This window comes from Glycine max, chromosome 1 (assembly GCF_000004515.6).
Source record: "Glycine max cultivar Williams 82 chromosome 1, Glycine_max_v4.0, whole genome shotgun sequence".
NCBI classification, from domain to species: Eukaryota; Viridiplantae; Streptophyta; class Magnoliopsida; order Fabales; family Fabaceae; genus Glycine; species Glycine max.
The window spans coordinates 4,578,032-4,650,120 of record NC_016088.4 but is presented as its reverse complement, the minus strand read 5'-3'; the positions used below and the strand labels follow the sequence as shown (position 1 = coordinate 4,650,120).

General features: G+C 31.3%; 4 protein-coding genes, 1 long non-coding RNA gene and 1 pseudogene across 9 annotated transcripts; 3 read left to right on the top strand and 3 right to left on the bottom strand.

The window, feature by feature from the left end:
• Positions 1-6,140: 6,140 nt before the first annotated feature.
• Positions 6,141-8,710, bottom strand: LOC100791391 (hypersensitive-induced response protein 1). The gene is made up of 5 exons (XM_003517885.4): positions 8,507-8,710; positions 7,459-7,579; positions 7,277-7,368; positions 7,106-7,202; positions 6,141-6,645 (listed from the first exon to the last, which is right to left on the bottom strand). Exons 1-5 carry the CDS (start codon positions 8,702-8,704, stop codon positions 6,284-6,286), a joined length of 870 nt encoding a protein of 289 aa, XP_003517933.1. The 5' UTR covers positions 8,705-8,710; the 3' UTR covers positions 6,141-6,283.
• Positions 8,711-9,353: 643 nt separating this feature from the next.
• Positions 9,354-12,990, top strand: LOC100795788 (uncharacterized; annotated as a pseudogene).
• A 2,777-nt stretch (positions 12,991-15,767) lies between these two features.
• On the bottom strand, positions 15,768-19,864 carry LOC100787151 (probable serine/threonine-protein kinase PIX7). Of its 4 annotated transcripts, XM_006573026.4 has the most exons (8): positions 19,796-19,864; positions 19,606-19,676; positions 19,089-19,475; positions 18,001-18,338; positions 17,772-17,907; positions 17,239-17,375; positions 17,044-17,167; positions 15,768-16,531 (listed from the first exon to the last, which is right to left on the bottom strand). In XM_006573026.4, exons 3-8 carry the CDS (start codon positions 19,309-19,311, stop codon positions 16,014-16,016), a joined length of 1,476 nt encoding a protein of 491 aa, XP_006573089.1. In that variant the 5' UTR covers positions 19,312-19,475; positions 19,606-19,676; positions 19,796-19,864; the 3' UTR covers positions 15,768-16,013. The 4 variants fall into 4 exon arrangements, with proteins under 4 accessions (XP_006573089.1, XP_040861098.1, XP_014628784.1 ...); XM_041005164.1 differs by having other exon boundaries at positions 19,089-19,676; positions 19,796-19,834; XM_014773298.3 differs by lacking the exon at positions 19,796-19,864 and having other exon boundaries at positions 19,606-19,723.
• Positions 19,865-40,505: 20,641 nt separating this feature from the next.
• On the top strand, positions 40,506-45,308 carry PLP2 (proteolipid protein 2 (colonic epithelium-enriched)). Of its 2 annotated transcripts, none has more exons than XM_006573024.4 (7): positions 40,506-41,480; positions 42,463-42,670; positions 42,774-42,838; positions 43,181-43,260; positions 43,380-43,435; positions 43,522-43,585; positions 44,476-44,528. In XM_006573024.4, the coding sequence occupies exons 1-7, from the start codon at positions 40,940-40,942 to the stop codon at positions 44,515-44,517; spliced, it is 1,056 nt and encodes a 351-aa protein (XP_006573087.1). In that variant the 5' UTR covers positions 40,506-40,939; the 3' UTR covers positions 44,518-44,528.
• A 1,063-nt stretch (positions 45,309-46,371) lies between these two features.
• LOC121172784 (uncharacterized) lies at positions 46,372-49,961 on the top strand. Its single transcript, XR_005886430.1, has 3 exons — positions 46,372-47,228; positions 48,575-48,611; positions 49,656-49,961. It is a non-coding gene; the product is annotated as an uncharacterized lncRNA (long non-coding RNA).
• LOC100794723 (protein NRT1/ PTR FAMILY 4.6) lies at positions 48,835-55,451 on the bottom strand. Its single transcript, XM_006573023.3, has 5 exons — positions 55,312-55,451; positions 55,104-55,212; positions 54,515-54,732; positions 50,457-50,888; positions 48,835-50,101 (listed from the first exon to the last, which is right to left on the bottom strand). The coding sequence occupies exons 1-5, from the start codon at positions 55,312-55,314 to the stop codon at positions 49,124-49,126; spliced, it is 1,740 nt and encodes a 579-aa protein (XP_006573086.1). The 5' UTR covers positions 55,315-55,451; the 3' UTR covers positions 48,835-49,123.
• Between the last annotated feature and the right edge of the window lie 16,638 nt (positions 55,452-72,089).

The window sequence follows — 72,089 nt, the reverse complement described above, 5'->3', positions numbered from 1 at the left end:
CAAGTAACTGAACAACATGATCTCCAAGAAAATGTTGATGCAACATTAAGGAGGTCTACTAGAGTAAGAAAATAAGTTATTCCTAGTGATTATATTGCATATTAATTTGCAAGAATCCGATTGTAATATTGGAGCTGGAAATGATCCCAAAACTTTTGATCAAGCCATGAGTTATAAAGAGTCAAATTTATGGCATGATGCCATGAAGGATGAGATGAATTCCATGCAGAGTTACAGAGTTTGGAACCTTGTAGAGTTGCCTGATGGGGCAAAGGCCATTGACTGTAAATGTGTCTTTAAGACCAAAAGCAATTCATTAGGAAACATTAAGAGATTTACTCAAAAAGAAGGAATCAACTACACATAGACTTTTTCTCCTGTATCTAAGAAAGACTCTCTTTGTATTATCTTGACATTAATTGCTCATTTTGACCTTGAGTTGCAACAAATGGATGTAAAAATAACCTTTCTTAATGGTGGTTTAGAGGAGGAGGTTTATATGAAACAACTTGAAAGCTTCTCCTTTAGCATTGATGAGCATTTGGTTTGCAAGCTTAATAAATCTATATATGGTTTAAAAAAAGCCTCCCGTCAGTGGTACCTTAAGTTTCAGGGGATAATTTCTTCATTTGGTTTTGATGAAAACCCTATGGATCAATGCATATACCACAAGGTCAGTGGGAGTAAAATATGTTTTCTTGTTTTATATGTAGATGATATTTTACTTGCAGCCAATGATCAGGGTTTGCTACATGAGGTGAAACAATTTCTCTCTAAGAATTTTTAACATAAAGGATATGGGTGATGTATCTTATGTCATTGGCATTAAGATTCATAGAGATAGACCTTGAGGTATTTTAGGTCTATCACAGGAAACCTATATTAACAAAATTTTAAAGAAATTTAGGAGGAAAGATTGTTCACCAAGTGTTGCTCCCATTGTGAAGGGTGATAGGTTTAATTTGAACCAATGCCCAAAGAATGACTTTGAGAGGGAACAAATGAAAAACATTCTTTATGCTTCAATTTTTGGAAGCCTCATGTATGCTCAAGGCCTGACATTACTTTTGTAGTTGGAATGTTAGGAATATATCAGAGTAATCCTGGTATTGACCACTGGAGAACTGCAAAGAAAGTGATGAGGTACCTTCAGGGGACCAAAGATTACATGCTTATGTATAGACAGACAGATAATCAAGATGTGATCAGTTATTCAGACTTAGACTTTGTTGGCTATGTTGATTCTCGCAAATCAACATCTGGGTACATTTTCATGATGGCTGGTGGAGTTATTTTGAGGAGGAGTGTTAAGCAGACTTTTACTGTTACTTCTACCATGTAAGTTGAGTTTGTCTTTTGTTTTGAGGCTACATCACATGGTGTATGACTTAAGAGTTTCATTTTTGAGTTGAAGATAGTTGATACTATTTCAAGGCCTTTGAGAATTCTCTGTGATAACTCAACTGTTGTCTTTATGACTAAGAATAGCAAAAGTGAAAGTTGAAGTAAGCACATCAACATTAAGTACTTAGTCATTAGAGAAAGAGTAAAAGACAAAAAAGTGGTTATTGAGCATATAAGTATTGAGTTGATGATCGTTGATCCTTTGACTAAGGGCATGCCACTATTTCAATTCAAGGATCATGTAAAGAGAATGAGACTTAGTTCCACTTTATGATTGTATACATACAGGTTAGAGTTGAAACTTTTATATTATAATATTTTCTCATATTCATGTGCATGTTGATTTATTTGAGAAAAATTATGTTTTGGACTAAGAATAAACACTGTGTTTATTCATTAAATTTTATTACCACCTTGAGTATACTACTTGGGAAATATAACATATTGTAATACATGGATGATATTACTCGTTATAAGAGGAACTATCACTATGATTCATATATTCATTTCTTAAGAAGATTGAGGATTGACTTATTTTAATCAATGAGTCAAAATGTTTGGACCAAGTGAGAGAATGTAATAATTTGGTTTGTACGTTTTGAAAAATCAAATGCTCCATTAGTTTTGGAGTTAAAAAGCCAAATATTGAATGACTACTAATGAGTGGTAATGACTACTAAATGCATTTTTTATGATAAAATGCATATATATAGCACATGTATTTGGTCTCTGAGCTCACCTCTTTTAAAATTTGTCTGACCATCTACACAGAGAGAGTGAAAGCTTGAAAGAACCAAAACAAGGCAGTTCTTTCATGACAATAGCTGGATGTATATTTTGATTTTTGTTTTTCCGCATTTGTTAATAACATGTGTTTCATTTTGTAGTTTATAATATTAGTGGTTAAAGATTTTAGTCTAACAGTATGTACATCATCTAAAATATCCCCATTTCCATTTTTTGAACATTGGACATCCAAACTTAAGTAAGTTTTAGCTTCACCATGAATCAAAGACATAATGTATTCTTTCAACTCATGAACAATATCATTAGTTTGTGCTAAATTAGCTCTGATGAAAAAAAATGTGTTTAAGGTTTTCCAAAAGTGAGGAATATGTGTTGCTGACAATCTCTACAAGAAAATCCCTTGAATTGCCAATAAGAATATCCAATGATATGTCAATGGTAGTATTTTCATCATTGAGAAGTGCATATGAACAATTGTATTTAAACTTTTGATGTACATTATTCGGTCTATCCCCATTTTCATTTTTTGAACACAAGACATCCAAACTTAAGTAAGTTTAAGCTTCACCATGAATAAAAGACATAATGTATTCTTTAAACTCACAAAAAATATCATTAGTTTGTGCTAAATTTACTCAATGATGAAAAAAAAAGGGTCTAAGATTTTCCAAAAGTAAAGAATATGTGTTGTTGACAATATCTACAACAAAATTCCTTGAAATGTCAATAAGCATATCCAATGATATGTCAATGATAACATTTTCAACATTAATGTCACCAATTGTAACATTTTCAATACTCAATTTGAAAATTATTTCACTTGAAGTTTCAAATTGAAGTCTCATGTTTTTTGTTAAGGTCTGTTTTTTTCATAAAGACCAAAGATATGAAACATTAATATTTTTGCATGAACAACATTTTATATTGTTCCCTTTGGTATGATTGGAAACATTTATCTAAAATTCCTCCAAAAACTTTTCTCCAAATAGAAGTTGAGATTTTTTCCTATTAGAAAATCTTAATATATCCCTAAATGTTCGAGTCATAAGGGCTTCCCCCCAAATTATGAGTTTAGTCATATATATTAATTTAGCTAATTGAAGAACTATCTTGCTTTATGCTATAAGTAGAATCTTCATTGACTTTAATTGGAATATGAAATCTAGAATGTGTTGTTCTTCTACCTTGGAATCAACAAAGCATCACAGTTAAGAAAATTTCTCATTAAGATCTAAATGATTCAAAAATATTTCTTCAAAAAAAAGTTTTACATGTCCATCCATAACAATAAGAAATAAAAAAATCCCCCAATATTTGAAGATGCACTAAACATGATTGTATTATATATCTTTTGTTGTTCATCAATCATTGTGAACAACAATTGATTGTATTCAGTTTGAGACAAACTCATACCATAGTTGAGTTCATCATAAATGAGATAATTTAGAGATGGAAGAAATTTTCAAAATAGACATTAGAGAAAAATCAAATAAACTTTTAGTGTATTGTTTTTCAACTCTTCATCTATCAACACTAAATCTATCATTAAAAATGTAGTTAAATTATTATTAAATTATATATATCATAATAAAATAGAAAACGAAATTTACATAATAAAAAGTTATAATAGTTATCATTGATTTGAAAAAGCAATCTCTATTTGTAAAGAATATCATCACTTAAATATTTTCAAGTCTTTTCCGAACATAGTTATGACATTTCTATTTAGATCAGTTTTGTATGTTAAACCAACTTCCAAGTAGTATCCCTAATTGGAGAAAAAGTTTTTGAAATTTTCATCTCATCCTACCAAATACAAATTTAACAATGAAATATGTTAGTAAAAATATATTAAATTTCATAGATAATTAAAAATAAAAAACATTAAAATTTTGACATTTTTAAAAGATAATTTTATTCTAAAACTCCTAAACCAACCCATGAATTTTTGTCTTGAAGAAGACTCCATCCTACAAACGTGTATGTGCACACAACTAAGGGTACAAAGAAATTATCAACTTAAAAAATAATTTAAAAACCATACATACCTTTTAGTAGTGACCTTGAAGAAGAAACAGAATAGAGAAGACAAAAAAAAAAATAACCAGAAGAACAAACTATGATACTTAGGTTGCTACTATTTAGTTGTGTCCAATGCCTAACACTCTATTGTTCACTTGACCATCTTATTTAAATAGAGAAAAAATTATAACTCCTTCATATTCATTAAACCCAAAAATCACAAGTCACATTTTTCCCCTAAGAAAAGTCATCTTCTATCTTCTATGTTACAAAAACAAATTAAAATCTTAACATTTTTTTTTATCTTCTATTATAAACATGCATATTGCTCACCTTCTATGTTAAAAATATAATTTAATTATATAACATTAAATTTTGATTTCCTGACATATTTAATTTTTTTCCATCATATCAATTATAGTCACAAAAATTTTATCATTTCGAAAAAAAAAATCATGTTTAAAAATATGTTTTTGAAAAAAAATCCTTTTTAAAATTATGTTTAATTAATTTGATCATTTAGAAACAAACCCGTAAAAAATATTTTTTTAATTAATGGAGCATATTAAATAAAAGAATTTAAAACATAATTAAGGAAATTAATTTGAACATTAAAATGTTTGCACTAATTGATATGAGATATAAGATATCATTATATATATTCTAATTAATGTTAAATCAATTTGATTTTTTTTTTCATATTCTATACTGCAGTCACAAAGATTGCCTTAATTTGAAAATATTTTTCATTTTTAAAATTATGTTAAAAAATTATACACATTGTAACTAATAGAACAAATATAACAAAATAGAATAAATAATATTGACAAAATTCGTTGACAATAACGGTTAGTTAATGGTATGAATGAGATATAATTAAAATATCAAAATAACGTGAATCGTTGCCTTTTTACAAAAAAAGGTTAATAATAGTATTAATCGTGCATTTATAAAAATAAACGTATTTCATACATTAATATAATTGATTGTATATTTAAGAAAAAATACAAATTAAATTTCCATCAAAATTGCTACAATTATATTTTTATTAGAAAAAAAATGTCGGGATTAATTTAACTATTTACATTAAAAATTATTGACTGTAAAATGTGTTTTTACATGTTATTAAATATGTGGATCGTGACAATCGGATAATGAGTACCATGCCCGTTATATCTTTAGCTAAAAGTGTCCAACATCCAAGGACAGCAAGGTTGTGTATTTAAGGTAACACCAACAAGTATAAGAAAGTAATTGCCCAGATTCCAGAATAGTGGTGCTAATTAATGATATCAGGATTTAGTTAGAATTCTGTGCTTATACAAAACCATAATGAAGTTAAAATATATCCTTAATTTAAACAAACAAATAAAATCATAATGAAGTTAAAATTTCATAAACTTAAAATAAGTTTAAAAACTGATAAAGAAGACTTGTCACCTTCATAAATTTAACCAAAGATCTTATGAGTGTGCAGCAAATTCTGTAGACGTGAGGCTTCACAAGTGCTGAAGAGGATCACACACAAAATAGTTTTATTCCGTTTACTAGAGCTTGAAATCAAAGAGGAGTAAAACCAATTCGAGGAAAAACCACAGCCCGTCTTTTTTGTTTTTGCTTTTAAGTTTAAGCATTTATCATGGAGACTAACAATGTTAACAAGGAACAATAATCCTGATTCTAGGACAATGTCTTCTCAATTCTAGCAGGACAAACTCGTCATCTGCTCTGAATGCACACTACACTATCACTCGGAATAAACTATACATAATTAAACAAACACAAACCACAAAACCACACATAAAGCAATTTCGCCCACTATCATTACTATTTGCAAAAACAATTTTATTTGGTTTGGATGTATTATTCACAAACTCAAAAAAGATTGAACTAGATGGAAAGACACCGAACATGAGGTGGAAAATCTATAAAAAAAAGTTATGGTGTGGTCAAGAAGATATGATGGGTTCACTTGGATAACCTATGCAAACCTTTATTATGCAGATTATTGAATTGAAGAACAACAACAAAAATACTTAGAAGAATACAACTATATGTTGTCCCCTACACACATAGTTTTGTAGCTAAACCTACTAGCTTATGCAAGTGATCAAGACTTTGTTGCATTTCCTTGTTGAAGACCATCCCTAATTTGTGAAGCAACGTCATGTACAGAACCAGGTCCATGTGGAATGAAAACAGCATTGGATTTTGAGGATGCACCAATATCCTTCATTGTGTCAAAATATTGGGTCATGAGAACCATGTCCATGATATCCTTTGATGTTGTCCCGGGAACATTCTCGGAGAAAGCAAGCACACTGTCTCTCAAGCCATCTACTATGGCTTGACGCTGACGAGCAACTCCAAGGCCTGCTAGGTACTTTGATTCTGCATCCCCTTCTGCTCGCTTTATCTGCACTATCTTCTCTGCTTCCGCTTTCTCGTTCGAAGCCACCCTCAATCTTGCAGCTATTTGTGATGATGGTAAAAGAACAATGTGAAGGGTGATCATGAAAACATAAAAATTGAATCAAATAGTTAACTTTTTCTTCAAACAAGATAAATCTTTTTTAATTTAAGGTCTCTGTAAGTTTGCAAGATTGTGTCTTTTTAATTAAAGTGGCACCAACAAGTAATTGCTCAGGATAATGATACTAATGATGTCGGGAATTTGGGAAGTATTCTTTGATGAAAAATGATTCACTATTCAGACTTGTTAGCACCACGAAAAGCCAAGTCTTTGGTATAATTAATATATGAGTTACAACTCCTTTTATAGCTTAATACAGCTTTATATATAATGAAAAAGAATCGACAAACTCTCCTATCAAAACCTCTCCATTAAACTAACATTTATTTTGATAGCTTGAAAAGGAAATATGAATGACTCTATAATTGAAGTAAACACATGAACATCTTGAAAACATACCAGCATTAATTTCATTCATGGCCCTCTTCACACGCTCATCTGGCTCAATATCCACAATAAGAGTCTGAACTATCTCATACCCATATGCTGACATAGCCTAGAAATGACAAGAAAACAGATTAAAGATGTCCTACTCCATTTTTAATTTAAAACAAAAGTAAAAGGGTATACCTTTTCAAGTTCTTCCTCCACTGTTTTTGCGATGTCGGTCTTCTGCTCAAAAGTAGCATCTAGTTCCATCTTTGGAACACTTGCTCTTATAACTGAAATAGAAACAGGAGTAAATAAGTTTCAACTTGAAGACGCACATAAACCTAGTTTCTAAGTAGATTCACAAGCACTAAATTAGCTACCATCAAAGACATAGGATTGTATCTGTGCTCTGGTATTGCTGAGTTTGTAGTAAGCATCTGATGCCTTTTCTGCCAATGCTCGATACTGGATAGAGGCAACCACAGTAACAAACACATTGTCCTGCCGGGATTTGCATTAAATTAGCCATGATCTTTCAAATAGTTCATCAAGTCATTAATCAGGATACAAATACGCGCAATCATTTGTAGGAAAAGCAATGACCAAACAAAAATATTGTAAGATATGTCAACATATCAATAATCTTAAATTTCATCTATAATATCCTTGCTCGTGCCAAGTGCGGATAATTGTATGATATGAACATATTTTATATTGATCTTGTTAGAAAAAATATATTAAGAGGAAAGCGTAAAGCAGAAAGAGACTTTATTAATTAAGGATAAAACCTTTTTATAGGCTTATACATAAAAGATTCATTCCTAAACTCTAGGCCACAAATCCATAACAAACCCATGTTCTACATGAGGTAACAAACTCCTAAAATTAAGGATAAATTAAACTGAAACAATTCAACAAAAATTAACGTGCAAAAACGTGCAGAAACACTAAAACAAAATTATCCTAGCAGATCTAACTAATAACAAAGAAAGAATTTTGTTAAATAAAAGTAGACCAAATAATTTCAATTTTTGCCTCTAAAAATAATGGTCGCTCAAGACAATAAATGTGAAACACTTTAATCCTTTAATAGTAGATGGAAGTATACTAAAATGTCTATTGATATATAATTTATTAATTTATGTACATTCATAGGATAAAGAGGTTTTTTTTATCATCTAAAAGATAACTTATAAAGTAATTATTATAAAATGATAAAGACACATTTTAAGGAGGAGGAATCGGTTGGTGCTTTTGGTTTATTTTTCTATAAGAATTAGAATATCATCCTGATATTTCACATAATAAAGATCAAGGATTACAAAATTAAAACTTTAAATTGTGATTAATGAACATCACCAAAATACATTGATAGGATACTCAAACATACCCTAAGAAAGTGCTAGTGGGAAAGTGGAAGAATCGAACCTTTGTCTTGGTTTCACAACGAACATCTAGCTGTTGTATACGCAAAGAAAGTGCACCAGCCACACGATTGCCGAAATACCACGGCACACAGTGGCAACCAGGATCGAGAACATCATTGTACTTCCCGAAAACTTCCTTGATCGCCACACTTGACTGTTCCACTTGCACAAAACCAAACATACTGAACATTTGTCCCATCTTCGCTAAACCTACAACAGAAATTAAACAGCTACAAAAACACCAACATAAATACAACACATCAATTGGATTCTACTAAAAACTCAAAAGAATAATAACAGAAAAATGATAGTACACTCATTCACCTTGATAATGAGAATTTGATATATATATATATATATATATATATATATATATATATTTGTGTGTGTGTGCGCGTGTGGAGTGAGTGAGAAACTGAGAATGACAAAGAAAAAGGATGGAGAGTGATATATAGTATTTATAGGGCGAGGGAGTTTGGAAGAGGATAAGAGGAGGAAAGAGAGAGGTAAGTTCATAAATGTATAAAGCAGTTTCGCAAGGTTTTCGATGTTTTCAGTTTTCAGAATCCAAAAAACAAGAATTAGGCAGTTAGCACTTTGCCGCGTGTAACAGAATAAATAAAGGAAGGAAAGTAAGCATGGTATATACTAAAGAGACGCCTCAGACTCAGACGTAGCCAATGTCATATACAAGACTCTTCAATGTGACACCCCACGTGGATCACGCGTGGCTACAGCATCACATCTATCCATTTCTTTTTACTATTCATTTTATTCTTTTATGAATGATAATAAGATACTATGAAATGAAGTTGTACCTTAAACTAGAAGATTGAAGTTGCATGTAGTTTCTCTTTCATCATCCATTGAACTGAACCTTAAATTAAATATAACCATGTTTGCAACTACCAAGTCCTCCACTTTGTCACCTTTATTCTCTTTCAGTAGAACAACAACCTCTGTCCCTTCCAAACCCAAATTCTGGAATTTGGTTCCAATGAACCAATCTTCTTCTCCGGGGCACTTGGCCTTAGGCTTAGACAATCCACGAAGAACCCTTCACGTGTTTTGTGGCTCCACATCACAACATGCTTCCCAGAGATCATCAATTCAGGTTCCATTTTATTTGTTTGATTTTGTTTATTATCATCCTAGGATTTCCTGTGACATGTTCTAATTCTGAATGAACACAAAATTCTGCCATGTTTGTAGTGCTCTTAATGTTATAATATCATGTACTCTCCAAATTTACACATTTAGAGATTAAATTGTAATTTTTGTTTTTTCGTGGAATAAATTGTCACCGATACCATAAAGAACTAAAATGCTTGGTTATCCTTTATTATTTTTCTATTAATTTTGAAGAGAAAAATAAATTTGACACTTGATTATATCGCCAATGGATATCCATGATGCTTATAGTGATAGTAGCCTTGTTTGTTTACTGTTTTCAAAAACAAATTTTTGTTCTCTAAAATTTGTTTGTTCACTTTGAAAGTGTTTGTCCCTGAGCATATTTATGTTCTATAAAAGTTTGTCTCCTAAACACTTGGAATCATAAAGTACTTGAAGAAAATAGAAGAAGATGATGAGAAAACATCTCCCATCTGTTTCTGGTTTCAGGTTTTGAAATCACTTGTTTTGGAAGCAATTTTCAAAACATCATAGATTTTGGACGAGAAATTGATTGCTGCATGGTGTGAAATTGTTTTAGAAAGCAGTTTTTAAAATTAAAAAAAAAAAGTGAGAAGGGAATCAAACATGGCCTAAATCTCTGAGATCTTGTTTTCTGTACCTTATGTTTTGGTCTGGATTCTCAGTTTCTCATGAGAAGACAATTTTTCTTCATGCAGGGGGGGTGAAGCTTATTTCAGGGGTGTGTTGGAAAGTATGTAATCCGTTTACTTGAACAGAAATCCTACTGCTAAGGCCATATTGGACCTTGTTCACTCTGCTGAGAATAACTCATTATGCTATGATCATCTTGCATTCAGGACATTTGGGGTACTTCTCATGGCTTTACTTCCTTACACTAGTACATTTTTCTGTGTGACTCAATTATTCCTGATTAGCCCATTCGTGTGTATTGTTGCGCTTAATTAGGTGAATGGTTATGGAATTGATTCCATGGCTAGTTTTTTTCTGGATTATGGCTATACACAGAGGGAGGAGTTGAGGTTTCCAGCCAAAAAGTTGAGGGCTTTGTGGTTTTCTCCTCCTGCTGATTCACTTTCTAGCAGTGGCAGTGGCATTAATGGGCCTTTGCCCAGAATATTATTTATATCAGAGCTACTAGTAGATCAAATGAGTTCACAAACTCAGGTGTGTTTGTGAGAAAAAAAATTTAACTAATGTCATTTTACATCTATGCTCTGAGAATTATAATGGAGGCTGGTTTCCTCTCTCTATTTTGCAACCTGTTTAAAATGTTAGCAACTGTACCAAAAAAAGTTTCAAATATTAGCAGAGTAATAATATGATAGAGATCATCTTTTATCATGACGTTCTTGTGCTTGATTTTATGTAGGGTTGCGGGTGAAAATAGGCAAGACCGATGGTCCGAGGCCTATGGCCTAACCCATATCAAGTGTAGTCAAGTTAGGCCTATTTACTAAATAAGCTGAGACAAGGCCTTTTTAAAAGCCTATTTAATTTAGGTTAGATTAAAAATTTGGTCCTGATACTTGACACTATTTCTTGGTTTAGTTCTTACATGAAAAAAAATTACACTTTAGTCCCTACATTAATAAGTATTTACAAATTAGTTCCCACCATTTGGCAACATCATAATAGTGTTGTGCTGGGATATTTACAACTACTATGCGACTTCCACCTCTATTTTTATGTGGCAAATTGAGCAGCTATTTTGTTTTTCAGCTCTTCATATACTCAACGGTATGATGCTAAAAAGAGTACTGCATAATTTTCTGAAATTCACTAAATTGTACTGGGGTTTGAGTTTAACATCTGTTAATTCTCGCTATCTTTCTCACCATTTTGGACTTAAAAATTAAAGGTATAGCATCTGTCACAATCCTGGTTGTTGAAATTGTGTTTTATTGAAGGTCATAAAACTATAGGTTCCATTTTACTTGGTATGGAGATAGATCATAGATAATTTCTTGAATGGTTCCTTGTAACTACCAGAACTGGTTGTAAACTTGTAAGGCAATGTTTTGTCATATTATCTTGTGTTGTTAGTAGTTGTATTTAGTATGATGACCATAATTTGATAAGCAAAGAATTGATTGATTTCTTAGGATTTTACATATGTTACTTCTCTATATATTAAGATTGAGATGCAGTATATGATATGCTATCTGTAGACTATAGTGATATAAATAATTGCATGACATCTATGGTTTACATTTTTGCTGCATTGTGGCTCCAACTCCTCAAAAGCCAATTGTAGTAAAAGAAGTTTTGAATTTTTCTGCAGGAACTAATTAGAAAATAAACTGAATCATCTGGGGATGGAAACAAGTATTCAGCACTTGCAAGTTCCCTTGGACGTTTAACATGGGAAAAGCCCTTATATTGTGAGTTTCAACAATTGGCAAGGTATTACTATCTGTATGGAGGGCAATAGTTTTTTAGGAAAGTCTGCACTCGCTTCTAGCATCTTGATTACTTATGGTTTATTGGTATTTGATGCACAGTGAAAGTGAGTATGCTGCCTGGACCCTAGTCAAGGGTATGCGCTAAGCCATGTTACTATATCCACTCATCGGCTGAAAACTCATTTGAAGGATATAAAAAAACTAAATCAGTTTATTGAGGATAGTGGATTTAGATTGAATTCTGAAGGAGGAGGGCTGAAAGGTTTGTACCCTTGTTTGTTATTATGCAACTATAAGGTTTTCTACGTTTTTTTCTAACCAAAATAAAAGCATTCAATATGCATTGTAAGACAATCTCAGGTCGGTTTCTTTCTGATTAAGACAATTGCTATCTTAAGTGAAAAAATGAGGATTGAAGAGAAAATAATTCCCTCATATTCATTAATGGCAAATATGAAAATTTTCCTTCAATTCATGCTTGTGTTCACCTTCTGAAAGTTTGCCATGCTCATCAAATCTATCTTCTTTCCCTCACTCATATGTTTGAAATAAAAATCCTGTAAAGCTGTTAAATTTGTTTGCATGCTCCTAATTATGAGATGAATACTGAAATTATAACCTAGATTAACTATGAACATGCTGATATAATCATCTTGAAGTTGAAGATGACCATAGCAAGTTGTAGCTCATTCTGATCAAGGATCATGTGAATGATTTGAATATTTCCTCTACTTCCAGTGAGCCCTGATGATCTTCTCCAGCAAAGATCTACTGTAGCAGATTCAATTTCTTTCCAATTTTCTGAATGACCTTCTAATATAATATGTATTGTAAGAAATTTTTCTGTAGGATTTACTGATCCTTGTTTTGTTTTAACTAATGGAACAGGTTAAAGAGTTTCATAGGAGAGATGGTTTTGAGGTAGCAAGTGCTGACAAGATATTTGAAAGCACATCCAAGGAGCAGTTGAGCAGAGTAGGCTCTTAAGTGTCTCGTCTCACCCCCATACCATGAATGAGCACATTTATTCCCTTTGGGGAAACATATTATATTTTATACCAAGTTTTATTCTGGAAGTTTGGATTTCATACACTTCCAGTCATGTGGATGTTGCATAAATAAATTGGGTTGGTTAATTTAAAAAAATAATTAACTCACACAAACATAAAATAACCCCTAGTGGTTTCACATTTGACAAGTTGCAAGTTTGTGGTTCCAATTCGTGTCCTTGGGTGAGATAAATGTAAGTTTGTAACTATTGTTTGAATCTAAAGGTTTTTCCAGTCTTGGACTAGGATGTCATCCCATTCCCATTAGTTTTTCTATATAATAAAACACAAACATAAAATAAGGTGCCTTTTTCCTTAATTTCTGTTTTTCTTCTTATAGTGCCATTGCTAAGTATTGTGTTGAGTTACATGTAAAGAGAGATTAAATTATACCTGTATAATTTTGATAATTATTATATATTTTTATAATTTGATATAAAATTTGATTTTTATTAATTCAATAGTTGAATTATATCTATATATTATTAAAATTATTTGTATGAAATTTTATTAAAATTAAACAACAAGAAAGTAATCAAATGATTCATATTTTAGTATATTTTAAAATGTTTATATTACATTTATTTTCATTTATATAAACAAGATAGTAAATAATTTGGATTAATTAAAAATTTTACATATGTAATATATGTGAAAGAAACTTTCAATCCAACAATAAGTTTTAAAAAAAATATTATCCAATTAAAAATTATAGAATAATATAATAAGCTTTATAATATATATATATATATATATATAAGGTAGGAAGATAAAATGGAATTAGGAGATATTAGAATGGTTGGCAAAAAGTGAAGGATCTGGATTATTTGCATAGGCAATCTGGTCTGGCCAGGAAGATTCCATATAAATGAATGGTTCAAAAGAAAGAATTCACTCGAATGAGTCAAACTTTTAATTTTAATGAACATGATATCAGAAAGGCAAAAAAAAAAAAAACAACTGAACAAGAGACTACACAAGAGAAAACTACATTATTATTAACTTATATCAGCCAAAATGGCCATAAACAAGATGTGTTCTCTTTTAGCATAAAATTTCACGTACAAACCATTATGCTGATGTCTTTTCATTTGATTTCCTATTTTAAATTATCCTGGTCTCACTTTAGGCAGTGTTCTGCCAAGTGGTTTCTTTAAAGAAGTATGGTTACAGTAGTTGTTCATACGAAGAATGATTTAAAATGTATCTTTTGCATTCAATGGTGGACTTATATATTAAGGGTATTCAAACGCCACTCCTTATTAGATAAGATCACAAGTAAACATATTGGGCTTTTATATTTTGTTCCCTCTTTTTATATTTAAACTTAATATTTTTCCACTTTTTTGTATTTTCAATTATAAAGCATCTAATTCTATTTTATTAGAATGTAATAAAATTTTATGATTTTAACATTTGTCTTCAAATCTACCATTACTTGTATTAAGTTTCTTTCACCAAAAATATCTTTAATCGAATTATTTCTCTGAATTCAATAAATAGTAGAAATACTCTCATGAAAAATATTTTAAAGTATTACTTTGCTTCTTTACATTTCTTTACATTTATAAGGAAATAAAATAAAATTAAAACAATAAGAGTATGTCTTGTATTAGAATATTTAAAAATAATATGGAAATTAAAAAAATTAAATGTTATTAACTAAATTAATTTCTTTAATATTTTTTAATTAGTTAAATGAAACTTGTAAAACAGACGAAAGAGACTACTAAATTTAGTCAGAACTCAACCTCGAGTCTTGTCCGTATCAACCTAATTGGAAACGTAACACGTGCCAAAAAAATTTAAATGTAACATGGAATTATATATTGAACATCATTTACACGTGTACTGTTGCTATTGCACGTAAACCACTTTCAACAATGTCTTTCATTCGGCTACTTACTGTTTGGACTCACATTCGTGATTTGACTTCTTTCTGCAAACGTTCCACATCAGGTGTCTGACTGTCTAGGAACAAACTGATTTTTGAAGATTATCAATTTTCTGTAATAGAGGTTATTAGCAAGATTATTGTATCATTTTGGTTTAATATAATTTACATTTTTCCAAAAAAAAAAAATTGCTCATTAACATATCATCGAGTTATTCACCAGATACTCAATTATTAAATGGACTACGGAGTGTATATATCGCGCGTCATTAATGTAATAACGTTACACTATTAATACACTTCAAGCATAAGTCTTAAAAACCTTTTATCTATTAATTCTTTAACTAATACTTTAAGAACATTCCTGTGTGACCCCACATAAAAGTATATAATATATCATACACTTGAACCCCACGCACTACAGTCTTTAGAGACAATAATGATAAGAATGAACAACATCGATGATCAAACTATAGACATTGAAATTTGAATTTTTAACTACTAGAAGGTGCTATAAAGTATATAACATGCTGCATATAAGTTATATAAAATAAGGAACCGGGTCATTTGAGAACAAATAACTGGTTATAAATTAATGCAATAAAGCTTCTTTCTCATCTTTTCATAAACAAAAAGCTAGTGATTAATTTAAGGGGAGATGCAGGGTTTGATATCACAAGAAAAGCCTAAATAAATCAGGAGATAACATTTCCGGGGACAAATGTGAAAAACAAAATAAAAATAAGGATGAGGATTTGATAGTTTTCAATATTTCCAAGCACCCTGAAGAAAATATTGAATGACAGTTTGAGACAAGACATAGTAGCTCAATAATAAGCTTCATTTGCTCTCAACCCTCACATTCTTTCAAGCTAAAGGGGGTCAACTCCCATAAGTTAACATAACATCATAAAGCAGCAGATGCTTTGAAAGAAGGAACATCTATAAGAAGAAACTAAGAAATGGTGTAAAGGGTGAAGGAGAAAAAGAAAATTTTCACTGGCTCTAGGCTTTGCCATTGGGCTTTGGTGATGGTTGGGGAAACTGATGGTGATATGGAGATGCATAAGTACCATTTGGTATTGAAAGGCTCCTTTGCTGCTGTCCATTACGGGTGAGCAATGCACCTTGCATTCGCCCGTTTCTTGTGTTCGGGCTCGCTCCAAATCGGTCAGCTTGCATTGCCTGGAAATAATATGAAGAGCTTGCCATGTCCTTGAGGCTTGGCAAAGGCTTTAAAGCTTCTACAACTTCACTCATTAGGGGTCTGGATTTTGGATCTCTACTAAGGCAGTGAGCAGCCAGCTGGGCAGCTTTCTGAGCTCCTTTTACCGAAAAATGACCTTCCAAGCGAGGGTCTATCAACCTGTAGAACCTTCTCCTCTCTCCTAGATGTGGTCGAGCCCATTCCACAAGGTTATGCTCACCATTGGGTCGGTGTTTGTCCATGGATCTTCTGCCGGTCAACATCTCAAGTAGTACCACTCCAAAACTGTACACATCACTTTTTGATGTAAGATGACCTGCAAACCACATGAGTAAATCTGATTAGAATGGAAGCAATTAGATATTTACAGGTGTTGGACTGCATTTAAAAAGAGTTTAGAACAAACATAACTGAAAATTATCAACACAATATAATAAAACTCCCATTTTTGTAAGTCATAAACATTATGAGAACACAACAACCGAAAATACCAAACCATCAATACAATTGATCACAGACAGGGAAATTATAGATGGAAAGTAAATTATGATCTTAATCATAAATCTGTCTTGAGTGGAAAACAAATAACATCAGAGATCAAGAGCTTCATATGTACCAAGCATTAAAAACAGTCCCACAAGGAATTATGTTCCAAATTTTTTGAGAGTAGTGATCATCAATAACAAAACCAATGAATTCAGAGATGAAAAATGCCCAACAAAATAAAGACAGATAGAAATAACAATAAAGCATATGCATTTGTGACTTTCCGAATAAAAAACAACTAAAACATGCAGATTTGAACTGGCTATATCAAACTAAACTTACCTGTCATGACATATTCTGGTGCTGCGTAACCATAGGTTCCCATCACCCGAGTAGACACATGGGTTTTATCACCTTCTGGACCATCTTTGGCAAGACCAAAGTCTGAGAGCTTGGCATTGTAGTCCTGAATTGGGGCAATATTAGACTAACAAAAAGGAGGAAATATGCAATCTTATTGTAGTTTCGGGCACTTACTGCATCTAGTAATATGTTTGAAGTTTTAAAATCCCTATATATTACTGGTCGTTCAGCTTCTTCATGAAGAAAAGCAAGACCCTTAGCAGCTCCTAGTGCAATTTTCATTCTAATGGACCATGGAAGAGGCATGGATCCTACATTAATTTCCACATGAGAACATAAATAAAAAAGGACAAAATCCAAACATAAAAATATACAGCAATAGTTTTGAGTTCTTGTTCTACCAATGATAGAGAAAGCTACGAAATGCACCATTACACAAGTGAGATACTCAAAGAAAAAGGTTATCAATGGAAACTATAATAGTAGTATAGCACTGTATCATATCATCTCACTTCCCTCACATGTTGAAAAAATGTTTTTCCATGCAAACTGCCAAAAAAATTAATCTGATACATGAAGGAACCATGCTTCACAAGAGAAAGGATCTTCATTTGATGTTATTAAAATTTCAAGGTGCAGCAGTGGTCCAACTATTATTCTTGAAAAAGAAAATGTCGAAACTAATTAGATATAAAATAGTAACTTACTCCTAAATAAGTGGTTTTCCAGGCTACCCCGAGGCATGAATTCATACACTAGCAACCTTTGATCATCTTCAATGCAGTAACCTACAAGTTTAACAAGGTTTGGATGAACTAGATCACCGAGAAAATTCACTTCAGCCTGTCACATGATCCAAACATGAAAGATCATTAAAAATATAGAATTCAGTAGTTAATAATAGAAGAAAAGAAGGACTTTTGAAAATATACAAACCAGCCATTCTTTATGACCCTGGAGCCCATCATGGTTTAGGGTTTTTACAGCAACCGTAAGCCCTGTGCCAGGTTTCACTGGAGCAGTTCCATTTTCTTCAATCCACCCCTTGAAAACACAACCAAACCCACCTTCACCAAGAAAACTCTCAGGCCGAAAATTTCTTGTTGCTGACTTGAGATCATTGAAAGAGAACTTTCGCAGCCTGGAAGCAATTTTAAGCTCTTCTTCAAGCTTGGAAGTGGACGAATTGCTTTCTGCATTACTAGTGGTTGTAGAAGAGACTGCTGGAGCTGTTGGTTGGTCTCTACTAGTATCATTAGTTGATTTACTTTCAGCTAATGGGAAGCCACCAAGAGAGAGAAAATAAAAAGTATTAGGATAAGCAGTAAAAATAGCATCATGCATTATGGGTTTTAGAATAGATAAGGAAATAAGCATCACCTCAAGTAATTTTCCTTTTTAGCATGTGTTTGAAATTAAGTTATGTCCAAACAGTAACTGAGATAAGCTTCCTTTCTAATATTTACTCCCACCCATATCTGATAATAATTAGGTTAACTAAAGTCTCAAGTTTTGTGTATTTCCTTACTTTTCTACCCAATTTAAAATCTAAATTTTCACGGGTTTCTCACTCTATAAACATGGAAGACCATAGGGAGGTAAAGGAAACATTCTAGTGATGAAGCTTAATATGAATTGGCATATATTTTGGGATTAACTAAGTAACTCACTCCAGTTCTGAATAAACAAGAAGAGAAAAAAAAACTCAAAATTATATTTCAACATAGTTTTGCTGCAGCCCTGCAAACACCACCTACAGCACTCGTAATCAGACACCCTTGTTCTTTTGGCATTATCAGTTGTGTATACATTTCACATTGCTTAGCACAGTAACTTTCAACCAAATCAATAGGTGCTCAAGGGAGGAATTCTCAAAAGCTAAGACAAACAAACTACTAAAAACAAAAAAGGAACATTTTATGCACAAACACATTTACCAAAGATGGAACATCCAACTCCAAGCAAGCAAGCACATCATCACATGAACAACAATAAGTCTTGCAAGGAAATAGTGATGAATTTACCATAATGAGTACTGATGCCACTGGCACTGACTGAGGTATCAACCTTGGATCTTGAAGAAATGCAGCTCCCAATAAACCTCAACCTAACCCAACACCCAGCCTCAGCCTCAGCCCCTTCTTCCACTTCTTCTGCATCCCCTTTCTTCTTCTTCTTCCTCCCACCTTTTGATTTACACACATCCCAAGACTCCACCACCTTGCCATTCTCACCACCCAACCCCATCTATCTCTATCTCTACCAATCAATCAATCCCTAGAAACCCAGATACCATCAATTCCAAAAACCACAACCCCAGATAGCAAATTCCCAAATATAACCTAAAAATCACAACTTTACACGCCAACAACCCATAAAACCGGGTAACCCACAAACCCCAGAAATTGAAACTGAAAAGGGCAAAAGTAACGGATCACATTAAGTAAAAAAAAAAAAAAAACCTTGGAGGGTATATGGATTGGGAATTGGAAAATGGAAAGTGAGTAGAGTAGGGGGCAGAAAGAACAGAGAGAACAGCACCTGAGCTGAACTCAGTAATCTCCGCTCTCAAAGTTACAGATATGGGGTCCTCCTCTTCTGCACCAACAACACTGCTAAAACAAAAATACTATTCTAAATATTTAATTTAATATGGGTTTTTTAATTTATATAATATTATTATTATTATTACTACGCTTGCATTGCAGCAGTTACGAATTACGATACTCACTCTCGTTCGTTGGTTGCTGCTATTATTGTTGGATGATGAGACATGAGAGTGGGATTTCGGTATATTCTTAATTAAATTAAATTTTTAAATTTTATTATTAATTAAAAGTGAGATTTTTGTCATCGAAGACTAGCTGCCCGAAGAAGACGGGAAGGAGTTTGGGCTGCCCGAAATAGTGGGACCCACCGTGATGCTGACGTGGCTGCCCTTGGCGGGCTTAGTAGCAAAAGCTAAGCCGAACCTCGCGTCAGCTTCACTGCTTCAGCGGTAGCATTTGGCATGTGTGCAACTGTTGCTATGTATATGTTTATTTTTAGTATTTAATAATAATTAGTATTTTAGTGCACGATAAATGTTTATTTAATTGATAAATTATGTACACGTCATCGTGAAGTTAGATATATAATACATTCAATAAGTTAATTTTTAAGGAAACAATAAAAGTTTGATTATATTATTTATTATGTGAGCTTAATATATGATTTGGTATTTGAAAATAATACAGTATATATTTTGTATTCAAAGATGGTAATGTATCTTAAAAGATAAACAAACTTCAAACATATACCAGTAAGTTATAAATATAAAAAAAAGTTTTAGGATTAACAATTCGGTGAATTGAGATAAATTTAGGTATCAATAGTATTTAATCATTTAGTAATAAAAAGTAAGAAAGGTTTGACGCAATTTCTTTCGTTCATTCAAAATAAGAGTATTTTAGAGGAAAAAAATTAAGTATTTAATTTTTTATTTATTAATGAAACATTTAATAGAAATGGATTTTAAACGTGCGTTTATTTTATGTGGGTTTTAAATGTGCATTTATTATTGTTAGTAGGTTTTAGGATAAGGACAATAAATTTTAATGGTATTTAAATTTATTAATTGATTATTATGTATTTATTTATTATATTTATGATTTTGAATTTTAAACATAAAAATATCATATTTCAACTTTAAAGAATTATTATTATTATTATTATTATATCTTCAACTTTGATGTAATATACAAGGTAACAAATACTTTATTACATAAAAAATATTTATTATAAATTTAAAAAATATAATACTGCATACTTTTATGACACGTTAATGATTTATTGTTTTATCTATAATTAATTATTCATTTAGTATTTTTTTTATATCTTTTGAGAATATGTTGTAAAAGTTTAATGGCTGCCCATTGATATTTGATAGTATGAAGTAGTTTTATATTATTATTAAATAAAAATCATTATTAATATAACTTTTAAAATAGTTGGTATAAAAGTTAATAAATTTATCATACATAATTATTTATAATTAAATTATAGTGTAAAATTATTTTACACTATCAATATATATAGTTAATTTCTCATATTATAAATCAACCTTTTTTAAAAAGTATATCAATAAAACTCATATTCGTATGCCATGTCACTAACTAATATGTGTTACATAATGATGAAAAATAAAGAAAAGTCATGATAAAAATGGGCCTCAATCTTGTGGCGGTCCTGGATCCTAAGCTCCTTGTGCAGCAGTGATGTCCGCAACGTAATTAGCATCAACTTCAATCTCTGGGGCATCATCATTACCAATACCAGAGGTATCACCCCCCTACAAAAAGAAGTTGAACTCCTAGCCAGACAACCTAAGATAGGAATGCCTCTGGTGTCATCATTGGCTGCTAGAGAGATAGCTACTAAAGGCTCTGCATCAAAAGGTACTATCCATGGTGAAGGCTTTGTAGCATGGGGAAAAGCTGCTTCGACTAAGAAGAAGAGGGAGAAGGCTTGTCGTTTGTAGAAGAAGTGGCTGGAGGAAGAATCATCGGAGGTGGAGCGTCTGGAGTAGTTTGGGCCTTGACCCTGTGAAGACAATGGAAGGGTCTACTGGATTCACAACTAGCTTGGCTTCATCTTCTTTTGGAAGCACATTCTTTAGGTGTCGCTCAACAAGGTCAGTTTCTTGCTCAATTGCCTCCACCTTGAAGCAAGTGTTAGGATGCTTTATCGCCTCAAACAAGTTGAAGGTGACTTTTTAGTTCTCCACACTCATCTCCAAGTTATCATTTCCCATGTCCACAACACATTTTGTAGTAAGCATGAATGCTCTGCCCAATATCAAGGGAATATCATAATCATCTTTTATGTTCATTATCACAAAGTCCACTGGAAAATTGAATTGGTGAACTTTTAACCAGAACATCTTCAACTACACCATATGGTTTGATAATGGAGTGGTCTGCTAATTGAAGAGTCATTCTAGTAAGAGCAAGTTTGAGATTTTCGATTATCTGGCACATAGAGAGGGGCATCAAATATATACTTTCTCCCAGATCAATGAGAGCTTTACCTACTGACACATCCCCCAATAGAGCATGGAATGGTTATACTTCTTGGGTCTTGAATTTCTGTGGTGAATTCGTCTAAATCACAGCACTGTAATTTCCTTCCACCATGATACTCTCATTGTTTATATATTTCCCTTTCTTTGTGAGGAAGTCCTTTAGAAATTTGGTATACAAAGGCATATCCTATAGGGTCTCTCCAAAGGGAATGGTGATCTCCAGCTTCTTGAAGATGTCAAGAAAACGAGCAAAATATCACTCATTGTCCTTCTTTGATGGCACCAAAGGATATGGGATTTCCTTCACTAGGACTGAGGGTATCTCCTTTCTAGCCTCCCAAACTAACTGACTTTTGGTCTTAGTGGTCAAGACCTCATCACCACTTTCCTTACTCTCACTTTTTTCTTTTTCACCATCTTCTCTCTATTTATCCTCTCCTTCCTCATTACTCACATCCTTCAATACTCCCTCAGCTCTCTTCTCAGCACTCTCCCTCCTCTTACTCCTAGTGAAAATTGTCTTGCACTCCTCCTTGGGATTATTCCCCGTGTTGGTGACAAAATTGCTCGTGGACTTTTTAGCCAATTGCTTAGCTAATTGGCTCACTTGTACCTCCAGATTCTTGATTACTGACTCGGTGCTCTTGTGATTTGACAGAGAAACCTACATAAATTGAGTCAGAGTCTCTTCTAACTTAGTGGTCCTCTCATAAAGATTAGGCCCTTGATTGGGAGGCCAGATGGATGGACCGCCTTGATCTTTGTTGAAGTTATTCCCACTATGGGATCTTCAACTTTGGCCTTGATTTTGAGAAAAATTTCCCCCTAGATGGTATCCTGGAGGTCCTCCTTGATAGAACCCTTGATGGTTTGGATTGGTCATATAGTTGACCTCTTTAGATGCATTATCGTAAGCCATGCACATGCTTGACTCATGGGCCCCACCATAAATATTGCATCCCCCAATTTGCATAGCTGAAGAATGAGTAGGTTGCACTACATGCAATTGTTGAGGAAGCTTGTTCAATGTCTTGTGAGGGTTTCTATTTGCTTGGCTAAGAGCTTGTTCTAAGCTAGTAATGCATCTTAAGATGTGAGCTCAAGAAGACTCTTCTTTGTAGGTGTGTAGGCTCGATCACGAATGATGGCATGGTCACTACTTGCCATATTTTCAATCAACTTCATAGCTTCATCAGGTGTTTTCAATGAATATATTCAGTTGAACAGGCTCGCTGAACCCATGGGTGGGAGTCTTTCAGAGTAAACCATGGAAACGGTCTAAAGTTTCACTTAATGATTCATCATGGAATTGGTGGAATGAAGAGATCTCCACCTTTCCCTCAGCGGTTTTGGACTCTGCAAAATATTTCTTCAAAAACTTCTCCACCACCTCTTCCTATGTCCATAAGTTATTTCCTTTGAACGAGTGCAGTCATCTTTTTGCTTCACCGGCCAAGGAGAAAGAAAACAGGTTGAGGCTTGAGGCGGATGACATCTTTCAGAACTCTTGATATCTTCACTATGTTGCAGATCTCTATGTATGTAGCAAGGTGGGCGTATGGATCTTCATTGGGTAGCCCATGAAAGAGATAGCCTTGAATCAGTTGGATGAAAGAATGTGGATAAGTGATGTTGGCAACTTAAACTTTAGGCGGGGCGATGCTTGTGAAGTAATGAGGTGTAGAGGAATTAGAGTAGTCCCTAGAGTGATCCTCTATGGTCGGCCTTCTGCCATGATGTGTTCTTCAAAGTTGGGATGTGGGAAAGAAGAAAATGATATTGAGGATGATAGTTTTTTATTCCCTTGTTGTTCTCTTTTTCTTCTTACAGTGTTGTTTCTTCTACAAGTTACTTCAATCTCTAGATTCAATGGAACAAGATTGTTTCCTCGCACACAAGCAAAGAAAAACACTACCATGCAAGTTATCAAAGTAAAAGAATTAAAACAGAAACTAAAAATTAAAGAGTAAAAAAAGAAAATTTGAGAATTTTTATTTTTATTTTATTTTTTCAAAAAATTAAAAAGAAATTAAAATGAATTAAAAATAAATTGCTTTAAAATTAGAATATCCAAAATACCAAGTACAATGAACAAAGTCTCCGACAACGGTGCTAAAAACTTGTTAAACTATTGGCAAGTGTACCAATTGGTCCCAAGTAGTAAAGTTAAAATGAAAATTCGAGTGTTGAATCCACAAGGACTTTGTTTGTACTTAGGTAGATGAATATTTAATTAAGAAAAATATTTGAAAAAGGTCCTAGAAAAATAGTAAATTAAATTGGCAAAGAATCAAATTAAAATAACGGGAAGAAATTAAAAGGTAAATTAATTAACTAAAACAGAAAGATTAGATAACCCAATATTATTGTGGAAGTAAATTCAGAAGATGAGAATGTCGGAAACTTAGCCTACCAAAGTCACTCTTGATGTAATATTAATGATTTTTCTCTATTTATAATTATTTTAATTTACACCTGCATCTACTAATATACTCTAATCAAGATCCCTCAAGTGAAAGAGTCTAATTTATCTATTTTTTTTCTCCTAAATTCCTTTGTAGAGAGCAAATAATTAAATTGCATTAAGAGTAAAAATGTATAACATGCTAAACAAAAATCAACTTATTCCTAATAATGACTTTATTTAGATACAATTTCTCAATTCTATTAGAAAATAACATTTCTCAATGCTACATCTAAAACTTATCATGCAAATGGTGATCAAGTCACAAGCAATAATATTAAGCACAAGAAATGATAATGCAAAAGTAATATTATTAAATAGATAGGAAGAGAAATTACATCAAAATGATGTCAAGTTTCCAACAAAAAGAGGGATTTAACCTCTCAAAATATACCTATAAATAGCAGTCATCACATATATAAAATAATTAATAAATACATTTTTCAATATGAATTCACAAGAGCTTGAACAACAACTTTATTTTTTTATTTCCTATGAGATATAAAATAATATTTTTTATATAATCAATTAAAATTGTCATCGGTTAATATTTTTTTTAAAAAAAATACAAGTAATATATATATATATATATATATATATATATATATATATATATATATATATATATATCATAAAAATATTCAATTAAGGAATTATAATATTTTAACCAAAAACTAAAATATATATTTTACTCAATTAATAGTTAGTTTAAATTTAAGTAGTTTAATATTTATAGGAAATATTAAAAAATTTAAAATTAGTTTATTTTAACTTCCATCAATGATATTTAATTATAAAAATAATTTTAAAAATATCTACCAAAATATAAATTATACTCCAATATAAAAATATTAGTTAAAAAAAGATAGTGTAAGAAGTAATTATTCTCAAGAGTACATAAAAAAATAATAATTAAATTAAATAATTATAATACTATATTTTTAATATAACAAAATGAAAAACCAATACATATAATTAGTGAAGGTGGTATGATATCTAAAAACTCAAAATGCTAATAAGGTTCTAAGTTTTGCTTTTAATCCAGAATAATGTCAAAACCAATTGGCACCGATCTAGAATAAGGTCCTCAAATGATTCAGATTAATCACATTGTTTATATTAACGTCACAGTACCTCCTAACCAAGGTTAAACTTCTTTCATAAATCTCTAAATGTTGGATCTAGACAGTGAAAAAATAGACCATATTTGTTTTTTTTAAGGTAGATCATATTTGTTCTTCTTCATCAATGTACACCTCTTACAACTAAGATATATATTGAAAAAAATTCACTCAACTTATTTAATAAATAAACTTAAATAAGGTCTAGCTTAATATGGAATATATTATAAATCTACAATGACATACCTATCATATTTCCATGGCTAATAAAACCAGATTTAAAGCATTTTTTTTTAGTGAATTCGGGTTATTCTTTGGTTAAAAGATAAGCAACTAACGTAAATTAAGGATCGAAATGAAATTTTAAAACTTAATATATCAAAATAAAATTTTTAAAATTATAAAGAATCAATATGAAAATTTTAAAATTTAATGTATAATGAAAAAAAATATTAAAATATAATATATGAAAACGGACATTTAATCTTTTTAAAATTAATTACTCTATCAAAATTTGCCACAAATTATCCTTTTGGTTGCATAAATATTTCAAGAATAAAGCAATCACACAAAAGAGTCAACTTAGAATAAAGAGTAAAAGTATGACATCCATATCAAATTTTAAAATCAACTTAGAATAAAGAGTAAGAGTATGAGATCCATATCAAATTTTAAAACTTTTCTTTCATTTCTCTACGGTCGCCAGCGTTCTTTTTGGCACAACCCTAACCCTAACGCTCCCAAAAAGAACTTTGGCTTTTTGTTTTTTATATATATATATATATATAAAAGCTTCGACTTTATCATCAATATTTGAGAAAGGTCGGTGATGATAGGTTTGGGGATAATTAACTAATTATAGACGTATGGTAATAATTATTTAGCATATGTAAACACATGTCCTATTCTATTACATTGCTAGAAAAAAGATTTTTTACATATCTCTTTCTCCTAAATATATTTGCTAGCTTTTTCAATAGCCTATAATATTTTTCTATGTCAAAAAATTGAATAGGCTATGTAACTATTCACTAGTAAAATTTGAAACTCTAGTTTGAAATGCATCCTTAAATTAGAATTTTCCTTTTTTATTATTTTATTATAATTTTCATTTTTTTAAAATAAAATATTTTAAAAAAAATTTAACTAAGAACTGTCTTATAATAATATTATTCTAGAACGATTTTTAATCAAGAATCGTCTTAGAATGTATCATTCTAAGATGATATTTTTTTAACACGATTTTTTATGAAATCAAGATTTTTATGACATCGTCTATGATAACAGTTGGTTAATAACTGTCATAAAGAATATCTTTTAATTGACTTAGAATGTTTTCTGATGATGAATTAGCATGAGAATAGGTATTAATTCGACTACATTATTACATATCTATTCGTAATTCTATCTGTTTGAAAATCAAATTGGGTTTATAATGTTTTTTATAAAATTTCTACTGATTTTAGGATATTTTTCATAACTATCAAGTTCATTATTCAACTGTACAACAAATGAATAATTAATTAATCTGCGTTTTGTCTTACGTATTTCGCATTCCTACCATCCTTTAAATCTCCAAATAACTCTTTTTGGAATTTTTTAAGGATTTTCCAGTTTTTTGGACATGAAACACAATATCGTTGGTTAAGAGTGTTATGGACGTAGGTTAAGGGTGCATAGATAACGCATTAGCAAACATGTGCATTGTAAAATTAAAACTTGTGATTATTTTTCAGCAGTTTTTTTTTTCTCTTGAAAAACTTTAGGCTAAATTACAATTCTAATTTCTTGTCATTTCAAATAAATATTTAAAGCCAAATGTTGACTTTGACCTGATATATTTAAACCTGATAATTAAAACTAAGGATATTCAGTATGAGAATTTCGAACAAGAGGAATGTAAAAACCACATAAAATCCCTCATGGATCTAAAGGTTATAGTACCTAGTACTAGTCCTCATAGAAGCCATGCTTTCATTGTTAATAAACATTCAAAACAAAAAAGAGGAAAAACTAGAATGGTTTATAATTATAAAAGGCTTAATGATAACACTTATATAGATGGATACATTATTCCTTCTAAAGATGTGTTGATAAATAGGATACAGAAAGTCAAATGGTTTTCAAAATTTGATTTAAAATTAGGATTTCACCAAGTTAAGATGCATCCCGACTCAATATAGACTGCCTTTTCTTGTTCAAAAGGATTATTTGAATGGAAAGTAATGTCTTTCGGATTGAAAAATGCACCACAAATTTTCCAAAGAAAAATGGATAATATTTTTGGAAATTTCAAAGAATTTACTTGTACATATATAGATAATGTATTTGTCTTTTCGAAAACTAAAGAAGAACATTATTTACATCTTAAACAAGTTCTTCATTTATTTAAAAATTTTGATTTAATTATCTTAAAATAAAAAATGGAGATTTGCAAGACTCATATCTCTTTCCTAGGAACAGAAATAGGAAACGGGAAAATTAGGCTTCAGTCTCATATCTCTCAAAAAAAATTTGGTTTCCCGGATAAAATGAAAGACATAAAAACCCTGAGAGCCTTTCTAGGCTTGCTTAACTATGCAAGAAATTTTATTAAAGACTTAGGAAAATACGCAGCTCCTCTTTACAACAAAACATCTTTAAGTGGATAAAGAAAATTTAATACAGAGGATATAAAATTAGTTCAGAAAATTAAAGAAATGGTTAACAGTTTGCCATATCTATCTCTACCATTAGATTATGACTATTTGGTCATAGAGTATGATGGTTGTGAACAAGGATGGGGAGTCATCCTAAAGAAAGAGAAAAATAAATATGAAAAAATTCATGATGAAGAAATCTGTAAGTATGCTTCAGGAAAATACCACACAAAACCACAGGTATACTCAACTTCTACATATTACGAAGTAAATGTTGTAATAAATGCCTTATAAGGATTTAAACTCTTCTTGGTTAATGAAAGTGAAATTATCATAAGAACTGATTGTGAAGCGATAGTGGCTTATGGTAGTTAACAAATAAATACTAATAAAAAGTCTCACAAAAGATGACTTTTGTGTCAAGAGTATGTTTATCATAACGGGATAAAAATAAATTTTGAACACATAAAATGAGTTAAGAATGTTGCTGCTGATATTCTTTCTCGTTTTGTAGGGATACAACAAGATGAAGCCTTCTAAGGTCTCTTATCAAAATATAAAACAAAAAATGAAATTTGGCAATCAAGAATTGCATGTACTTACAAATGAGTTTCACTATCCTGGTAGAGAAGCCATCAACGAAAAATTCAATTGCCTTATTTACAATATTTGAAATATTCCAAAGCACACAAACAATAATGAGCAATTTGTCTATTCAATAAAAAAAAAGCATAATTTGTGTCTTATACAATTTCTGCATACCAGATAACCAAGGAGTCCCTCTCCTTACAAAAGCCTCTCCTTCTGGGAAAGGTTATACAATTTTTGTCCTGTTATCAGGACCCCATAAAGGTGTTTACATCAATTTCAAAGACCTTTGCTTGACAAAGGAGGGTATTCAAAGCCCAATTTATAAAGTATTTTATTCAAGGGAAGAAGCAGAAAAAGCCCTCGAATTAAATACCACATACATTAATAAAATCAAGAAGGCACTTGAGCCAGAAACCACGACCATAATCATAAATGCTGACCAAACCAAAACTTGCCACAAAACCTATAAAGACTCAGTCAGTCTAAATGTCCCCAGACCAATAAACAGCTTGAGCCTAGACAACTTTAAGAAAATACAAAAATTATTGTTTAGGGTATACAACAACCAAACCCAGAGGACCATAGAGACTTTCCTTGTCTATTCAATGATGAATACGAGACTTGGGATGTACAAGGTAACATACAGTACCAATACAATCTCATGAGGGCATAAATACAAGGGTATTAATGGTTCTTCTCAGATACAGATAAATGAGAGATTGACCTGATAAGAGAAACCCACAACGCAAAGCTCTTCCAACCATCATACAATGGGAAGTTTTTCATTTCTTTCCCAGTTGATCACAACAATAAACTGGTTCAATTCTTCCAAAAAGAGAAGAAAGATAAAGAGATCTATGAAGCTAGTGGATGTCATGGACAATAAACTCCTCCTTTTCCATCCACTGATCTTTCTATGGAAGACTCATCAGACATTTTCTGCTCTGGAAACATTCAAGAAGAAGAAGAAAATGTTACTATTTCAAAGTCATCAAAGAGTTGATCAGAAGACAGAAGCATCCTGCCAAAATACAACTGAAAAATTTAAGCAGGAATCTTTTGCTTTTGCCAAGACTTTGACACTGAGCCTATCCACAAAAATGTATTGTAAAATGGGCCCTGTGACAAAGTAAATGAATAGTAATTTTACTATTCTTGACTGAAGGGGTCTTTTGTCATTTTCTTTCCGCTTTCTCTATATAAAGAGTCTCAGGGCTCATTTGTACACACGCTAGATAGATACTAGAAAAACTAGTAAGAGAAATAGAAAGATAAAGTTTGTAATAGTATTTTGAGCAATAGTATCCAGCTTCCTTTCGAATCTTTCCCTTTCCCCCTTGATTTTTCTGCCAATCTGTAAGTATGATATCCATTATATCTGGTTAAATTCTTCGAAGGCACCCTCAAGGAGCCTTAGTTATCTTTATTTAGAAAATGCGAATATGATTTAGAACCCAAACGTCTAATTTACCTTTAAATTTTTTTATAGAAAACCTGAGATTTGTAAGCCTGCAAAGGTGTGCCCTTGATATTTGTTTTTGGAAACAATGGAAGTCCTTTTATGGTTAGGCTGATGCTTGGAGGAAAATAAGATCTTCGTAAGACCCAAAAGAGTGTGGGCTATTATTGATCTTCAGTACTCGACTTAATATCCAGAAAATCGATAAGGTTCTTCTATGTTTTTTTTTTAAAAGAGTTTGGGATCATCATATTCTATATTTTTCTTAAATGAGGTAACTTATAGCGTTCACTTGAGGAGTGTCCTCTATCCATCTAAATCGATATTTTCTTCCACTTATGCTTACTCTTAATTGTGTATTTTATTTATTTAATATAATATAATATAATGTAACTAGGAGGCTCTGCCACCTTTGTTGATCTATATTATATTATTTTACATTTCCTTGTCTTTACTTTTTCTATATTATATTGTTTTTACTTTTTTTCTTGTTTATAATACAAACGACTTGGTATCACTTTCATTTTTTTCAATTTATTCTTCATTAGAACTTAGTATAAAAAACAAAGAAGAATCATTGAAACTCACACCTCAATTAAACAAAGAGTATTTTAGAGATGATAGTATTAAATAAGATTAGTTGAAATTTTTTTATATTTGAGATTAAAAAAATATTTTTCTTCTTATATTTCATACCAAAAAGGAGTAAATCATTTGGTGTGTGTTTGCTTTTGGCGTTTTGGACTGGCGAATTTTTTAATTTTCATATCAAAGGAAAAAAATGACATAGAAGCTACATAATGTAGCATCAGACACACACAGATCCATTGGCTTCAAATGCATGTCCAAACATGAGGATAATATATGAACAATAGCATTTTTTTTAAAGTTTATACCTTTTCCATAATTTATTAAGATTAAACCTTTCAAATTTAATTAGAGGGAAATGTGTGTACATTCATAATACCCACGTTAACAACAAAAATAAATTTAAGAAATAGACGACATTTAAAATATTGGGTGTTACAAAATCCAAGATATTATACCAAGAAAAAAAGAGGAGAACTACATACCACCCACAAAGAATATCTATATCGAGTGTATTCCTAAACTTCAAATCAGAGGTAAGATTAATCAAATAATAAAAGTACTAATTCAAAACTCAATAACTACATTTAATCTTGGTACAGGATCAGGGAACCACCCTCAAGTACGTATAAAGTCCCTAAAAACTCAAACCTACAACTTAACAAATGATATTTTATTTAGTTACACTCACCCAACACCTTAAAATTATAAGGCATGCACTACATTTCCATGTTAAGCAAGTTAGAATTTGATATTTTTCATTTGTCCTATGGTTTGTTCTAGCACTAAACACACAAATACCTTGAAGTGTTTTGTTATATTTTGTAGTTATAGGCTCTTCTACGGAATTACTAAAAATAGTGGATTCTAGATTCCAAAAGAAAAAAAAAACAAAATATAAAGGGTACAAAACTCACTACATGACACATAATGAAGCTACCTTGTGCACTTCCCAATCCCACTACAAACTAGTGATCTAAAAGGCACACGTGGCGATGGGCGATGGACAATGCTGCAAAGCTCGAAATTTCCTTGCCAGTGAAGCAACAAGTGGTAGTAATTTGAGATACCAGCCTTATAGTAGTATCTTTAATTATAATATAAAAAACATTACTGGCTAACAATTTTTGTACATATTATATACATATTTTTAATTTAAATAAATTTATAAATTCAAGAGAACAATAAATAATTTTATTATTAATAATGAATTGTCTTATTATATTAAATATTAATAAATTAGAAAATAAAGCTTCTATAATTAAAATATCATATGTTAATTATTTGAATTAAAATATATTATTTTTATTGATGTATCATACAAAATTTAATTTTAAAAAATTGTAATTGTGGTTGATTAAGATTATAGATTTTTTAAAATTTATTTATCTAAAAAAAAACACCCTCACTTTTGTATAATATATCAAGAACACCTACTAGGATCCACCTAGTAGTAAGGAATTTAAATAATTTACATTAAGATTTAAGCTCAAACTTTATTATTATCATTGTATATTTAAAAAATATAATGTATTAAGATGTAAAAATTAAAAAAAATTAAAATTGGAAGTAAATTTAAGTAATCATAATTGATAATAATAATAAATAAAAAATACAACATATTTAAATACTCAAAAAAGAATTCATTGATTTAATAGAAAATTGAATTTTGTTTCTTGAAATTTTATTCAAACTTTTTTTGGTCTTTTACTTTTATAGTAATAAATGTAGTTCTCAAATTTTTAAAGATGTGAATTTAGTGTATCGTCACCTTAACGTTTAATTAATGATGGTTTTTTATCACTACAAAATTAAGCATATGAACTAAATTCATATATTTTTAAAAGTTAGAAAAATAAATTTATTATAAAAGTACAAGGACTAAAGCTAAGTTTGACCGAAAATAAATACAAGGACTAAATATTTTTTCTTAACTTAAAAAGGATGAAAATAGTTTCTAAACATACTCTTGTTTAAAAATAAAAATTTAAATTTATAATAAAGAGGTATATTATTTACTTACTTTAACTTTTAATTTCTTTATTATAGTTAATGTGTGATAATGGTCTTTCAATAATTTTTTGAGTAAATTTCATTCTTTAAATTTTCAAAATTATAACAATTAAATCCCTTCCTTTGTTTTATTTTTTACTTAAAACTCTTAAATTTATATTCTTTTTTATATCAAAGTCTTCATAAAATGAATGAATTAAATTATTTTGGGTTCCTACAAATAAATGCTTAAGGATATTGATTAAAGAAATAATAGATAGAAACAGTTTTTTTATTTAAGGTCACGATAGAAATGCATTGACAATATTAAATATTTACTTTGTGTATAAAAACTTGGCACTTTTGATTCATTAAAAGCTTTTGTTCGCTCAAAATTTACTAATTAAAACGTTAAATTTATTCTAAAATAATAAATGAATAAAATTTTCTTTCTTTTCAAATTTTAATATTGTATTTTATTGCAGTAAAAATATTGTATTTTATTAAATTCTTCAAAATTTATTAACCTTTTTATAACTTTAAATTTTAAAAAAAAATTATTTCTCAAATTTATGTAAATTTCCCAATTTAAATGGAAAAAGGATTTTAAATAGACAAAAATTGACAAAAGAACTAAGTTTGTTCGATTTTTTTTATATTTTTTTTTATAAAATTAAGATTGATATGAGAGGGACAGGGACAACTCCAACTAGGTTATTACCCCATAGGTCTCTTAGCCACACGAATCCAAAGAACATTAAATTGATAAATATGTTTTACATAGACACAAGTATAATTAAATGTTTAATCTTAATTAGACTATTTGTCATCAACTTTATATTTTTTGGCACATTTTGTTCCCAACAGATGCATTTTGCTTTTCACTTTTAAATTTTTTGCAAATTGTGTCTTCTATCATATCTCTATTAAGTTTCAAACAATTCTAATGCTTTTTAGTGATTTTTAATCTCAGCTAAACACACGTATTTAAAATAAATGTATTTAGCATAGTATTTGTTAACACTTGTCACCATTAATTAGTTTTCTTTTCTTTTCTAATGACTGTCTTCCTTCTTTAGCAAGTCGCAATCCAGTTCCTACTCTATGAGTCTCGTCTCAAAATGGTCATTTTATGAAATGAAGCTTTGCTAGCATTTCTGAAGTTTATGAAATGATGCTTAACTAGCATTTTTGAAGTTTAAAAATTTCAAATTCTTGTCTTTTTGAAAACTAAAACATCAATTTTTTGTTGATTCAAAGGAATTGAACTTAAGTATATAAAAAAAATCTACAACAACTCACACAATTCTTAATCATAAGTTCTGAACTATATCACTTTTAGACATTAGTTATTTTGAAAAGTGTATAGTAGGAAAATTCAACACAGTTAAAAGTTTAAACACACAACAATCTGTAAGTGTTTGTTTGGTTGCGGGAAATGAATTATTATTTATGAGTAAATTTTTAAAAAATAGTGTAGTTTTTACACTTTTTTATTCTAATTCAAATATTTCTTCTTAATCTCTTTTTTTTTTCACACAATCAAACTCTATCCCACAATAAAATAAAAAAATAAAAAACGAGAGAGATTCAATGATTAGGACTATTCACTCACAAGTCACAATAGTCCAAACCCAAGACGCCCTATGTCTAGTAGTGTCCGTTTCGTTTGGCTCTGCCACGAGAAGCCCAACCACTTTATCTTAATCAAAGCGAAACTCGCACGTTACCAAAACAAAAAAACATGTCTACTAAGTGATGACGCGGATTGGATAAGAATCTAGTAAGAGCCAACATTGATTTGTTACTTGTTATTTAGTTTCCCTTGTTGTCTTTCAAAAGTGAAACTCACTTGAAACCGTTTCACCCGTGGCTTTGAATGTATGGTTTTGAGATGTACCATAGAGTTAGTAGTAGGGAAAAAAATGTAAATTATATTAAACCCAAAATGATACAATAATAAACAGAGCATACCCTGTAATTGTTATAGTCAGCCCCTAATTAAAGAGTCAGTAATGCATTGTAAAGAAATGAAACGCCGGTGAAAATCATAGAGTTAGTAGTTAATAATAACATCTCAAGGACTTACTTGTTAGTTGTTACTTTCCAATTCTTTCTTTTTTTTCCTCCTCATTGTAAAACTCAGAATAGTTGCTTAAATCCATAGCCTGAAAAAAAAAAAATCGTCGCTGTTAATGGATAATGACTGGTGAGAAACCGGGTTTTGTATACAAAGCAAAATGGCAAACGTATGGTTGCGGCTTTGCCTGACTATTTCCCGTTCTTTGTGTTGTACATGTTGCTTCACTGGTCCATTTACTTGACTTGAAATCGTGCTATAACTGAAAAATATCTTGCACTTTATTGTTAATAATTCACGTACTCACATAAAGGCTATGGTTGGTTTTGTTTGTCTTCAAATATGATCATTTTCGTTTCAGAGTGCGGTACAAAGATTAGAGAAATTAATAGTTTTCGTAAACTTAAGAAAACAAATCTAGCACGGACTGAAATATATCTTTTTTAGTAACATCTCATTTCTTTTTTAAAAAATCAATTTTTATAATTATCAGGACGACATAATTAGCATAGCAATACAGCGTACATGAAGTTGGTAGAATTTGAATCTCATTAAAATGAAAAAGTCCATGATATCTATTCGACTGGTTAAGGTTTTAGGTTACTAAATCAATGATTGAATAAGTAAGTCACTAATTGGTTTACATAATTCAATTTGTATTAAAAAATATAAAACTTTTATACTTGTAGTAAAAAAAACTAAAAAAAAAAAATTCATTATTCATAAACAGAATCATAATATCAAATACCTAAAGCAATTACACACAAATAACGTTAAAACCAAATCAACAATCATGTCGGAACAACAAAGCAAAGTGTGCAACCAAAGATGAAACATAGAATAATAAAGAAAACATAGTTGACAACATATTAATAGGAAAACATCACAATTTCATAAACAAAAGGAGATTGAAATAACGAAGATTCGAATAAACTTACCAATGCTTGGTTGTGCGAAGGACAATGTCGGCGATGATGGAAGGGATTGTCGTTGACGAGGAGGAGTGACGACCGAGGACCTTTAATATTTTCGAAACAGTGAAACAGACAAACACGAATATGATCCTTTCTTTCTTTTCTTTTAGTCATTAAAAGTAAAAAAAACGTCATTTTGAGTATTTGAAAGAAGAAAAAAGAGTTGTGTGATCCACTCGGATCAACAAGTCACACTGGGTTGCAATAAGTCATACCTTATTGACCTATGATCAGTTCAATGCCCAACTCGATCTAGTTAGACCATCAATTCGTGGTGGGTTGGACCATCAGGGTCGGTCTAGATTTTAATACCATGCTTCCAAGTATCGTTAATTTTGGAAAATATTTTCTTATAATTTAAAATTAAAGTCTATTTTCTTTATCAATTATGTTTTTTTAAAGATAAAATGCTTTTAGAATTAGTTTCGTGAAAAAACTAAAAGCATCTCACTACTTCTATTCCTATATTTTAGGAAACTATCTTTTACTTAGTCAATTTTCTTTGTGAACGACACAAGTCTTTAACATTAGGAAGTTTGTTATTTGGATTTTTTTTCTTCTGTTTTCTAACGTTATTGCTGCAAGTATTTTGTTGCTACACGTTAGTGCCTGGTTGCCTTTATATATGTAGCTCCTTGTTAATAAACACATGAAAATACAACACATAAAGCAATAAAATGAACATAACTCAAACAGTAGATATTTTACCTATCTCTTTACAAAATTCTACTACTATTTGAAATATATTTTGAGAGTATGACACATGTGTTAGGAGAAGGTCAAGTGAAGCTAGAGCTATCTTTAGAGAATTTTCTTGTTTTAGATGGAGTTTATCACATTTATGATATTAGGAAAAGTTTAATAAGTACTTCTTTGTTAGACCAATAAGGGTACAAGGTTATTTTTGAGTCCAATAGAGTTGTTATTACTAGACATGATGTTTTTATTGGTAAATGTTACATTTATGATGATCTGTTTAAGTTAAGTCTCATGCTTCTTTCTATTAATAAAAAATCTAGCATTTCTTTTTTTGTTGCAAATGTTGAATGTTATGATATGTGGCATGCTAGGCTTGAACATGTGAATTTGAATTCTATCAAAAGAATGATGTCTCTTAATCTTATTCCTAAAGCTTCTATTGATTTAAAACAAAAATGTGAAGCATGTATTCAAGCAAAACAACCTAGAAAGGATTTTAGTACATGTATTGAAAGAGAAATTAACTTGCTTGAATTGGTTCATAGTGATATATGTGATAGTAATGATGTGTTAACACATGGTGGTAAGGGATACTTTATTAGTTTCATTGATGATTTCTCCAAATATTACTATGTGTATTTAGTTAATCACAAAAGTGAGTTGTTTTATAAGTTCAAAGTATATAAAACAGAAGTAGAAAATGAATTAGAAAGAAAAATTAAAATTTTACGCTCTGATAGAGATGGAGAATACACATCTTTGAATATGAGTAATTTTTGTGAAATGCATGGTATTATTCATGAAGTGACACCTCCATATGCTCCTGAATCTAATGGTATTGTGGAAAAAAAAGAATCATACCTTGCTTGATATGGTGAATGCTACACTTGTAAGTTTTGGTTTGCCTAAAAATATGTGGGGTGGAGCCTTATATTCTGCATGTCATATTCTTAGTAGGGTTCCTTATAAATTTTTTTGGTGAATGCTATGCTTGTAACTTTTTTGTGATACTTCTTGTTCTAATTTACCATCTTGTAGTAATGCTAATAAGGACGTTGATTTTGAACCTAGGAGGAGTAAAAGATCTAAAAAAAGTTAAGGATTTTGGTTCTAAATTTTATTCTTTTTTACTTGAAGATGATCCTAAAACTTATGGTGAGACCATGAGGTTTTTTCTTTTGGAAAGAAGCTATTAATAATGAAATGAGTTCTCTTAAAACTAATAAAACTTAGTTTCTAATTGATCTCCCCCTAGTGGTAAAAGTATAGGTTGTAAGTGAGTTTTCCGAAAGAAACTAAGAACTGATGAACCTATAGAAAAATTTAAGGCAAAACTTGTTGTGATTGGTTGTAAACAAGTAGAAGGTGTATATTTATTTGATACATATTCTCTCGTTTCTAAAGTTACTACTATTAGATTTTTAATTGCACCTGCTTGTGTTTTTAATTTGGAAATTCATCAAATGGATGTAAAAATTGCTTTTTTAAATGGTGATTTAGAAGAAGAAATTTATATGAACCAACTTAGAGGTTTTTTAGAACTGGCTAAAGAAAAGAAAGTTTGCAAACTTGTTAAATCCTTATTATATGGTTTGAAACAAGCTCCAAAGCAATGACATGAAAAGTTTGCCAAGTTGTTCTTTCATAAGGTTTTCAAATCAATAATAGTGATAAATGTGTGTATAAGAAACAATTTGATGACAGTGGATGTGTTATTTTATGTTTGTATGTGGATGAAATATTGATATTTGATAGTAATATGCATTTCATAAATGATGTGAAGTCTTTTTGTCTAGTAATTTTGATACGAAGGACCTTGGTCATGTAGTCAGTGATTTTGGGTATCAAGCTTATAAAGAAAGATGATGATATGGTTTTAATCCAACACATTATGTTGAAAAGCTATTGAAAAAGTTTAATTATTTTGATGTGAAACCTATTTCTACGCATTATGACTCATCCATTATGTTAAAGAAAAATTTGAGAAAAAGATTTTCTTCTCATAAATATTCTCAAATTATTAATTCTTTGTTGCATCTGACAAACTTCTCTAGGCCTGACATTGCATATGCAGTTGATAGATTAGGAAGGCACACTCTAATAATCCTGATCATTCTTATTAGACTGCATTAGAAAATGTTTTTAGATACTTAAAAGGAACCATTAATTATGTCATTCATTTACATGTTTTCCTGTTGTAATTGAGGGATTTAGTTATGCAAATTTGATTTCTGATTTTGATAAAACAAAATCGACAAGTGGTTATGTCTTTACTTTAGCTGGTGGTGCAGTATCATGAAAATCTACTAAACAAACTATTATTTCACGTTCTACCATTGAAGCATAAATTATTGCTATAGATACTGCTACTAGTGAGGCTGAGTTTCTTAAAAATTTGCTATGTGATTTGTCATTGTTGAATAAGCCTATACCTCTAATTTCAATGTATTGTGATAGCCAAGTTGCTATATCTAAAGTTACTAGCAAAAATTTTAATGAAAAAAAGAAGACACTTAAGACTGAGACATAAGTCTATTAGAAATTTGATTTCTCATGGTGTTATTTCTCTTGACTTTGTCAAGTCAGAAAACAATATTATGGATCCGCTTACAAAAGGGTTGACACGCTAATAAGTATTTGAGTCGTTGAGGAAAATGTGACTAAAGCTCATTATTTAGTCACAACAATGAACATCTGTCTCTATGTGATTAGTGATTTCATGAATGAAGTTCAACAGGTAATAATGAAATTGTTTGTTTGACTAAAATACACCAAAATAAAATTTTGCGGAATTGTTCTGTTTCTCATTTCTATGAGGAAGTGTATTGTAAATTGTGACAATATTAAGGTTGAGGTATGCACATATGTTTATATATATACCTTTTAATGGATCCGATGACAATTATTGTAGGGGTGGGGTCACAAACCACTCTTTGAGGATTCACCTAGTGAGTGCAGTGGTGGGGTCGCTACTGTGAGATATGAGCTAATCTCTAAGTGACACTCACGAAATAAGATACATGAGCAAAACCTTGTAAGTGTAACCACTAATTAGAACCTAAATGAACACCAATATTATAGGGATTGTGTACTAAAGTTCGATTAAAGAAGGTGTAGTTTAAGACAATTAAGTCTTTAAATTTTTCTTGGATAAAAGTTCATAAACACTAGATATAAAGCTCAAACCTAGAAGGTTCCTTATACTAAAATACAATATCACATGTTCTTTCTTTTATGTTTCTATACAAATTATTTCTTCATGTTGGTTTCCAACGTTCATTAGGTGTGATAGTTTTACTTTGAGTTTGTTGTGTTGTTACGTAAGGGGGTCTATGTCAATATATATATATATCTCTTCTTTAGTCAATAGACATAAGTAGAAAAATAATTTTGCATTTTTCTTTAAATTTCTTTTCTTCTTGTTCTTATAAAAAATTACTTTTTTGAGAGAAAGAATATTAATGTTTAGAAGGTTCAATGATCTTTTCGCTATACTTGATCAAAATCAACGGGTTGTGCATGATCAGATTCTCCTATCAATATTGTGGGAGACATTTTCTCTCTAAGAATAATGTTTTTCCGCTTTAATCTAAATTATTTAAAATTTTTTCCTTAAAATTATTTACATTATTAACCCATATTCAGTCATAATCCAAAGTTATACCACTATTATTCTTTTATTTCTTTAATTTAGTTTGTTACTTATTTTATTTTATTTTATTTTGCAAGGGTTAATCTAAAAGAAAAAGTATAAAGTCAAAAAAGAATAACAATATTTAATTTTATTTCAATAGAAAATAAAAATAAAAAAATGAAAGAAATTTATGTGACTCCGGTTCGCTGCGTAGGGAAATGGTTCCTTCCTTCCTCTTGTGGTAGTGTAACACTCCGTTGTCTTGTCCTCCGAGTTCCTCACTCATAATTAATTCCCCCTTTCATTTTCCTTCCAATTTTTCAAACACCAGTAAATGGCCACCCATCAATTCCACCCCCACAATTCCTTCTTCTTCTTCTTTCCACAACACTAAACGCCGTCGTTTTCATGACTCCATAATTCACCAGAAGCAGAACAAGAAGCAGCAGCAGCAGCAGCAGCAGCGCGAGTTCACATGGGATTGGGAACAACCGCGGCGAGAAGCAGAAGAAGAATCGTCATCGAAGAAGGTTCTATAAGAACAACACACACCGCCACCGCCACCAACGCCGATGCCGATGGAGCTGGAGCTAGGTTCAACAACTATCCAGCGATCCTTCAACACGCGCTACACGCGCCACGCGCGCGACTCGCTCGACGAATTGCCTGACAGCTTCACCATCACCGACCCCTCCATCCCTGGCCACCCCATCGTCTTCGCCAGCCCGGGCTTCCTCAAGCTCACGGGCTACGCGGCCCGTGAAGTCCTGGGCCGACCCGCCGCCATCTTCCAGGGCCCGCGAACTTCGAGAAAATCCGTCATTGAAATTCGCGAGGCCGTTAGAGAGGAGCGAAACGCGCAGGTCGTTCTGCTCAACTACCGCAAAGACGGCACGCCGTTTTGGATGCTTTTTCGTGTTTGCCCCGTTTTCAGCAGCGACGGTGGCGCCGTCGTGCACTTTGTTGCCGTACAGGTGCCGCTTCAGAAAAAGGAAGGGTCTGGAGTGAGGGATTTCGGGTTCGGGTGCTGTCGGAAGGAAGTATGCGCCGATTCGTTGGCGGAGATTGGTCGCGTTTGTTCATTAGAGCAAGTGCTGGAACCTGACGTTAGAGGTTTGTTTCTTCCTTTTGTTTTTCATGCAAGTGAAGTGAGTGCTTCGTGCTTAAGCATTGGTTCTCCATCCCTAATAATTGATTAGCTGCATAATAATTAAAAATGATTTTAGGACAAAACGTAGATATGCGTTCTTTTGATTATGTTAGGCTGTGTTTGATTTTGCAACGTTCAACACCAAAGTTTTGTCTCTGTAAAATTACGTTTGAACGTGTCTTGAAATGCGAGATTTGTTTAAAACAAACAGATACTTGGTGGTCGATCGGAATTTTTGGAGTCTCACTTTTTAATAAATTTTAACCTTTAATATTTAATACATATCTTTATTACACTGATTAAGGACTTGTTTGTATAAACCTCTTTGAAAGGAAGTCTAAGAGAAGTAAATAAGATAGAAAATGAAGAAAAGAACTTTTCAATAAACTAAAATTTATTTATGCATAGTTAAAAATAAGCTTTTGAATAAGTTAATATGAGAAAATTTCTACAAATTAGCTTATGTTTGAGCTAAATTTAGCTTATGAAGAAACTTTTTTATTTTTTTTATTTTCTTACCCTAGAAATAATATGGAGAAGTTTATCAAAATAGACTGTAACCATATGAAACTCTAAATGTTGATTAATAAACAACACTAAAAGTACTTAAGCAGCGATGTCTTTAAGTATTATCCTCAATATTAGAGTTTCATTTCGATAATCGGTATGTTTCTATTAAAAGTTAACATAGAATAACAAAGTAAAACTCCAATTTTAATTCAAGAACAAAATCAAAAGCACTTAGAAAACTGTATCTAAGTTTTGTGCTAATTTTAAATCCTCCTATATCCTTTTCTTTTTCCTATTAATCCTTGTACTTGCTAAATAAAGAAAAAAGTTAAATGAAGTTTATATTTGATGCAGAATTGTAATAGCTCAGTTTGGTCTCCCAGTAATTGTCCTAGTGTTTGGGTTCTACTGATTTTTTAGCTTTGTGAGATGCAGAATTGGAGAGAGAAGAGCCGTGTGAGGCAAGTGATGAGGAGAAGCGTAGTGCAGTTAATGCTATGGACAATATATTTTCTGTGCTAACCCATTATAGTGAGGCGACGGGCAGATTGGTGTGTCAAAAGAGATGCAGCATTCCTGATGTGGGTCTTTTAAGCACATCCTTGATTATTTCTCTTGGTAGAATCAAACAAAGCTTTGTATTGTGAGTTGTTGGAAATGTCTAGTTTTGTTATTACTTTTCCACAAGCTTATGCTTTCCGCAGACCCTTAATTTGTTGCTTGTATGATTTTGAGTTTCCTTGCAGAACTAATCCGCGTTTATCAGACATGCCTATTGTTTATGCTAGTGATGCCTTCTTGAAATTGACAGGTTCTAAAACTGTTACCTTGTATAAATTATATCAACTTTACATAAACTTCTGAAAAGGTAAAATGAATTAAGTTTTCATCTCAAGTTAATATCAACCTATGCATTTCAACTTTTATGGAAATTCTCTTATTTGGCTTCTCTAAAAAGTAAAAGCTGAGACGCATAAGTTGATTTTAACTTGTGGAAGAAGTTTGGTTCATTTTGCCTTTTTTAAAGTGTTTATTGATTATCCAAACTTAGCCTTAAAAGAGCCTCGTGAGCTAAATTCTGGCATCTGATGTAAGGATATAAAACCTATAGCTCAGATTTACTTATGTTTTCAATTATCCTGTTACTTGATAGGTTATGCAAAAAATGAAGTTTTGGGCCGCAACTGTAGATTTTTAGGTGGAACAGATACTGATACCTCGACATTACATCTGGTAATACACTTCTTCTAACCATAAGTTTTTTAATTTTGTCTTGTAATTTGGTAACTTAGAGTCTTAGACTAATGGGAATGGACCATCTTGTTATGCCTTCTCTTATTGCTTACGTTCAGATAAGGGAGAGCATTAAAACAGAACAACCCTGCACAGTACGTATTTTGAATTACAGGTTAATACTTCACTTTTGTTTCTGCTGCCTAAGCTGTGAAGTTGATTTATTGAATATGCTGAATTAGTTTTCTGCAACACTAACAGGAAGGACAAAAGCTCATTTTGGAATTTTCTTCATATCTCACCCGTTCGTGATGCTTCTGGCAAGGTAATCTTGACAGAGTATTTACTAGCTGAAATATAAATCTTAAACGTCTGTTTTTCATTATCTGTCAGTCATTTGTTTTCCACAGTCCGATTGGACAGCAGAGAGAATTTTAACACAGTCAAACATGATTATGGTCATTATATTGGAAATTAGATGACAACTACTGTTTTTGCTGCTTTGACAGTACCAATTTTTTTAGTATTCTAATCAGTCAGGTCGTAATGCATACCAATATTTAAATTTATAGAAATTTTCATGTTGTTTGTTGAAGTATCCTCTTTATGATTCTAAACTCTGAAATTTCTCATTCCTTGTGCATGGCAAGTGATTTGTTGCTCTGGAATAATCGTTTTCTAATAGTTGGGTTGGAGAACCAAAGAGTCCATAGTTGTTGCTGTGTGCTTGGTATAATTTTTAATGTGGTAGAAACTAGTATTTCTGGCTAGGTTGTTAAGAAGGTAATTGTTCATATAGTAACAAAACTGATTGTATTTGGTTGCTTTTTACCAGTTCTTACTAATCCCCCACAAAAAAAAAAAAAAAACTAAAACTTTCAAGCAAGGAAGTCAGTAAACTGATATGCAAAAAGTTATAATGTATTCAGGATTGTTCATTGGAAATTGCACTACAGCAAGTATTATGTAAGTTTGGGTGATGTATCATCATCTACCTTTAACGTACAGATCTATGATTTCTAGAATTGAATTGATATAATCTGATGGCTGAAAGTCTTGTGATGAAGAGTAGTAGCTGACATTGTAGTTGATGCCTTAATAAATATATTTGCAATTCTGTCTTAGTTATTTGGATAATTTTTACAGTCCATTGTTGTGCCTGATTACAATTTCACATGTGAAGATTCGGTCTTTTGCTTACCTATTTGATACCAGGATTTTTCCACACTCTCCTTTTCGTTGTGGCTAGAAGGATGAAAATTCCAGGTCTAGCCTCCTCCCGTCCAATCTATTTTCCATAGAATAGACTGATTGATCCAGGCTTTTTAATTTGAGTTACCAACTATAATTAGTTAATTGGCTGAATTTTGTTTTGCCATGGATGCAATCAGTAAGCGTCTTGTTTATTTAATTTAGTCACGGATACATTGCATGCACTTTGGGAAGAGATGCTTTCAGCTTAATATACGGGTTTTAAGTGTGTATACGCTATACATCATGAGATAGTAGTGCTTCACATTTACGTGCCTTGAATTTGATGATTTATTACACTTCTATTTTAGTTGTATACAAGCTAAACTGGAAATCTTTGTGCAAAATGTAGATCGATACCAACTTATTCTGACCCTTTTTTATGGTGAACTTTTGGTAAAAGTAATGTCAGAGAACAAATTCTACTAAATTATATTGACTGTTGCTGAATTCTACCTTCACATAGCGAGGAGCTTCCGGGGTTTTAGTTTTACTGAATCCTCTGTTTGTTCAGGTTGCATACTTTGTGGGAGTTCAAATAGAAGACAGCAATAAAAACGATGATAGCCATTGTTTGAGTCCTGAGAAGAGGCAGCTTAATGTGGTTGGTGTAGTCAAGGTTGCAGTGAGGAGTTTATCAATGACTGTGGGATCTTCCAAGTCGTAGCAAAAGGATCATGTGAGTGTGAGTTTGGAACATATAATATTGCCTACTTCTCAGAAGTCAGAAATATTAATCCATTCGGAAAAATGATCAATCTCAACCAGTGATTGTTGAGATGATAGAAAGGTAAAAGAATTAATTTGTCAAGAAAGAAAAAGAGAGTCCATATTGTCAATTGTAAGAAAGCATTCTCTGTTGGAAGTTTATAAATAAAATGTATTATATTTTCCGTAATGTAGCAATAAAAATTGACTTGTACTAATTTCGTCTTATCTTTTAATAGTTGCAAATTTGCAATGACTATGCTTTCCCCCCTTGATAAAATTGACCTGCAGTGACCTTTATATGATTTTTTTTTTAAAATTTAGGTAACGAATTTTCAAATTTAAGACGTGATTAGTAAAGCCCATATTATAGTATCTATATTTCATTAAAGAAAAGAATGCCTTCATACCATTATCATAGTTATTATGAATACACATTAAGTTGAATTGCAATCCTTAAATGATGAGAACCTTAATAATACGACGATAAATTCGTGGGCCGTCATTACCTTAAACTTATATGTATAATTGATGCTTTTTGTTTTTGCTGAGTATCTGTATAATTTTTGTGCTGAAGATTAAAGTTGATTTTTAAGAATGGCTTTAACTCTTTAAGTAATGAACACGTGACAAATTAAAAGGGTAGATAATAGATATACTACTATTTTGACTAACACCTACGGGGTAGTCGTAATAATCAAAGCTTAGTTTAAGTAAGAGATAATAACATATCAGGAATAACTGATGAAAAAAGGAAAAAACAAACAAACTCAGTGATAAAATAAGATTCACCAAAAACTGATGAATAACTTAAATAGAATAGGGCTGTAGAAAGAAAAAACTTAAATAGAATAGGAAATTTCCAACGTAACATGAAATGAAAAATTAAAAGATGTACAACATAGGCCATAAAAGAATAGGTCTTTTATATTTCGATAATTAATATAGACTAATATTATAAAATAATTATATTATTTATTTATTATTAGTGAGTTTTATTTTATGTGATCAAATTAAATTAGTTTGTTAGATTATTAAATAAGATGATATGGGTCTAAATGAGTAGATATTAGTCAAAATTAGTAGATGTTAGTGTTAATGCATTAAGAGTTAATGAGAATCCTATTAAGTTAATAAAGATTATGATCTCCAATATATTGAATCATGAAACTCATTCTCTCTTCTCCTCATCTGAGTTAAGAACTCAATAAGCTTCTACAATTCCGTAATGGATCCTAAGAAGAATCATAGATCACCAATCACCTACAAATTTATATATTTTTTCTATTCTTAAAAACCAAATATGTTATAAACCCCAAAAGCTTTCAGTCATTGTTCTAGGTTAGAATTGTTCCTTTTAGCTTACCCAAACCTTGTCACCTCCTGAACCGCCACAATATCCAACACCAATAGCATCTGGTTCACCTTGTACCATTAGGAAGCAGAATCATATCAGGCATAACCCTAGGAATCGGCATAACTTCCATAACCCATGTAGGATTCTCATCCGTCATGGGATGAGAGTTGCGGAGGATTCTGTTTTTGGTGTAGTCGAAGAGGATGGAGTTGCGGTTGGCGAAGATGAAGAGGTTGCCGTCGGGGAGGAGGTGCAAGAAAGGGTAAAGATTGTTCTCCTCGCCGCTGTTGGGGTCGCGGGTGAGTTTCAAGAACCGGAGGAACCAAAACAACGCCGCCGCAGCAGCCGCCGAAGATGATTTTGCCGTTGGGGAGGATCTGATTTGAGGCGTACCAGCGGTCGCGGGGATTGAAGCAGCAGCGGTGGCCAGAGAGGGAGATGTTGGAGGGGCCGAAGTCGGTGCGGTCGAAGATCACTACCTTCTTGTCGTACATTACTTGCATGTGCATGGCGGAGATGCCTATGCTGCGTTGCAGCTGAACCCAGTGGCCACCGGTGGTGCTTGTTGTTCCCTCTTGAAGTGTCACGGTGAATTGGAGAAGAAGAAGGAAGAACGATGAGACGTTCTTGATCTTGAACTCCATTGTAAGAAGTAAGTGCTTATATGATCGTGTGTTTTCATTTCCCCTACAATTATTGTGTGTATAATAGAAGGCCAACCTAGAGGACAGGTGAAGAACAAGAAAAAGAGATCACGAATTTAAATCCTTCTATTAATAACTACTAATAACTACTTAACAACTACTAATATTTATCTATCAAAAGAAAAACAAAACTTAGATTGTAGGATGCGTGCTTAAGGAAGTGGGTTATGTTCCTACGTTGCAAAGTTAATCTTTACTTTTTTTTTTGTTGTATTTTCTGCTGTTATGTTCTTTTATATGGTCACATTCGCGTATTATCTCACTCTTTGCTCTCTCTATTTTTTTTTTTATACTGTCCCTCTCAGTTGAATTTATTGTGGATATTGAGTTTGTTGTGTAATAAAGAAAAAAGCAAGCGGCAATGCCACTCTGCTCGTGAGGGAAAAGGGGGTGCCAAGGCTTTGCGGTTTTGGGAGGACACATATAATACTTTGGAAAATGATAGTTGATACGATTAGAGAGACAGAATAACAATGAATATTGCCAACATATTGAAAAATGCATTGCCAACATCTACTCATTCATGCGTAAGTTAGCGTTTTCTACTAACATTAGAAAATAGATTTTGAACCTTGTTAGACCATGATGCATATATATATATATATATATGGTATAACTAACATGTTCTTTTCACTTGACTTAATCAACTCAATGTCTTGAAATGTGTGTACGTGAAACGGAATCCAGTGAAGTTATATGAAAGCATAGATCCCTCTTTAAACACTAAGTGATGAGAGACCCAATTCATTTACATCAAAAACTTAAATAACGAATATTTATCATTATAATTAAAATAACAGAATGTTAATTTTCATAAATAATTAAATAATGCTAAATTAAGGACAATCTAATGTTTTACACATTTTTTTGGACTCAAAATTTCTATTTACTACAAAAACTTTAAATATGATAATTACCTCTTTTTATTTTTATTTTTTAATTACTATGCCAAATGATGCGGGTTTTATATTATGTGTTTTTTTTTTAACTTGGTGAGAGTATTATGTTTTCTATAAAAGTAGCGTTCAATAAATTTTAAAGTTCGTCTGAATTTTATGTTCTATAACGATATGGAATCCTCTTTAGTCATTGATGAAGTGGAAAAACTCTTATGTTTTATCCCTCCGATGAATATGTTTTACTTTTATTTTATGTAAATCAAAACAATTCTATTATAAACTACTTATCCTTTATGTATACCAAGACTTAGTATGTACCCCTCTTATTACATTTTTTGTTCAACGTTATTTTATAAAGATGCAACAACTGAATTAATCTTTTTTTTTCTTTTCAGAACCTCTTCGAATTATCTGTTTTGGTGCAAAAGAAAGGTGATATTGCTTATTTATATGTGCGAGTTTGTGTTTATGATAAAAGATGTCGTTTGTTTTTAATTTTTTTAATCCGTTTACTTCTTTTTATTAAGGGTCTGAATTGTGTGTTCTACTTTTCACATTGTTGTAATGGTTTATTCATATGGTTGATCTCGTTTATTTGGTTGTGTCGTTCCATTTTCACATCGTGTACAGATTAATAAATCGTCCCAAACACAAGTTGAATAAAAATCATTTTGCTCTCACTCTATTGATTGATAAACGAAAGAGTTACAATGATTACACATGATGCTATATCACTATTTTTGTTTCTTTTTCCTGTGCTGTTTCTATTCTATTATTCTAGCATATATATATAAGATATCCCAATGTTATTTGAATTGGGGGGGTAAATGCTGTGCACCCTGCTGAACACAACTTCAATACAAGACTTGCATGGCCAAAATTTGATCGATGAACTCTTGAAAATGCTCAATTAAACCATATGAAAAATTTTCCCCTTTGCTTCATTAACTAGTAGTACCTGTCCCTCTATATTTGTACCTGGTGGCCCAATACAGGTAGTGTAGGAAGTTCAACCCACTTAGCACACACATGAGCCAATAGAACTTCTCTAGGTGATAGTGGTTAAAGTTGGCACCAGATAGCCATGGTTTGTGGGTGCCATTTCCAGTGACACTGTTTACTATAGACACAATCACTGAACTTAGGTAGTACCCCATTGCCAAAGAGGCCCATGAAAGAGATGTGGCCAATGATCTCATCCTTATTGGTGCTTCTGAAAAGAAAAATTCCAACAATCCTGCCAAGGTGAAAAGATCAGCAGATCCAAGGAACAAGTACTGAAAAGCAATCCACAAGAATGTGATAGGTAGTGGTTTGGTAGGATAATCAAGTAGGCCTGAGTGAGTGGCCACTCTTTTCCTTTTGATTTCAACAAGAGCAGCCACTGCCATTGCAACTATGGAGAGCACTAATCCAAAACCAATCCTTTGGAGGTGTGTGATTCCCATTTCTGATTTGGTTGCTTTCCTTGTGTAGGGGATGATAATGTGGTCATAAATTGGTGCTAGGATCATGATGAATACCACTGGGAAAACTGGTAACGAAGACGGTGGAACCTTGAGGGAACCAAGCTTGGTATCCATAGTGGCAGCTTGTTCAACAGAGAATGTGGACAACTGAGCTAGGCAACAGTTGAGGATGATGGTGCATCCAAATATGGGTAGCACTTTCAATACTACCTTTACATCTTCTACTTGCTGTACAGTGCATTCTAGTGATGAATACCTTGGCTTGTTTGTAACTGCTTTGTTGAGAAACTTGAGGTGGCTCGTTGGGGTTTCAGCTATTGTGCTTGCTTTTGCAGTTTCTAGTTTTGATTCCATTCTACCTGAGTGTGGATTAGAAGGGCTTGAAGCCATATTTACCACAGCACTGCTAGTGTTTTTGTAGGTGCAGATATTCAGTAAAGCAGCAACCAAAACCTGCTCAAATTTAAAGCAAGAATCACATACCATGCTAAATTAGTCAGAGGGCGATATAAGGCAACAATGGAAGAAAAAAATGAAAAATTCACTTATCTTATAGGAGTAAATAATATATGTACTAACAGTGTAAAAAGATTTTCCATTGTCATCCAAATACAATTTGTTATATATGGTAATTGTGTTAACTTTTATATAATCATTTTAAAAGTCATACCTATGTTAATTTCTGATTTCCGATTTATTGACGCTGTAAAACTTTTTATATTGATAGTATATAGAAATTAAATTAAATTAAACTCTTCTTATAAAGTAAGCAGATAGCTTAAGTAGAGGTTGGTGTAATGAAAGTTACCTTTAAAATGGTTGTAAGTGGACTTCCTGAAGGGATCTTGTTCTTGTAAGTAGCTGAACCAGCCAAGAACACTGGGATAGACACAAATATGCTAATAGTAGATATTGCAAAACCCCATTGCCACCCTTTGTTGTCTTCAATCCACACCACAAAAGTAACTGCAATAAGGGCACCACATGATAGGCAGAAGACAAAGTAGTTGAAGAAGGTTGATCTCTGCTTCCTCCCAGATGGAGTGGTTTCATCAAATTGCTCACCACCATGTGCTGGCAGTGACCCTTTGATTCCTCCAACCCCTAGAGCCACCAGATAGAGGCCAATGAACAACATTGCTGCTTTGCTATCATTAACTTCTTGACATGGGGTGTCTAAGTCACACTTTGGTGGTTTTAATGAAGGATCACGAGCTTGGATGGTGAGTACAATCAGACCCTGCACAAAAAATCCATGTTCCTTAGCCATGTCACATTTTTTGCAATATAACAAAGCAGAAAAAAAAATGAAAAATGTCTCAACTCTAAACCCCTTTAGTTGTTTTAGTTTCTACATGCAACATCCCTGATAAAATCTCAGTTCACAGTTTCACAACTCAAAAGAAGGATTTTTCAAACAATACCAAGAGTATTTTCTATAAGAAACAATCATATTTGAATAAGAACATTCATATTTACGATAAGATTAGCTCGTGACAGAATTTTGTTTTTCATATAGAGCACTCATATCATTAACTCTAATCCTACTAAATATTAATGACTCATTTGTTTTAAAGACATGTAAACTTGATTTTGTTAGAATTAATTTTATACCATTAAAAGTAATTGAGATGTATGCCAAAATTAATTGCAAATACAAATTTTAATTTCAAACGTGTGTTACAGTTAAAGAAATTGATTTTAGGTGTAAAAGGATCAGACCCAAATAGGATTAGCTACATGAATTAAAAGACCTTAGTGGTTAGTCACATTATTATGCTTTCTCCCTAACCAACTCTTCATCTTTTATGGGCCATTGATCTGGAAAAGGGCTTTTATAGCAGGCCCAAACTAGTTGCAGCACCGCATCCGTTGCTTCGTACACTCTTTTAGAAATAGTTTTTTGACCTTTGCAGGAAGCAATGACCAACCCTCCAAGTCCAAGTTTGTCCCAATTCATGGGCCCAATTTAATGTACAACACAACACAAAAGCTGCAAGAAAATATCATCTGGTGGGTACCACTTCCAAATGTTAGACATCAATGCACATGGCATGGGCATTGCCTTGATCACATTAGTGACACCTACCAATCTTTTTCTAACCCTTATTTCCCTTTGTTTTTGCTCAGATAACGAAAGCAAACCAATAAAATATCACAAATTTGCCAGCGGATATGCTTTTGGACTACTACATAACAAATATAAGTGTGCCTAGTGCCTACCATATTTCCTTGAATATTTGACCAACAATAAAGAATGGTATAGTACTATACACAAAAGTGTTCAACATAAAACAGGGTCCTAGGTCACGTGTCTATGCCTCCATCCCCACCTCAGTGTCTAGACCTTGCACGGACAAGGACGTATTATAATCCACTATTAACATTTATGAAATGTCACTTGTGCTATGTTGGCTTTTTGAGTAAGTTTTAATTATGTGAAAGGGTGGTGGTGATAATGGATCATCCAAATGACAACCACACACGTGGTTCACAAACTTTCTTTGCTAAAGAAAAACTATTATGTATAATACGCGAACTTGCCATATATGTGCCTTTACGACTTCTAGAATCTAGAATATGTAGATTTTAGAAAAGAAAACCTTCTAGAATAAAAAAAACAAAGACATGAAGACAAGGTGTTCATTATGAAAAATCTTTTACCACAAAGATTTTCAAGGACCATGCACTGCTAGAGGTAGTAATGGCACTTATTAGCTAGGTTGGACATGATATATACCAACCAAATACCAATGAAAAAAATATTGAATCAATTACAAGGTGTTACTAAGTAGTGCATGCTCCTTAATGTGCATGGTTTTATTTTTCTAAGGAATTTGCTGACGAATTCGCGAGCTGAGCTGTTGAGGCTTTTGAGCACACGTTACAAATTCTTATTCTTATTCACTTGGCTACTATTAAGCTGTTCCCAAATAATAGAGTGAAGTGAAAATGATGTCTTACTTAATTTGAACTCACAGATGTTATTGTCCTGAGTTCATGTATTTAAATGGTTAATTGTTCTGTGGAATGCTAATGAGCGTTGACTCAATATTCCTATTTTTTTCATTCTTTATTACTCCTTCTGGTTTTTATATATATTTTTCTATTTCATCAAATATTTCTATTTATCTGTCTATTAAAAATTTTAAACAATATTAATTAGTGTATTTTTAACTATATTCTTATCTCTATTTAATTTTTAGATAATTTTTTTATAAATCATTTAAAAATAATTAGGAGACGAGGATGAGTTGTACAACAGCTACTCTGAGTAAGTAAGTGATGACGATGACACGTAATAGTATGGGCGAGATTTGAGGAGCCAAAACGACAAAAGTAGATGCACTAAACAAAGGGGTCCTTGGCACTAGAGGAAATTAAATACGTTGCATGAAAAATAATACGTGGGTCCTCTTTTATTTAATAAATTAATTAAAGATATGCTAACAAGTCTTTTAAAGATACTTTTTAAAAGAATCAAGATAATATAAAATTACTTCATACGTTAAAAAATTCATTTTCTATTTAATAGTTTTTAAAATAAAACACTCTTTAGACTTTAACCTTTATAATTAATTAATTAATTAAGCATTCTATATCATGTATATATATAATTTATCTTCTCACACCTTTACTTCATGTAACACCAAAAAATCATATTATATAGAAAGACAAAATCTCCTCCCACCAACATTATTTTATCTCCTCCACTCCATTAAGCAAAAGGATAAAGTCGTCGGACACTAACAGCCATATTATGTGCCCTTCCCATTTAAATGATGTATGTTGTTAGATGCTGACCACAAGATCAATTATATAATTATGTGCACCATGCTCATGCATTACTTTTTTTCTTCTCTCAGCTACTCTGTTTCTTCCCTGGCCACCACTAAGATTGTGAGTTCAAGGTTATAACTTATAACATATGCTAGTAGACATATTTTCTAGTGATATTTTTAATTGGGATCAAATGAGAAGAGACATAAACCTATGTAAATGATTGTGTATCTTTTTCCTCTCCCCCATTTTGTGCCCCAAATTAATAAATATTCTTGACTTGGTCTGTTTGTTGACTTGTATCTGAGTGGGCATTAATTCATGCAATTCATATCACAAGGTTTTGTTAGACCACAAGTGGGAGAGGGAATTGCAACAAAAGAACAAGAATCCAGGGTTGGATAAGTGCTTTTAATAGCATTCACATTTTCAATTCTTCGATGAGAATTTGATTAATTGCACCATTTGATTCAACCCTACCCTCCAAGTTGCAAACCTTTGCAACTGACTCTTATTCCGGTAGACACGTCACATCCTTTTGCCGGACACGTGTTCCTAGAGTCACCCATAAAAAAAAATTGAAAATCTCTTCTTTTTTTATGTAATTATTCTCCTATATAATAACTAATTAAATAAATTTTATCTATTTAAAATTTGTTAAGAAAGAGAGAAACACAAAATTCGATATCCCTTTTCACTAAGCCACATAACATGGAAATAGAAAAACAATAAGTGCAAAAGCTAAAGTTATAAAAAAAACAATGATACACAAATATTTTTTTTTAAACACTTTATCAACCTCTTTTATTTTTTTTATCTCTCTGTATTACATAGTAAATCCTATTATATTTATATTTTTCTCTAAATTTTCTCTCTTTTAAGGTGTTGAATAGGTTAATGAAATTTTGTTTAAAAAAAGGTAATTAACTTAGTACGTAGGTTGGAGGCTTTGAATTGAGAGTTAGTGAGAGAAAGTCACACACAAACACACACAAAGCATAAAAAGTGATATCATCATTAATTACATGGAGAAAACAAGCTAGAGTAGTGTACTAAATTAATAATATATGCATTGCGGTGGCTTACCAGGAACTCAATAACTGCACTTATTAGATAGACACGATAAGAGGTGAAAAAAGCATCGGATAAGAAACCACCGAGGAGGGCAAGAATAAAGGCCGTTCCCATGAAATTGGTGACATTATTTGCAGACTTTGAAGGTGACATGTGCATGTAATGCCTCAGGTACAACACCAAGTTGCTAGCATTGGCCAAAAACGCCAGATTCTCCAATATCTCCGCCACTAAAATTAACAAAACACAACACAACAACCTCGGAAATCAATACTTGACATATCACAATGAATTTGTCTCGTACTAGCTATTCAATTATTATGGTATGAAGTATGAACATCTTATATGTTTATCTTAAACTACTTTTTCTTCTTCTTTAACATTAAGAAAAAGGACTTGGGTCGAAAGTCAAAACCGAATTTAGTTGTGGAGAATTTAAAAAATATGCATGAAAATTTAGGTTTGATTCTCAATTTGGTCATTGTACATGAAAAAGAAATCGAGACAGCATTGAATTTGGCTTAAGATACTCCAATAGTATGTGTGTGAAAATGATTTTATTTTTTGTTGAAAAAGAAAAAAAAATGATTTTGAGACTGACCCAGAACGAAGGAGGCTGCAAGCATGCCTCCATGGCGTCCTCTAAGAGCAGGCTTGTTCCTCCAATCCACATACCCTTCCCATGTGCTAACTTGTGGAGCTTCTAGTTCCTGCAAAAATTTTATTTGGTGTGAAATATTAATATAACACTACTCTTTTAGAGTAAAAAGGAGGGAGAAATTGAGAGAAAACTCAATTATCCAACCCACCATGGTGGTTAGATTAGTTTGGATCTGAGACAGGTTCTGATGGTTAGGACTTAGGGGATAAAGAGTGATGACTGTGGGTGATATTTATAGGGGAGGTATAGCGAGCTAGCTAGGAAGACTCCCAAGTTGGGGCATAATGGTCATCACGCACCACACCATTACCATTGAAATTGACTTTAATCCTTCTTTTCACATTATTTTTTTATTTCTTGATAAATGTGCTTTTATTTGTTTATTGTAGTATATAATAATGTTTAATTTAATCTTCGATTTTAAATAACGTATTACAATGTGACGTCATTAGCGTAGGTAATATGATACTTTACCTTGCACAATCTTTTAATAGACTTACTTGTTAATACGTTAACACGTTTTTGTGTTATACTTAGTTACTTACTTTATGTATAGTACAAGATTTAAATAAATTAAAGTTATTAACGAGTTTATCAAAATACCAATTCAGTAGATATCGTACTTACGTAAATAATTATTAATTATATTAATAAATTGTGTTGATAATTTAAGAATAAATTGATAGAAGAATTTTATTTTTCAATTATACAATTAAAAAATGCGACCATAATAAAAAAAATCATTAAAAATTCAAAATCACGCATTACCAAATTAAAAATATAATTTTAAAATTTGTTTTATCTTTCACCTCCGGTCTTTTTCTTTCCCTCGTCTTATTAATATAAATGTATATGTTATACATTTGGTAATGCATAAATATATTTTCTCTTGTACGAATACTTCCAAGGTCGATTAAGCATTAAAATCAGAAAAATGTTTTTTAAACGTTAAATGTTTGTTTTTTTTATACATTTGGTATTAATATAAAGTTATTATTATTATTATTATTATTATTATTATTATTATTATTATTATTATTATTATTATTATTATTATTATTATTATTATTATTATTATTATTATTATTATCATCATCATCATCATCATCATCATCATCATCATCATCATCATCATCATCATCATCATCATATGTTGTGAAAATATAAAATTCATCTTATTAAATACTTTAAATTCTTTCATATATAATATGGAGAGAAGTGATTAAAAAATAAAAACTGAAAAATTAAATATAACGTTAATTTAATGTTACCAATACAACTCACTTGATTTCTAATAAAAATTTATTTATTGATTTCTTATCGACTAATCGCATAAATATTTTAATTTTCTTTTTAATAAGAAATTTTTATTTTTACCTTTTTATCTCATCTCATGAATATACATTAGAAAAATCATATCATTAACAACTTAAATAGCTAAACAATATTTTGGCTGAATAATCATCTTAGTCCTCAACATTGTGAAACAATATCAATTTAACCTAAAAAATTATTAAAATATCAAAATAATTCCTGATATTAATTGAAATAATATGTCTTTATACTGGATTCTAAAAAGTGAGAAGTCGGTTTTAAGATAATTTTCAGACAAATGTCTTTTTTTTTAAGAACACATTTTAACTATAATTTTTTCAAAAAGAAAACACATATAAATCAAACGATATATGTGAGACTAAAATCTTGTACATTCATTTAACTGAATAAATGTCAGATGGGTATTCTTTTCATACCCACTTATCTTCTCCATCTTGTAAGATAAATAAATTTATATAAATTCAGAACACTGACATAACACTTATTTATTGAAGACATAATTAAGAAGATGATAATTGTTTGTGCATAGTGCGATTTCCTGGAACCCAAAAGTCTGACCTTTCTTTGCTAGATCACACACTCTAAATACTAGAGTATTCAATGGACAAACCCTAGAGTGCAACTAAAAATGTAACAACAAAAGGGATCTAATCTTGCTATTTATTAACCCTAGGCACTTTCCATTATAAGCCTAATGATTAGGCCTACACTATTTTCCTACACTGATCAGAATTAGGTGTCTAAAGCCCGTAAACCATCAATCACATTATTAATGAGCTTAAGTATTATCAAAGGAATCATAATATTAGCTCATTTTTGACGAAACTAAATATTCAATTATTGTATCCCACAAGAGTTAATAAGAAAATTCTAACATTCTTCCATTTAGGCAAAATTAATTGTGTATCTTTAATTTTAAAAACATTTTCGAAAACGAATCTCGAGTTAACAACATACTGTGGCCAAAAAACATATAATCTCAAGATACAACACCTAATTTAAACTCTATCCAACAAAAGCCATGTAACACCGTTTCATGGCAGTAATTACATCCCTTATTGATGTAACACCTTCCATGGTCACACATATTACCAACTTCGTCGACTAGTTATCAATATGGAGTGTAGCAAGAAATGACGTGCCAATGCGATTAAAAAGCCATACTGTCATTTTCTTCGTCAATCCTCAATTTCTCTCAAGTGGTTGAAAGCCAAAGAAATTACATGGTTTAATAAGAAACCATCAGGCCTTAGCTTCAATTCTGGTGTCAATTGTTGGCACAATGATCCTAATGACACTGAGATTTAATATCATTATGGCTTAGCTCCAATTTTAGTGTCGACCATCGGCACAGTGGTCTCAACGACACCGAGCTTTAATAATTTCACATCTAATATACACATACAAAAGGTATCATAATTAAATTCATCGCATCATTTATTCATCAAATCAAATGTAAAATGTCATCAATACATCATTTCCCAAAATTCAAAATAAGGATCCAACAACATGAAAAAGGAAATAACATAAATATAAAGCTCCCACTAACCAAGCATATCAAAAGAACTCACAATGCCCATGTTTTCAACATGTTGTATGAAAACTACAGGCTTGAGTCCCTTGGTCATGGGATCAACCAACATGGAATCTATGTCCACATGCTTTACCACTATGGAACCATCTTTCACAAGATCTCTAATAGTTGGGCACTTTAACTTCAAGTGCTTAGATCCTTTAGAAGTCTTATTATTCTTCGTATAAAACACAACAATGTTGTTATCACATAAAATCCTCAAGGGCCTAGCAATGGAGTCCATAATGCTAAGTCTTGTCATAAGATTCCTCAACCAAACAACATGAGTAACAACAGTAAAACAAACAATGAACTCTGCTTGCATAGTACAAGAGGCAACAAGAGTTTGTTTCTTACTCTTCCATGATATTGCGTCCCCAGCCATCATAAAGATATATCCAGAAGTCGATCTCTTATCATCGAAGTAGCCACCAAGATATGAATTTGTGTACCCCACGACCTCCAAGTTATCAACTCTCCTATACACACATATACTCCTTAGTTTTCTGCGAGTACCTTATTACCTTCTTAGCAACTATCCAATGATCATTCCTAGGGTTCAACTGGTATCTACTAAGAACGCCAACTATGAAAGCAATATTGGGCCCAGTGCATACTTGAGCATACATGAGGCTGCTCAGACCACTCCCAAAAAGTCTATCATTCATCTTTGCTCGCTCAATCTCATTCTTATGACATTGGTTCTTATTGAATTTGTCACCTTTGACAATCGACACATCTCCAGGTTCATAATTCTGTATTGAATCACTCTAAAATTATATTAATATAAGCTTTTTGAGATAACTCTAGTGTATAATGCGATATATTTCTAGAAATCTCAATCCTCGACACAAAAGAGGTTTCACCAAGATCTTTCATGTCAAAAGATCTCATTAACATATGCTTTGTCTCATGCAACATGCCAAGGTCATTAGAAGCCAATAATATATCATCAAAATATACCACAAGGAAGATAAATTTTCTCTTGCTAACCCTAAGGTATATGCACTGATTAACCTTATTCTCCTTAAATACCATAGAAGTCACAACTTCATCAAATTTTAGGTACCACTATCTAGAAGCTTGTTTCAAGCCACAAATCGACCTCTTTAGTTTACATACAAAGTCCTTATTACTACTAATACAGAAACCTTCAGGTTGCTACATGTATATTGTCTCACTTAAATCACTATTTAGAAAAGTTGTCTTCACATTCATTTGGTGCAATTCCAAATCGAAGTGAGCTTTGAGGGTCATAATGATTCTAAAGGAATCCTTTGTCGATATAGGCGAAAATGTCTCTTTAAAGTCAACACCCTCATTTTGCATAAAACCCTTTTCCACTAATCTAGCCTTAAATTTCTTAATGTTACCATTTGAGTCCTTCTTTGTCTTGAAGACCCATTTACAATCGATTGCATTACAATTCTCAAGCAAATCAACTAGCTCCCATATGCCATTAACTATCATAGATTGCATGTCTTCATTCATTGCATGCTTCCACATTTCTGACTAAAGGCATGAAACAACTTCTTGATAGCTCTTTGGATCAACAATATCTCCAATGTCATATGAATACTCACTAAGATAGACTTGAAAGTCACCACCAATAGCAGGTCTCATTTTCTAGTTGACCTCCTTAAAGGAACCTATAGAACTTGCTCAACTGGTTGTGCATTCTCACCCATAGTAGGAGGATCAAGTATATCATTAGTCTGAGAGTTAACCACTTCTCCAATTGCAACTATGGTCTCAACTGAAAAATTAGGACCCTAGTCTCAATTGGGATGATCTGAACCCCAGTCTTAATCGAAACAAAACTCGAAACACTAACAACCGGAATAGGTAGAGGCAGAGAAATAGTCTTAGGTGACTCGACATCAATCTCATTAGATGGAATAACAAGGTCCACCACATCAAGCTCCAAAAACTTAGCATTCATGGACTCTACTATTTTGTTCCTTTTATCAGGACAAAAGAACCTATATCCTTTAGTTCGATCTGGATATCCAACAAAAAAACAACGACTCATCTTGGGGTTTGTCTTTTTCTACAAGGGATTATAAATTTTTACCTCGGCAGGGCAACCCTAGACTCGAAGATGGTTCAGGCTAGGTTTTCTTTCTATCCAAAGTTCAAAATGAGTTTTGGGAACAAATTTATTGGGAACTCTATTCAGGATGTAAATGGTTGTTTTCAAGGCTTCTCCCTATAGAAATTCTTGCAAGTTGCATCTACTCATCATGTTTCTCATCATATCTTTAAGTGTCTTGTTATGCCTTTTGACTACACCATTTTATTTAGGAGTCCCAAGCATGGTGTATTGTGGAGCAATTCCACAATCCTACAAGTGTAAGGCGAATGGTCCTATATGTTGGCATGTGCTACCATATTTACCATAATGCTCTCCACCACGATCGGACCTTACAATCTTGATAATTTTTTCCAACTACTTTTCCACTTCGGTTTTAAATATTTTGAACTTTTCAAGTGCTTTAAATTTTTCTTTAATCAAGTAAAGATAACCATATCGAGAAAAATCATCAATGAATGTAATTAAAAATTTGTTAACACAAATTGCAAGAGTTAGGGTCCCCACTAATGTCTATATGAATGACCTCTAAGAGATCTGAACTTCTAGTTGCACCTTTCTTTTTGGTTCTAGTAAACTTTCCCTTTATACAACCCACACAAGTACCCAAGTCATCTAAATTCAAGGAGGGTAGAATATTTGTCTTTGTCAATCTCTTAACCATTTCCCTAGAAATATGACCTAAGCGGTTGTACCACAACATAAGGGATTTTTCTTCAAATGTAGACCTTTTAGCAACAGAATTCTCAACAACTAAAGATGAAGAAGTATTATCATAATCCAAAGACAATTTATATAAACCATCCACTAAAGATCCATAACCAATAATTTAGGAGTTCAACATCAGATTTATTTTCCTATCACCAAAAGAAAAACTAAAACCAAGTTTGTCTAAACAAGAAATAAAAATCTAATTTCTCCTAAAAAAAGGCACAACAAAGGTATCTTTCAAAACCAAATCAAATCTAGATGCTAAAATTAGGCTAACGTCTCCCACTTTCTCTACGCATACTTCAAGATCATTTCCTACTCTTAGCTTGCTTTCCTTCAAATTTCTAAAGCCCTGAAAAGATAGAACAATATGGGTTATGGAACCACTATCAAGCCACCAAGACTCTATAAGAACATCAACTAGATTAGACTCAAGACAAATAAAAGCTAAGTTATTACCTCTTGATTTTTGCTTATTCTCTAGCCAAGCCTTGAACTTTCCACAGTCAATTTTCTTATGCCCTTTCTCCTTTCACCAAATACCTTTCTTAAAGATAGCTAACCTAGAACCTCCTTGATTGTGGTGCTGACCCTTACCTGGTTTCCCTAAACCTTGATATCTATAAGAAGTATTAGATGCACTCTTTGTTTTTTTCCAGTGTCCCTTGCCAGAAGTAGGTTTGCCATGGACTGATAATAGGGCTATGTCAATCTTTTTCTTTCTTGAGTTTCTCTTCTTCGACAACACACTCGGTAGTAAGGTCATTCACATTCCATTTTTCACTAATGGTATTGTGGGCAATTTTAATTTGTGTGAAATCAATGAGTAGGCTATTTAAGGTATGTTTAACTTTGAATTTTTCATTAAGGTCAATTTGGTGAGATTTGAGCTTAGTTTGGATGTGAACCATCTTCATAATGAATTCCCCCATGCCCCTAACATGATCATATCTCATGTCTGTTAACTGCTTCATCAGACATCTAGACTTAGCATTATTAGATGCCTGATACCTCTCTCTAACTCTTGAGTTTTCACTTTCTCTAGCAGACCACTCAAAAGATGTTCAGAGACGGTCCTCTTGATAGCAATCAAACTCAACTTATCAGACCTCTCCCACTTAGTCAATAGTTTCTTTTGTTTAGGTGTGCTCTCTGAATTGATCACAGGCTTACTCTCACGTAAAGCTAAATCAAGATCCAAAAATTCCAAAGAGAATTTCAGATCTTGCTTCCAAATGTGGTAATTTGATCCATTCAAGATCTCAATGGAAGCATAACAATTGTTCATAGAAAAGTTCACTGGTAAGTCAAAATAAGAATGCATTAGGACATATTATATGAAAAGATATAGCTAAGAAAAGGAAAGAGCTATCAATGTAAGGTTAGTAAATAGCATATTCCCCTTTAGGCAAAATGCACAAACCAAGGTTACAACCCAAGTCAATACCTCAGATGGATTAATCGATGAGCATACACAAGTTCCAGGAAATTGTCCCCTTTGGACAAACAAATCCCTAAACTTGGTGCATTCTCCAATAACTCCATTTATTCTTAAGTATCAACCTAAACATACAACAACCCCTTTTGGGCACGAAATTGCATGCAAAGATTGAAAACATTCCTCAAATTATAAAAACTTTCAATGAATCAATATAAGTGGTATCACTTTGACGATAACAACTTATAATAATCTATGAAAATTCTCATACAAGAATCAATTTTCTCTTGTCCAAAACTATGATCCAAAACCATGATCCAATCAACAGACAAATACATTAAAAAAAAAAAACATCCTTACTAATTCATAAATCAATTAAAAAAACATTACCCATTTTGAGCTTAAACAGTAATATCCATAAATTAAGGTATTCTAACTTTTAAATTCTATCTAGGAAAATATCAAATATTCATAACAACGGAAATAAATAAATTTGAAATAAATTATAAAAGATATATTTCAAATATCAATCATAGGTTATGCTATAGTGAATAAAATTATTTTTAAAAAGTTCAACATCAATTACTAATAGCGTATTAAAAAAAACAATTGTCATGAAATAAACTAATATTACATTAGAGCATGACAATTTGCTTGATTAAAAAATAAAATAAAATAATCAACGTAACATAATATTCTAAATTGAATGGAGACTAAACTTCAAAAGCAATCCCGCAAATAGCAGGAGCGAATTAAATCCTTTAAATTAAAGATAAAATTCAAATCCATTCAATAAAATTAAGCCATTGAACCTGTGCAATTATTAGAATACACAAATCACTGAATTTCAAACCTGATCCAATAATTGTAATCTATCAACCAATCAAATAAAATCAGGTATTATAATTATAACAATTAACAACAATTACCTTTTAACCTGAATGCTCATTCAGTATTATTGACCATTAACCAAGTGATAGTTACTAACAATGAGAATTGAAAAACTCATCGCCCCCAGTCCAACTCAACAATCCAGGAAAAAAAATTCACGCATAGCCAATTAACATAATTGCAAATCAAATGAAGAGCTCGCATAACAGTGATAGGTAAGCATGTAAAACAAACATTACAACAATAACACTTTACAATTAATAATTATCGCATCATTTTAACAATTGAAACCCAGTAGCACAGCCCAACAATTGAAATACGGGTGGGTGAATTGCAATCTGGTCAATGAAAATCTTGTTGAATTTTCATTAAATAAAAAAAGCAACCTCTCACGGCGTAATCATATTATAATCTATCAGGTACTAAATCATATAAAATTGGCTTTGATACCAAACGAAAGATAAATAAATTTACCAACAACAAATTTATCTGAAGTTAGAATATCGACATAACTTGTTGAAGATATGATTAAGAAGATAAGAATTGTTTGTGCATAATGCGATCTTTTGAAACCCAAAAACCTGATCTTCTTTTGCCTGATTACACATTTTAAATTTTAAAGTTTGTAATGAGACAAGTCCTAGAGAACAATTAATAACACGATGACAAAAGGAATTAATTGTATTATTTATTAACTTTAGATACCTCCCCTTAGGGACCTAATGATTAGACGCATATTATTTTCTCACACCGATCAGAATTAGGTAATCAAAGCTCATAAATTATTAATCACATTATTAATATTAATTTTATACTCACTTATGTTGTTGGTTAAAATATATTAAAAATTATTTCATTCATACTTAAATAAGGTTAGACATATGAGTTAAAATTTATGTATATTTCAGTTTATCAAATTAACTTGGGCATTTTTTTTAATTATATTTGAGTACAAAAGAGTATTTAATTATAAATGATGTTTATTAAATATATAGTAAAACTCACAATTTTATTATTGTCAACAAATTTCAATTAAAAATGTATATATAAGAGAGTATGTTGTTTGTTTTTATCAGCAAATTAATGATATATTTTATAAAAACTGTACCAGAAGTGCCAAGATGAATACAAGAGTTACTAAAGCATTAACAAAGAGAAAGAGACTATGTTGTTAAGTTACGCTGTTAAATACGTTTCTCGATCACTTAATTTTTTTGAAATTTAATTATTCCAATGTTAGATTGCATCATTAATTAGGAAATTAATTTTACACTAGTATGATAATTGAATATTTGATTCTATTTTTAAATAATTTTACAGTTGAAGTAGACTACTCTTCCCACCAAAAGTAAGGAGTGTCAGATCCACGCTGAAAATCTAAAGGAGGGCAAGATTGCAACAATTGATAGACAAATATTGCATTGTTTGACCAAAGACCGAAAACTTAAATGCGTGGAAACTAAAAAGACTTTTAAAATGAACTGGTCTTAAAATGAATAAATATCTTTGTATTTTTTAATTAATAAAAATATAATATGCTTCAAATTAAATTATTAGTTGATACACTTTGTTTTAAAGATAAATCACTTTAGAAGAATTTCGTTCCTTAATTATATGATGATGGTTGATATTCACCTTTCTATTTGTAGCATGCAATCTTTTACTCTATGGCAATTGATGGGGGAAAAATATCTGCTTCTCTTTTGATCTTCCCTTTATTTCTAAATTTGGATTGTGATATAATTAAGTCACCCTTCAATAATAATAAAAAATTGATCCCTCTATCTCCGGTAACACTCGTGGCAGCATCATCACATAGGTAAATTAAAGTCGTCCTACCCCTCAGGAAATTGATAGTATGTTCATTCAACACAAAACTGTGCACTCATGTATACGCATGCATCACTTATTGTGTCCCTATTGAAATTGATTTATCTGTGCGTCTATTTTCAACTGTTCTTATGTTATTTATGTAGTTGTATTAATATTTAATTTTATGATTTAATTTTAAAATTATGTGATTTTTAAAAAAATACCATAAAAATAACTAGAAAAGAGACATCAGAAAAAATCAGATCCGTCCCTATTAATCGATCAATTGAATTGGTGCAATGTTTTGATTGGTACGTAAAATAAATTTAGGCATGCAGCTTCTTCAGATAGAACGGCCAAATTCGAGAATCTAGGTTGCATAAGGTGGTGGGAGTTTCCAGATAGGTTAGGAAATGTGATTTCTCCATATATGGTTAAGAAATGTGGTTTTTTAATTTTCGGAGTTGATGTATGGAGGATCAATACTGAAGCAATTTCTCCTTTTTAGGACATACCTAACCATTGCGCACTCCTCAATGTACAGCTAGTGACATTAACTGGGTGCCACAAAAGTCTTTATTTAATCAAAGGAAACAAAGATTTTTTTTCCTCACATGAGCTTTAAAATTCATTTGACCCTATCCCTTTATATGTCACAAGTTTTGAAAAATAAACATATTATCCTCACTCAAACCCATCCGTGACCTTTATTTTGTTTTTTTTTGGGTTGAAAACTTATCATATAAATGATGGGCTGTAATTGGATAAATTTTTCTCATAAAATATTTCATGTAGTTTAAAAACCGTATTATCAATTTAATAAATTTTAGAAAAAAAAAAACATTTCTTTTTAGCATGGAGAATAGAACATAATAATTTTACTCATTAAATGATTTGCAACAATTTTTTTTTTACTTACAATTTTTAATTGGTTGTTCGGAAAAGACTTAGTTGCTATGATTAATATTGATTATATAACTTTTCATCATTATAATGATTGAGTTTTATATAAAAATAAAAAAGGAAACTAAGTATTGAGAGAAACAATTCCTCATAAAATGCATGCTAAAATTGTATAATTTAAAATACAAAATTATTGTAAATTATTCTAATAACTCTTAAATTATTTTTAATAAATTCATGCAAGTTTTTTCTCTGAATCTAGCTCGATAATTAAAAAAAAAAGGTTTATACGCGCGTCTTTCTACTAAAAGTAATTACGTCCAAAATTATATGTCATATTTCGAATAATATACGTAATTCATTTTGTAGTTATATAATCAAATGGTAGTTATATTAAAATTCTGAGGAATTTCAATATACATAGCAGATATTAAAGTTCTCTCAGGGTTTTATGTTTTGACTGAAATATGTATTCATAAGAGAATTTTAGAGAAAATCAGCATATAACCTACTGGAAAATAAAAACAACTCGATGTTTGAAATTTATTAAATTAGTGATTATAAGAAGTTTGGATGATATTAAGAGTGATTTTTTTTTTTATACAGATCGAGCACAAATTTTTTTACAGGATAGTTATGTTTAAAGTAGGTAAGATTATAATTAACTAAAAATTCTTCGGCCCAACCACATGTTTATGACTTGAATTTAAGATATTATTTGTTAAGTTAACATAATTTTATGTAAATTAATTCATGTGCTCCATGATACGTAAAGAGAGGAATTCAAACTCTCTTTACAAAAAATTGTACAATGGATTAACAATCTGACGCTTTAATTCCCTTAGTCATCTCTCTCCAATTGAAAAATAAAATTACTTTATTTATGTTATATCACTTGAACAAAAAGAGAAAAAAATAGAGCTTGAAAAAAGAAAGACTTCTTTTTTATCTTATTTTTTTATCTTCTCTTTTTTTGTTTAGATCAATTAAATATTAATTACTTTGGTTTAAGGAAATGAAAAAATGTATTAAAAATTAAATAAATAGAAGCTACAATAAAACAGAGTACTGTCAATACATGCATCGTTTTTTAGTTCAGAGTACATAAAGAGTTGTCTTTCCGTTTGTAGAGTTTCTACACGCAATTACAATACACAATACACTCTATTAACCAACTAATTTTCAAAGTGAAACAATGACTGTTGTTCTGTTCCTTGTGTCACTACTATACTATATACTTAATTCAAATTAAAGCATCCAATGGGGACCAATTAACCAATTTTGTCAAAGTGAAACAATGACATGTTTTTGTTCCTTGTATCTCTAGTATACTATTAATCGTAACTCTAAGCATTCAAGGGATAGATGCTTCAGTAAATTTTAGTTAAGGTTGTAGTCTTGTAGATGCTTAATTTTTAGGTAAGGTTGATTACCATTTGAAAAGACAGGTAAGTGTATTATGCAGTGAACATTGGTACCCTTTTACAATGAACTCGTTGGTGTACATTAGGTATCCCAATAAAAATTTAAATTTACTTACTCTGTTATGCATATTTTTATAATTTTTTAATAATATAGTTATATATTTATATATAATTATGTAATTATTTCATATTTTGTTTTTATAATTATTAAAATATAGAATAATTATAATACAAATTATAACAGAATTAAAAATTATATATTTAACTAAAATATAATTTAATTTTTAAATATGTTTATGTTATTTATTCTTTATTCATTTATATATATTGAATTAAATCTAGTTAATAGTTCCATATATGATTTATTTGAAATATATTAACAAATATTATTTTAAAACATGTGAGATGGGTTCATCCTCCGTGGGCGAATCCGACTAAGAAATTTTTGGATTTTCGAGATATTGGATTCTCATCAAAATTTGTGTTATTCAAGTCGATATTATTGTTTTGGCTTCGTCCAACACTAGTTGTGGGGGTCCTTTCCTCTAAGGTGGAACACTCCCTTATGGATTCATTTTTACATTTCATAGCTTCGGCAAATCGCTTAACTTAGTCCTGTTCTTCTTCGGTGTAAGAGTGCTTGATAAATGAGCTATTATGCATGCTTTCAAGAGTGGTTACTTTTAGACAAACCTTATGGTTGTCTCCAGACCTTACCTTCTTTATTACTGAGTGAGTGATCATTTAGGGACCTTAGTTGGTAATTCGAATTATTTCCCTCTCGATGATGAAGCTTATCTCTCATTGTCTCACTGACCAACCTTTATAAAATCTAATGAAACTCGATAGAGATGAGGTCTGGTTTCATTTTTTCATCCTTACCTTTTATAAATCTGAATCCATTCAACCTTTTGTTGGGTGAGGGGTGGCGATAAAGAAATCCACATCTGACTTGTCCCTTGTCCCTTTGTCATTCTTAAATTTCTAGTACAATTTTATAGTTAATTCAAATATTTATTGTAATTATTTGGGTGCTTTAGTCAACCTATAAGAAATTTCACATAGATTGACAAAAAAGATATTGATGAAATATATATATATATATTAAAATATTTATTGATATTATATTATTATGGAGAACAAAATCCTACCTAGCTAATCTCGATGTCAAAGTAAATGAAATGTTACGTGAACCGAAATTGCAAAATGTTTTTTTTTTAATACAGAAATTCAATATTCTAAGCCTACCATCTCTTTAGACAAAGCCAACTGGCCAAATTAAATCAAAGCATGCCATATTGTGGACAAATTCATAATTCAAAGACGAGCCAATAAGAAATTAATTAATTCTCCACCATAAATAGAGACAAGAGAACTTCGAAGAAAAAGGAAGGGATTTTTCTAACCCCGCAAAAGATGAACAGTGTATTTGGTTGACCATTCCACAACCCTTAAGGTACATTCATTTTGAAGCTCCCTCTCGTACTTCTCCATTGAAAGGCCTCGGAATTCATACTTCTAACAAGCCAAACACACACGAATATATATATTACTATATTACATGTGTGTTATGACCTGCGACTAATAACTAGTTACCAGTAGCATGCTGTCACATCATAAGGTGTGGAAGGCATAAAATGCAGGATTGATTCGAAGTGTTGAGAATATTTGCCGAATCAATAATAATGTTTAATTTTGTAATAAAATATACTTTAATGTATTATTTATTACTAATTTATATATATATATATATATATATATATATATATATATATATATATATATATATTGTTTTATGTTTTAAACAAATAAGTAATAAATGTTTCCTCCGTCCCAAAATCAGTTTACATAATAGCTGTTTCATACGCGTACGCTCTCATTTATAGCTAGACACCAGAAAACAAGCATTTCGTCCTTAAGTATATGATTTTTTTAACGATCCTTTTAATATATGATAAGAGTTTGATTATTAAATACGTGAATAGAGTATACTTATAACACATGTAGACAGAAAATTCTTAAATTAGTACTCTATTTTCTCAAGAGATCTATTTCATGAATTATGAACATGAAAATATTTTATTTTTATTGAAAAAAAAACAACCATTTTCCTTATACTTAAAGTATTTTAGAGAGTGATTGATTATATAAGGGCGGAAAAAGGTTAAGATAGTATTTAAAACGGAAAACATGCATACATTTCCAAATTGATTAATGGACTAAAAATGGATAAAAAATTTAAAAAGATTAAACTGAACTTTAATAATTTTAGAGTGATAAAAATATAGTTACGATTGTCATGCCTCGTTCACTGCTCATTAATTTGTTTATTCAATCCCTTAAACACATTTATGGAATAGGAATTTTAGTTAAATGATTGGACAACATGTATGATTGTGTATAACTAATTAAACAATTAGAGGCATCTAATTTTTTAACTTAAGATCCAGAGGAAATTACATATACTTCTCACTGAGTTTTAACAAAATTATACATGTTTCTTTTTTCTTTTTAAAATCTACACAAACTCTATAAATGTTGCCTAAGTATTTGACAGTAATAAGTTATATCCATTAATAATTTTGATTGAAAAAAGCTTAAAATAAGCAATGTAAAAAAAGTTTAAAAAAAAGCTTACACTTTCTAAAACAACATACTTGAACCTAGCTTCGAGAAAAAGTAACAAATTTATATTTTATAAATACAAAAAATAGATAAATTTTTTTTGCGGTGACAGATTCTGAATATTTCTATATTTATAAAGACGAAAAATATATTTTAACCTTTTTTAATCAAAATTGTCAAAGCATACAACTTGTTACCATCGAATATTTAAACGATATTTAGAGAATTTGTGTAGGTTTTAAAAACAGAAGAAATACATATGTAATTTTCTTAAATTTCAAATAAATCATGATTGGTTTTATAAAAGGAGAAGAAATATGTATAATTTTCTTAAATTTTAAGTAAAACATGCGTAATTTACTCTAAGATCTATGCAATATTCATTTACAACATCTTTATCTATACCATTAGGGTTAATCTTGTGGTGGGGGTTAAGATTAGAGTAGATCCATAAGAAGTTAAGTTTAATTTTTATTATTATCATTAAAAAAATATCATAATAAATTGTCAACATATTCTCAGACACACCGAAGTATATATCCTTTCAAAGCATAATCAAGTTGTTCTTATTGGTGGTCAATAATATTTTGAATATGTGGCCATTCATTAATATCATATCCACTAATTTATTATGGTGGGTAATATAGAGAGACATGTGCTTTTATAATTGATTATTTTGAGAGCAACTCTATTGAGAACAATTTTATGAAAATATGATAACAAACAAAATAACTCTTGAATCAAAATTAAAAATAGTAAATTGTTAAGATTACAATTTAATTATAAATCTTTCTTAAGAGATCATTATGAATGTCATTACTACCATTATTTTTATCATTATTGTCGTTACTATTAAGGATGATAGACGGTTAATGATGAGAGTTGGTGACCACAATAATAATAACAATTGTAATTACAACCATCATTATAATAATAATGATGGCAACCATATAATTAGTGACCTTATAAGTATAAGAGGTATCAATAGTTGAATTTCTAATCTCAATAATTTATTATTTTAATTTTGATTCAAAGATTATTGTAATTGTTTGTTATGATTCTCACAAAAGTGTGCTTACATGAGTGGTCACATACATATACGTAGAGAGAGAGAAAAAAGACTTATTAACATTCACCAACTTAATTTTTTAGTTGGAATAAGTTAATAAAAGAGACTTAATTATACCTTATTAATTTACTCGAACTATAAAACAAGCTATTCTTACTGATAGTAACCTTGAACTTTCAACATCAACTTATAATCATCATATATCTAACTTTTATCAAGACTCGATCAAACATAGTAAAACCATAGTATCGATTCCAATGAATCAATCCGTAATGCTCACATGCTGAGCTGCCTCCTACGTATTGGTCTGAAATAGTGCAGATGCAATTATATTTTGCCACGAAACAAAGTTGCTCCAACAAGACATGACTCTTTCATTATGAGTTCAGTACTACCTGACAAAGTGGTTTGTCAAAGTGACTGTAGAGTTTCCCTATTAGTATGACAACAACTGATTCCACAAAAAATAGTTATTATCCATGTTAGTAAACGTGGCCGAGAGAGATGACAAAATAGAGGATCAGAATTCTAGTGCTTGTAACTTAGGAAAGAAAAGAAAACATTCTTATGATATTCAAGAATGTGGATACAGAAAGAACACAAACACACTATACAGTTGTAAGATGATGAGTAGATAAAAAACCCTATTTCAGAATATGTGATATATTCTCATCATGTGGCCCACAAAGTTCAACAAGTATGGATGCCACCAAATCTGTGAGTGAAAATACACATACGTTAAGTGTTCACAACCAACAGTTGCAACTGCCGCACACAAATTCTTATTCTGTGGTACAAAAATAAAAGGGCATATTTTGCTTTGGGGAATCTAATTACCTCTTTATTATAATTGCTTATCCGTATACTTATCCCTAGCACCCTCCCTGCTTCCCCCTTGTTTCTCTGGTCTTTATTCTCCACTGAATATGAAGAGTTTATAAAGTTCAGTTAGATTCATCTGTATTTATTTAATTAAATTGATCCCCTGCCAATATTGACACTTGAAGTTGAAGATATTGACGAGTTTATGGTTACTTTTTTCACCATTTTCAC

Excerpts from the sequence above, each read along its gene's own strand:
- LOC100787151 (XM_006573026.4), bottom strand. The coding sequence starts at position 19,311 with ATGGGGTTGGGTGGTGAGAATGGCAAGGTGGTGGAGTCTTGGGATGTG. Across the intron at positions 17,908-18,000 it reads AGGGTCATAAAGAATGGCTG|GCTGAAGTGAATTTTCTCGG; the intron begins GTTTGTATATTT and ends ATCATGTGACAG. Across the intron at positions 17,376-17,771 it reads GGAAAACCACTTATTTAGGA|GATCCATGCCTCTTCCATGG; the intron begins GTAAGTTACTAT and ends AAATTAATGTAG.
- PLP2 (XM_006573024.4), top strand. The coding sequence starts at position 40,940 with ATGCCGATGGAGCTGGAGCTAGGTTCAACAACTATCCAGCGATCCTTC. Across the intron at positions 42,839-43,180 it reads TGCCTTCTTGAAATTGACAG|GTTATGCAAAAAATGAAGTT; the intron begins GTTCTAAAACTG and ends GTTACTTGATAG. Across the intron at positions 43,436-43,521 it reads GTACGTATTTTGAATTACAG|GAAGGACAAAAGCTCATTTT; the intron begins GTTAATACTTCA and ends CAACACTAACAG.
- LOC100791391 (XM_003517885.4), bottom strand. The coding sequence starts at position 8,704 with ATGGGACAAATGTTCAGTATGTTTGGTTTTGTGCAAGTGGAACAGTCA. Across the intron at positions 7,369-7,458 it reads ACAATCCTATGTCTTTGATG|TTATAAGAGCAAGTGTTCCA; the intron begins GTAGCTAATTTA and ends TTTCTATTTCAG. Across the intron at positions 6,646-7,105 it reads CATGAATGAAATTAATGCTG|CTGCAAGATTGAGGGTGGCT; the intron begins GTATGTTTTCAA and ends CATCACAAATAG.
- LOC100794723 (XM_006573023.3), bottom strand. Across the intron at positions 54,733-55,103 it reads TGCAGCCTCCTTCGTTCTGG|TGGCGGAGATATTGGAGAAT; the intron begins GTCAGTCTCAAA and ends TGTTAATTTTAG. Across the intron at positions 50,889-54,514 it reads GTGCAGTTATTGAGTTCCTG|GGTCTGATTGTACTCACCAT; the intron begins GTAAGCCACCGC and ends TTTTTTGTGCAG.